Below are 66,782 nucleotides of genomic sequence, written 5' to 3'. Positions count from 1 at the left end.
ACAAGCAGGACCAAGCTGTTACATAAACTTCAAACTGACACATTAAGCGGCCTTGGTAGTCGCCATTCATTCCACCTTTCTCACCCTATGACCTTGTTCCAAATGCGGGAGAGGAAGACCAGGCCTTTGTGGTCGCCCGCCCTTCGGTGCATATGAGCATTCGGATGTTCTGGACGTTTGGTGCTTATGAGCAGCTTCTCCCCACCTGCTCATTTCCACCAAACGCTCAAAACCACCAATTTTTTTTCGGTGCATATGGGCGTTTGGAGGTTTTGAGCGTTTGGAGGTTATGAGCATTTGGTGCTTATGAGCTACTACCGGAAGAAGAAGTGTCATAAGAGGAAAGAAACACGAAGGGCAGAGGAGGAAAGGAGCTTTCGGTATTTAGAAAGGAATTGTGCCAGAGGCTACGGCTCGGCACAATCACTTATGGCACTGGAAACCGCCTTGGAATCCCCTCTATTCCTTTGGGCGAAAAAAAAAAAAAGCGAAGGTCCCTGAGGGATTTTTTTAAATTCTGCGTTAGCGCCGCGAAGGCTATAAGCGGCGTACATATGGACAGGGGACTGCAGGAAGAAGTGGAGGACGGGCGGGGTCAGTATTCGTCCTGGGCCGATTTCAGGTATCCAGGTAAATACAGGAAAGTGTAAGGAAGAAATCCTCCCTCCCAAGGGGTCTCAAAACACGCAGGACAGCAGCTAAGCCACCTGAAAGTGGAAATACATTAAAAGGGGCGAGTAATCTATGGGAGAGCTTGACATGGTAGGCTGCGAAACTCACATTGGAGAGAACGGCGAAAAGGTATAGTATAACGGCCTCGAAGACGCGCCATCCAATTGTCCAGGGATTTGTCAACCTCCCTCCGCTGTATTTTTGTAACCCTCCCTTTTCCTCAAATTTCGGAGATTGTCCCATATAGCTCGCCTGCCATTGTAACGGGTGTACGTCGAAATAAAGTGATCGAAATCCCCGTTGCAAAAGAAACTACCTGTAAATAAACGTTATCTGTCTATAAAATGCACAGTCGCGCGCCAGAAACTGCCAAAAGAGAGCTTGCAGTAACCTCGACATACGAGTGCAAACACTTTGCGACAAACAAAATGCGAACTTGCTCTAACCCAACAATAGGGCGATCAACATGCTGATCCGTCGTATTCGTACTGCTAAGCCTAATGAACGCTAAAATGTAGCGTTCGTCCGTCTTGGACGGACATCTAAAACCCGTGAGTTTCAGCTGTTAAATAGTAATATCGTGTTGTTAAACACGGAATATCGTCCTATAAGAAGCAATATAGCGTTCTCGTTGATTTTCCTCGTTTCGAGAAAGTGTGTTTCGAGATCGGGGGTTTCGCAACCAGGAGTATCCAAGTCCATCTCCTACATAATCATGTATCCAAAGACATATGCCCACCAGATACCCCAGTACCCCCGCCTTCATCCCGAGGGCGATTTCTCGAGAGGCGCTATGCTACCGGTGCGATCTGATCTACATCATGTTCTATAGAACATGATGTAGATCAGATCGCACCGGTAGCATACACCTGGATAGAGTAGCAAGTCCATCATACACGTGCCATTACTATTGATAGAACTGAACCATACGAGGTGTAATAAAGCAATGAGACTGTCAGCCATACCTGGGTGAATTACTTGTAAAATGTAATTAAATTACGTCACTCATTAATCCAGTTAGAATAGAACGCAATTGCATTACTCATTAGTGCAACTGAAATGCAACGAAATTAGATTGCAATTACTACGAAAAAGTAATGACATTACGTGCGTTTGACTCTTCTACATGTCAGTGTGGCACGTATGACGTATCGTTCCACAACGTAGAGACCACGGCCATCGCGTCGAAGACAGATGGTCGTTGTAGAGACGAAGATGACACAATTTATCAGGACAACAGGAAGATTGTCCGGAGGATGGGGCCCGTTGACCTGGACACTGAATTCTTTTGTAAAAAGTAATGAGTGATGTCATTAAAATTAGTGCAAGAAAAATTAGTTTTTTTTTATTGAGAGGCGTACAGATGTGGACAGACGGACAGCAAGAAGGAATGGGGGATTAGTATGCGTCCTGGCCGACTTCAGGGGGAACTGTGCCGACATTCGTCTGGAAAGTCTTCGGAAAACCCAGGGAAAACCTCAGAGGATTCGAACCCACCCACCTCCCAGTCTACAGCACGAGCGGACGCCTTAGCCCACTCGGCCATGCCGCTGGTGAAAAATTTGTTCATCTCTTTAGTTTCATTACAGTGACGACATTACTACCCAGGTATATCAGCGTAGCGTTCGTCGATCTGACAGCATTGGGGAGTTCCGGCTAGGAGGGAGGGTGTGTCGACATGCGATGCGCCGCTTGTACGAGTTTCAACTCCGTAGAGTCATTTGGCTGTCCGTAAGAATTTTTTCCATAAATATTTCTTTCTTTTGCGCGTTCTGAAAATGAGTGACATGAATTTCAAGCGACGTTGCGTGCTATCAGGTTTTGCTTCATACTTGAGCAGAGTGCAGTACAAACTTTTGCAGGCCTACATGGAAACAATGTCTTGTCAAGGGCCTAGGTTTTCAGGTGGTTTGAGGCGTTTTCAGAAGGTCGAGAACAGAGTGAAGATAAACCTCTCAGCGAAAGACCTGAAACGGCACGAATTGACGAATATGTTGCCAGAATCTGGGTTCTTGTTCGCTCTGATCGTCGCTTGACATTCAGGATGATCAGGGACCCTAGTAACACACATTGTTGCCACAACGCTGCTGCAACGTTGCGAATGTTGTAAATAGTGGAGCAATGTTTTACAATATTCAACAATATTGTGGCAACGTTGCTAGTTGTTGGTCACCATTTTTCGTCACATGTCACCATATGTCGTCACAACGTCACAGTAAAACGTTTACCGAATATTGCTGCAAGGAACATTGCAGCAATGTTGGAACAATGTTAAAAACATGTTGTCCTTATGTGGCAGCATCATTGCAGCAACGTTGCAAAGCTAATTTAAACATTGTGGCAATGTCGGCGAAATGTTCGCATGTAACGTTACTAGGACGTGGCTTCAAAAGGACATTAGCCACGTTTTGACAACGTTTGGGGGGCAACATTGCAACAATGTTCCGGCAACATTTTGTGTTGCTAGGGGAACAGTTGAATTTGACTCACACTACTTATTGTGAAGAGGGCTCGTTATTTCATTCCTCACATCACCACCAGCAATCGGGTACTCTGGCGATGGAAGGTTGATCTTGTTGACTCACGCCACCGTTCATGAGGTTTTCACCAATGAATGGGGCATGAGGAGAACCTGCGCGAAAATGGTTCCGAAAAACCTTTCACAGGAACAAAAAAAAAAAAAAACATCTGGAAGGACATGTGCCTCGACTTTTTTGAAGTGGATTTTGGAGCGACTTGAATCCTTATGACATTTTCTCTTCTCAGGATTGAAAAAGAATCATCTCAAAGGACGTAATTTTGGGACAGTAGAAAACACTAAGACGGCCGTGACCCCCGCTGAAAGCAATTTCAGCATCCGAGTTCCAGCACTACTATGAAGAGCGGAAAAACCGTCCTTGTCGGAGTATGGCCTCCCAGGCAATTACTTTGAATGAGACAATGTAGAATTATGATTTTAATTGAATTTTAAAAAAAAGAACAGTCTCATTTACAGTATTTACGCACCTCGTAGCTATCGATCATGAGGACGAACTAAGAGCAGACGACGAGTAAGCCGAAAGACGGGCCCCCATGAAGCGGTCGGTACTCCTCCTCGAGTGTCGGTAACATACCGTGTATTCACACGAGCGACATCCTCACGGAATATTCTAGTGAAACAAAAAACGAAAACACCGTTCACAGAGTCGAAGTTCCGTTCAGTGTTATGTTGAGCATTCACACGGTGCGGAATATCAGGAGTGGCGTACTGCGCATTCATAGCAGACGACACTTAGCAGACGACACCGTCAGCGTGTTTTTCTGTCGTCTGCTACGGAATATCTTGTGGCTGTGTAGCAGGACGTTCTCCACGGCTGGCAGTGCACGTGAAGACACGACGTCCATCTCTCGCGCTCACGTGACAGCAGAAAGCTATGACGTATTCCGCATTCTCCGCTTCTAGGGGAATGTCGCTCCTGTGAATACACGGATAATCGAAGTACTATTTCTTCTGTTGCATGGTTACGACTGGCCTTGGATCGTGAGGTATCCCGAGGTGGCTTAGACCCCAGCTGCGCTCTCGCCGGCCCTGGGACAACGCCGCTAGCGAAGAGACTCAAGTCGACTACGACGCCGACGCTGTCGGGTCAGGCACTGTTGGCATCAGGTAAACATTGCTCGCGTGATAGACGTAATAAGAAGCACTCACACTTTTGACGCACGGGTTTGGATGACTGTGGATATGATAATGTAGAGGTCACAGTTTCTGCGCCGATGCCCTGAGTCGGTGTCGTAACTACACCCATATATCGGCAGTTTTCGGAATTATGCACTATACAAGGAAAAATATAGCGTCTGGACGTATATACGAACACAAAACAGAAAGAAAAAAAAAGGAAAGAAATCGTGTCGGCTTCGTAAGCATGTAACAATAGCGGGTCCTGTACGAAGGGAATGCATCTGGGATGATGGCATATCGAAAGGAAATAAAAGCGTGTGGGCCCAGGTTAGAACGCTTCCTGTTCAATAAAAAAGGAAAGCGCGTATGTTCATTCAGATGATAGCACCCATATTGGCTTCCAGACTAATACGCTTTTAATTTCAGTTTCGTTGTTCGGCATCCAGTTTGGCTCTCTAATATATTGTAAAACATTCGAAAGTATGAATCGTCTATAAAAACCGAAACGGCGTTTCTCCCGTTCACGTGCAGTGTACGATTCTGAGTTCTCTCGCAACGTAAGTACACATCGTACGCAAAGGCGACGGCGCACGATACACTAAAACTCACTATTACTACTAACTTATTGATTCAATCAGTCTGTTATCCAATCGCGTTTTAAAATGCTTTGCGTCGTGGTATGATTCTATTTGATTTGACGCGACTCCAACAGAAACGGAAAAACATCCGGCTTACGATTCTTGAGTGAGAATTTTACCGACAACGTAGACTTCAACGTGAGTTTTAGCGAATTTACTAACCGGCTGGCCTCTTCATCACGAAAAACGGACAACTACTCTTGAGAGAACTGATGTTCTGAGATTGGAACAACATAGAAGGGACAAATACATACAAAGCCTCAAATTGCCTCACGTTTTTCTCGGGTTTATAATTTATTATTTTATTATTTGTCTTTATTACGCTATTAATAATGTACTGCCTCCTCTCTTTAGGCTGTGGTGTCACGAGGGTGTGTGGTGATGCACAGCGCAAGTACAGCCGCTCTCTCCCTTTCTCTGTTGCGCAATTATGCAACAACAACAAAACAAAACAAAACAAAAATAGAGAAGAGAGAGAAAGGGAGAGGCCTTCGCGATAGCGCGATTTTTATGCGGTTTTTACGCGATTTTTATGCACGATGTGGTATGATGTTATTTTTCGTGTATCGCACGGTATAAAATGAGAGGAGGCAGTCACACAAAGTACTCAAGCACCGGATGACGCATACATACTCCAGTGACGCCACTGTCTTTAGGTAAACTGTAAAAAAATACTAAAGAGGCAGGGCTAAGGCTTTTTTTCTCGAAAGAATGGATACAGGAGCCGTCTCCCCTTGAAGGGAGAACGTTTACGACCCCAATTATATGGCTGACCATAAAGTGGTGTGGAACACAAAAGGAGCGACCTTCCCTAGATAGTGCGTCTTTTTCCCGTTTTGGACGTCAAAGAAGGGAAAAAAAGCGGCTTCGTTGTTTGAAGCGCCTCTCTGGGTAAACGACTTCTTATTGGCCTTTTATGGCCCGGCCACCTTCTCTGTTTCTCACGCCGTCAGTTTGCTGTGCTCGGACATCGGTATCGGATCGACGGTAAGTCTGCCTGTATGTATTCCATGTGTTCTATGTGCGAATATTCCGATTTTTTGAATACGGAAGCGTATGAATGTAAATAACGGGAAATGAGAGGATATGGAGGTAGCAAGCGTGCTGGTGGTACACATATATAACCAGGGTTCGAGGTAACTCCTCACTGTAACTAAGTTCCTTTTTATGGTAACTTAACTCGTTACTTTTGCACCGTGGTAGCTTTCAGAGGAACTCGTTTCTTTTTCGGGTAACTTTGGCAAAGTAACTTAAGCTAAGTTCCAAGTTACTTTTAATTCGCTTTTCGCTCATGTGCGCATATTTTCTTGCTTTCTCTCCGGTTCTTTCGTAGCATTTTAAGCCATAAAACGTGATATTCGATCCATGACAGTATTCTATTCAGGAAGTAAGAACCGCTGCCATTGAAACGAAGCTGAACCATTGTGCGCCCACGGGGAGTAAGATGCAAAACATTCGAATTGTTGAACATAAACAAAAATGATCTAAGCGTGTTGCACTCCTCCGCAGGCAACTCAAGGTCAAACTCAACTGCTCACGCGCGCTGCATCTGTGTAGTGCTATTTTGTGTCCGAAGTAACTTTGAAGTAACTCGTTCTTTTTTCAAGTAACTCTGTAACTGCGAGTTACATTTCAGGTTGAAGAACTTATTAACTTAGTTACGTTTTTCACACGGTAACTTAACTCGTAACGAGTTCTTTTTAACGGGTAACTTCTCGATCTATGTATATAACTTAAAAAATCCGAGTGTGGGGGACAAAAAACGACAACACAGACAAAGTCTCAAAAGGCTCAGGGTCTCTGTTGGGACCTTGTCTGTGTTGTCGTTTTTTGTCCCCCAGTCTCGGGTTTTTAAGTTATGAAATGAAAAATGGCAGAGGCGGACCACAATTAGGGATGACACAAACGGGTAAGCCTCAAAAGCCCAGAAATTAACCAATTCTCTTTTCCCGTCGAGTTGCTTGAATTCAATTCGTACAATTGTACGCTCGATTAGCATTGCGAATAAGCTACGGTATGCCAGATTCCAATTTCAATTCGAATCGATGTATCTTTCAAACCGAATGATTCAAATACTTTCCAAGTTGAGCTTGTACGCCCATAAATGCGGTGATTGATACGCCCTGTACGTGATGCCGTCTCGCCTAACGTATCACAAAACGAAAGCGAATTTGAAAATGTACGCGTCTGAAAATGATGGGGGCCAACGGTAATAATCTTGTGCGAACTTGACATACGGGTACTTTCATCATTTTTAGTCGCGAGAAATTAAATTTTTCAATGGCCACGTTTCATCGGCGGAAACAGAAAGCGCTGTTTCTTTTTTTTTTTTTCCCTTGTTCCACGAAATATTGGTAATTATGGTGTATTACACGTAAGGTTTATCTGCCTGTATGTGTGACAAGACAACATGTTGCACGTGCCGCAGAAAGGGGGGGGGGATTGCGGATAATTTCGACCACCTGGACCTTTTATCTTTCTTTCCTTTTTTTTTTTTTTTTACGTGTGCCAGAAACCGCAAGAAACCGTGCTGGAAGCAATGTTTACCTCCGCAAGATTGCTACCGTCCTCGGCCGTTCCATGACGACGTGCACTCCCTACTAGAATGAAAAAAGTTGAAAATAAATAAATAAGTAAATAAAAAATTGATGCGTAAACCGTCTCGAAACCTACGGAACGGAAGATACGTCCAAAAAAATATTTATTCCCGCGTTTGAGCTGTCTTAAGTATGATTCGCTAAGGAGAAAAAGATATAAACTTGTCTCGTTGGTAATATACGTATGTGAAACTTTCTGAAAAGTATGCCAGTGCGATCACCGTAGGAAACCGCAATAGCTGAAATGGCGACTGTATATTTATTTTTTGTCGTTGTGCCGCTAAGGAATGACAGCGTATTTGGCGTATCAAGTAAATTATTTTTCGTTTCTTAAAGTCCTTCGTATATCTTTTCTTGTCCCACCACGACGCGCTGATCGTTCCGTCTTTGGGCTTAAAAAAAATACGGATTTAAACGGACTGATGAAGTTATATCCAGGGGCGGATCGAGGGAAGATCCTCGGGGGGGGGGGGGGGGCCCACTAAAAAAAAAGAGAGAAGACGGGGAGGGGGGGGGGGGTCGCCATGTAGCAGGAAAATTCGCGGTGCGGCAGGAAAATCTGCCGGAATGGGGGGTAGAGGTATGTCTCGGGGGGGGGGGGGGGGCAGGGCCCCCCCCTGGTTATATCCCAGACTGAGCGTTAGAGCAGCATTAGGATTTTGACTCTTATGACGTCGCTTTGTAAGAGTTATAGTAGAAGTGCTATTCTTCGTATACCACGAGCAAAGCGCGGAAAGGGGTCGTGATGGGCAATAAACAGGAACGTGTCATCTGCACATGTTATGAAATTACTGAATTGACACAAGTTTTGATTATGGACGTACGTCAGCACCGTGATCCAATCCGGCCCACCAATGCTCTGCCCTAAAAGCACTTGAAATTTTTACTGTGAGGCAACTCGTCATTTCATTTCACCACACATTACCGTCAGTAATGAGAGTATCGCCCCTGGCGATGAAACTCCCGAATCAATAAATCTGGTTTCTCTTTTGAGTATTGGCCAGTAATTGACAGAATATGCATCTAGCTTAGGGAACATCATACTAAGCTGCATATACTGAAGCGGATTTTGTTTATTGCAACAATTTGGGAGCGCGATGACTTCATGATTTCATTTTACATATCCATATTACTACAACATCAGCTTAGGACATTCACTGATATCATTTCCATATCAAATAGTATTAATATTAAGACGTTGACGAAATCAGCCATTTGGCAATGCCGTTTCGGGAACGATTCTGTCAAACGCGATCTCTCGGGGTGCAACAGGGGAAAGACGTACGGGGCTCAAACTCTGCGACCTTAGTTTCACATATACATATCACAAAGTGAGCTTAGGATATCTTTGACATCTGTTTTATATCAAATGATATAAAGTACCGAAGTTAATGATTTCGGTCCAAAGGTCAGTTCGCTCTGACGAGTCCAGTCATGGAAAACGATTTTGTCAAACGCGACCTCTCAGGGTGCAACAGGAGAAAGTGGTACGGGGCGGTCAACTCCGAAATCTGGACATTTCCAGGTTAGGACATTTTTTGTATTATTTTTATATCAGATTATATTAAGTCCCAAATTAGATAGCGTTACTCTTTTGTTTTTTTGCCTTCGCGATGGTCGTTTTGGAAGCGGGTTTTTCAAACGCTGTCTCTCAAGGTACGTCCCTCGTACCCCTCGCACAATGATTAAAGGGCTTCGTACGTTTTAAAGGGCTCTTAATTGCTGTCGCCTTTTCAAAATGTTGCGGAAGTATTTGTTACAATCCCAGTAGAAGGGCGATAACATAAATCGTAGCGAATATGTCTTTGGCAGTATGATACAAGGGGTTTCAGCCGTTTTAAAGGGCTCTGCTGCCGCCTTTTTCCAGATTTTGCGGTAGCCTCTGTTACAATCCCAGTAAAAGGGCATATCACGAGCCACTGATGACATATGTCTTTGGCAGTATGATACAAGGGGTTTCAGCCGTTTTAAAGGGCTCTGCTGCCGCCTTTTTCCAGATTTTGCGGTAGCCTCTGTTACAATCCCAGTAAAAGGGCATATCACGAGCCACTGATGACATATGTCTTTGGCAGTATGATACAAGGGGTTTCAGCCGTTTTAAAGGGCTCTGCTGCCGCCTTTTTCCAGATTTTGCGGTAGCCTCTGTTACAATCCCAGTAAAAGGGCATATCACGAGCCACTGATGACATATGTCTTTGGCAGTATGATACAAGGGGTTTCAGCCGTTTTAAAGGGCTCTGCTGCCGCCTTTTTCCAGATTTTGCGGTAGCCTCTGTTACAATCCCAGTAAAAGGGCATATCACGAGCCACTGATGACATATGTCTTTGGCAGTTGATACAAGGGGTTTCAGCCGTTTTAAAGGGCTCTGCTGCCGCCTTTTTCCAGATTTTGCGGTAGCCTCTGTTACAATCCCAGTAAAAGGGCATATCACGAGCCACTGATGACATATGTCTTTGGCAGTATGATACAAGGGGTTTCAGCCGTTTTAAAGGGCTCTGCTGCCGCCTTTTTCCAGATTTTGCGGTAGCCTCTGTTACAATCCCAGTAAAAGGGCATATCACGAGCCACTGATGACATATGTCTTTGGCAGTTGATACAAGGGGTTTCAGCCGTTTTAAAGGGCTCTGCTGCCGCCTTTTTCCAGATTTTGCGGTAGCCTCTGTTACAATCCCAGTAAAAGGGCATATCACGAGCCACTGATGACATATGTCTTTGGCAGTATGATACAAGGGGTTTCAGCCGTTTTAAAGGGCTCTGCTGCCGCCTTTTTCCAGATTTTGCGGTAGCCTCTGTTACAATCCCAGTAAAAGGGCATATCACGAGCCACTGATGACATATGTCTTTGGCAGTTGATACAAGGGGTTTCAGCCGTTTTAAAGGGCTCTGCTGCCGCCTTTTTCCAGATTTTGCGGTAGCCTCTGTTACAATCCCAGTAAAAGGGCATATCACGAGCCACTGATGACATATGTCTTTGGCAGTATGATACAAGGGGTTTCAGCCGTTTTAAAGGGCTCTGCTGCCGCCTTTTTCCAGATTTTGCGGTAGCCTCTGTTACAATCCCAGTAAAAGGGCATATCACGAGCCACTGATGACATATGTCTTTGGCAGTATGATACAAGGGGTTTCAGCCGTTTTAAAGGGCTCTGCTGCCGCCTTTTTCCAGATTTTGCGGTAGCCTCTGTTACAATCCCAGTAAAAGGGCATATCACGAGCCACTGATGACATATGTCTTTGGCAGTATGATACAAGGGGTTTCAGCCGTTTTAAAGGGCTCTGCTGCCGCCTTTTTCCAGATTTTGCGGTAGCCTCTGTTACAATCCCAGTAAAAGGGCATATCACGAGCCACTGATGACATATGTCTTTGGCAGTATGATACAAGGGGTTTCAGCCGTTTTAAAGGGCTCTGCTGCCGCCTTTTTCCAGATTTTGCGGTAGCCTCTGTTACAATCCCAGTAAAAGGGCATATCACGAGCCACTGATGACATATGTCTTTGGCAGTATGATACAAGGGGTTTCAGCCGTTTTAAAGGGCTCTGCTGCCGCCTTTTTCCAGATTTTGCGGTAGCCTCTGTTACAATCCCAGTAAAAGGGCATATCACGAGCCACTGATGACATATGTCTTTGGCAGTATGATACAAGGGGTTTCAGCCGTTTTAAAGGGCTCTGCTGCCGCCTTTTTCCAGATTTTGCGGTAGCCTCTGTTACAATCCCAGTAAAAGGGCATATCACGAGCCACTGATGACATATGTCTTTGGCAGTATGATACAAGGGGTTTCAGCCGTTTTAAAGGGCTCTGCTGCCGCCTTTTTCCAGATTTTGCGGTAGCCTCTGTTACAATCCCAGTAAAAGGGCATATCACGAGCCACTGATGACATATGTCTTTGGCAGTTGATACAAGGGATTTCTTTCGATTTAGTGACTCTAGTTTTGAAAGGCCACGCCGTCTCCTTTTCCGATTTTTGTGGTCGCCTGTGTCATGATCCCAGTTGAATGGCGTAGCATAAGCCATCACAAATAGGCCTTCGCCGAGGGGTTTCGCCTTCTCTAAATTTTGCGTTCACCACTGCTAAAGCCTAGTATAAGTAGTTTATAACAGCTTCGCTATGCAGAATACACCACTGACCCTTTGTGGTGTATTCCTGGGATGCCCCTGCACTCAGGGCCGGTGCTAGGGGTGGGCGGGGCCAGAGGCAATGGCACATCGCGGGTCCTGTTTCACAGCAGCAGTAATGAAAAGATAAGAAATGATAAGATTTTCGCAGTGGGAAATTTTAGCAGTTCGGGAAATGGCAGTAGGAGAGAAGGGTGCGAAGTCCTCGATATAGCTTGCAGAGTTGGCGAATTTTTCTTAAAAGTGGGACTTTTTCTCATCACATGACGGAATGGCACATAACACATTCTTCTTTCATTTCTGTTTTAGTCGAAAATCGCGCGTGCAATTAAATGCTCGCGTAAATGTTCGCGCTGCCGGAGAATTGCCGTGAAAGTTCACTTTTCTGCATCGTATCTTGGCACTCTTTCTCCTTGCTATATCACTGCTATCTCATGCTGAATTCAAATGGTAGATATCAGCTTTTAGCCCACTGCGCGACTCATATCAGCACCGATAAGAGCAACGGCAATTTCTTCTTTGTCATTGTTGTTGCGTTTGGTACTGCACTATCATCAATGAGCATAAAAGCCGATATACGGGACAGGGCGTGATAAGATGTGTCTGCGTGATTTCGAGTGGAACGAACCATTCCGAAAGACTGTACTGTGCAACTACATTATCATCTGTTTTATGCTGTTGGGCCAGATTAATACCACGAGAACTATATACTTGAAGGCACAGCGACGGAAGTATCCGTTCCAATTAATCAAAAGTCAAATAAATTTGCCACACCTGATAGGAGAAGCAAGCGTCTCAAAGAATAAGCATTTTCTTGCTTTACAAGAAAATCCGGTTTGCACAGACCTCTTCCTGTTTTCTTTCTTAGCACAGTCCACAATTGGAATAATCTTCCAGCGAACACTGCAAACAAACAAACTGCCCCTGATTTTGCATTTAACTTAGAACCTACAACACCTGTTGTATTTGTCCGTTCCTGTGTTGTTGTAAATTGCCCTGTGACCCTGTGTCTATATACCCACAAGTATGGGGCAAAACAGTATTCTTAATACACTAAAATAACGAAATAGAGTTTAATCAAATCATCGTCCAGATAGCACTCACAGGCGCCAAATTGTCCATATCGAAAATGTCATCATTTAATTAAGTAGTCTGTACGTATAAATTCGCTATGAGTCTGCAGCCCATATGCCTGTTCCCCTTGCTATAGGACCGCTGCTGTTGTTTCGTGTTTTTCCTTTGGTTGCTTGAAAATGGATTTACACAAGCCAGTTCAAAACGATACTTCAGACAAATTGTCGCCTCATTCACTGGCACCAAACTGTCAATTTCCTCTATTTTAGCTCGTAATAACTCTTAATATCAACTTGACATTCACAATATCATCACGTAATTTCGTTGTCCTTCTTATACAGAGTGCGTCATTGAAAACTGACCATAATTCTTATAAAAAAGCTGTGAAAGCAGCCTAGATGTTGTTTTTGCAGTTGAGTTCTACAGCCAGGCGGACATCCTCTGGAAGAGAGTATGTAACTACCAGATGACTCATTACCTGAAATTCATGAATTAATGTTAATTGGGGAATTGCGGACCAAAGCGAGATAGCAGATTGAGACACTATCTCGTTGAACACCTTTCCACGTTTAAAAAATCCTGAAACACGCATGTGCGCTGAAATATCCATCCCCGAATTTCGGTATGCAAATGAGCCAAAACCGAAACCGCGGCGACGGGGAACGCGGGGAGCACAGCGTTCATTTCCCGTCAGGCGGCCACGTGATTTGGAGCGGTGGAGAGAAACACAGGAGGCCATACAGGAGTGGCCGGTTTCGAACAGATTTCCGTGGGACCCCTCTGGGGGCGCTCGTGTCTAAACCGCCATTACTTCCTGTCCACCACGTGATCCTCCCTAAGGTTTCGGTTTAGCAACGCTTTGTTGCTCGCGCTGCTTTCCATGCTTTTATGCCCTTCCAAAGTCATTTACTCTTAAAATGTGAGCACCATTGTTGAAACAACGTTGTGCTAACGTGTTCTTGCCAGGGCTGCGGTGTCGTTCAACGGAAAGCAGCTCTGTCACGGGAATAACGTTTCATTCGCAAGTACGTACTTGATCGGTTATTTCGTGCCCCTGTATGCGAGAGAGTCATCTTGAATCGTTCGTTTGCGAGCTGGCGCTGTGCTACAGCTGCAGGCTCATTTCATTTCCTCCATTGTTGTACAAGTTTATGTTAATGGCATTCTTTATCACTTCACCAACCAAAACGTGGCCTCGTCGTCACACAAACGTCGCTGAATGATGTTTCTAGTCGTCCATGCTTGTCCTGCAGACCGTGACTTGTCTTGTAATAGAAGAATTAAACTCAAGAATAAACCTCCGAACAAAATAAAACTGCAGGCGCGCGCGTTCATTGCAACGAGGATATCACCGACAACCACGGCTCCCGTCGTCTGCTTTGGCAGCTGGCATGCGCATGCTCTTGGGGTCACGTGAGGGGTCACGTGGAGACAGGAGGATCCCAGAATGCAATGGGCAGGTAAACCGAGGTAAACCAGCTCCGGTGGCGCAGCGGTAACGCGTGCGCTTGGAGACTGGGAGGTCCGCGGTTCGAATCCGCGGGCCGGCTGTGCCGTCTGGGGTTTTTCCTGGGTTTCCCTCAGATGTGTAATAGGCGTATGCCGGCACAGTTCCCCTGTCGGCCCATGGACGCAGCTATCCTCCCCCCGAGCGGATTCCGCTCGGTCTTCCACTTCACCCTTTCCTCTCCTCCTCTCCACCACCTTTCCCTTCCCGAGAAACATGCCGCCTAATCAGGCAGGCAGACCTCTCGGGTTCCTCCCAACAACACTCCTCCTCCTCCTCCTCGGTAAACCGCTCTCCGGCGCAGATAAGCTTCCGTCAGCGTGGGTGATGCGCACCTCAGGCGCGCTTTTTCGGTTTTGGTTCATTTGCATACCGAAACTCTCTAAGATTAATTAATGAATTTCAGGTAATGAGTCATCTGGTAGTTACCTGGCCGTAGTGCTTAACTGCAAAAACTACATCTATGCTGCTCTCAGAGCTTTTTTTATAAACATTTTGGTCAGTTTTTAACGACACACCCTGTATATCGTCTGCAGTCTCTGTTGCACTCAGAACTTTCATTTGGTCAATTTGTCGTCCAGAAGGCAATTGCAGGCTCCAATAGACCTGTCCCTGTTTGTAAACAAATGACGTCACAGTGTTCGACAGCGCCACCAATTTGGTAGAGTTGAACTACGCTCCAAGCTAGGTGCAAACAAGGTCATGCCCGAAGGTCAAGATCTTAAGTGGATTACATTGGTCCCTGAAAGTGACGCGACCTTCGATCTTACTTCTCTTTCAATACAAGGCAGTGAACCCACCAGCCCTCCCCAGATTTGTTTCGGTTTCGGTCTGTCTAACAGCGTCATGATGATGTTTCTCAGGTAGAGGTCTATTTTGTCCAGCAATCTCCGGAAAAGTCTCATGCTCGTTCCCACAGTTATAGACGACCCTCTGATTACAAACGTGTAACGTCACGAGAAGACTTGTTCAAGGTTATACCTTGCTGTGGTGGGCAAGAAGCGGAAAAAAACGCGTTGGCTGATAAAGCTGATAGTGCCCACCAGCATGCTTTGCACAGCAGCCTCATGTAATCAGTGATGTAGGAGCGCAGATCGTCGCGCCGCCAGACGGGAATCGTTCGCATCAGATATGTCCTCCTCTCTCTGCCCAAATATTTGCCTCCTCCCGTGACTCACACACCATCCAGGGACAGGCAGCATTTAAATACATTGTAATTCAAATACTATTTAAAATATAAATACATGTATTTAATTTTGAGTCTGTATTTAATACAGACGCAAAAAATGTATTTATAATTATATTTCAATACAAATTTTTGGGTATTTGTTCTTGTAAATACTTTATAAATACTCCTAAATACAGCATATACTGACTCATACCTTAAAGTCACCTTACATTTGACCTTTCGAGAAATAGTGCAAGTTTGGGGCGCAGTTATGCCGTGTTTGTGCCAGCATGTGCATGCCACAAACCATTTTAGATGACAAGTTTTTCACTGTTGTTGCGGACAACGGTTGCGACTACTTTGTTGTACGAATCATCTTCGTCAAATTTACTTAATTCAAGCATATTTTCATCGGCACCTGTGGAGACGCTGTTCTCCTTTACGAGTCTGATTGTACAGCTGAACGAAGATGCCTAAAAGATGCAGATGCGAATACAAATGAGTGCTATTGTTTGTTCCTGATTTGCTGTTATGATCATCGTTATTTCTGTAATTCCAGATGACAGCCTCCTCACAGTAATTATTGTAGTAGTAGTTATTTTTTTTATTTAAATAATCATGTTTAAAAGTAGTTATGAAGAGTATTTAAATAGCCTTTTCAACAAAGTATTTTGTATTTATATTTAAATACTCAAAAAATGTATTTATGCCCATCCCTGCTGTAAACATAGCTTCCTTGCATAGGTCTCTGCTGTCAGGTGAAGGCGGGTTTCAGAGGGGGGTATCCGGGAATGCTGCTCATGAAAGAAAGGCGGTCAGAATTACATTTAACAAATAATGTAGCGCCTATTCATCTTCTGAAGTAATGAAACTTAATCAAATACAACCTCTCCAGTTGCGCAGAACTTTCGACAGGCTTAAATACATGTATATACCGACTAGTGTACGGCTAAACTTAGTACGGAGTGGACGCTGAGGCCACAGTCGGCGAGAAAGATGCATCACCAATACCTTCTCTCCCTTATGCCCTTCTTTGCAAGAATAAGTAATTTCAAATGCTAATTTTTCGTCAGAACCATCCGCGAACGAAATGGGGTTGCCTGAGTCAGTGGTATCCTTGGATAATACTTTCGATTTTGAAGGGGCTCTAACTGAGCTGATTGACCATTACTTGTCTTTACCTGCGTATGGCTTTGAGTAATGCCTGGTCTGCGCCCCGCTCCTGCTTGGGCCTAGGCCCGCAGTATGCCTTGAATAAGCAAATCCATTAAAAAATAAATAAATAAAGCTTGCGCAAGAGCCAAAGCCAAAGCCAAAGCTCTATGGCACTAGATAGCATAACATTGTGCGTCTGTAGGTTGTTGCACCCATTCTACACTTATTGGAACCTGAATGGCAGCACACCTTCTTGTTTCATACAAGTCAAGTCAAAAGGACCTTAATTCAGACAGTAAAAGAGAAAGAGGGAGAAAATAACATAGAACAAAAATCTGAAAACATAACTTCGTGCTCTTAGGCTCAACGGGAGATGCAGCTACGGAGAAAGAACGCCAGGTAAGGGAGATCTCTCTGCTTTCCCTCTCACCCTTCTCTTGCCAACAATGCTTTGTTCTTCTCTAGGTGGCTCGAGGGTGAAGAGCTGCGCGACGCCCTCAGTCAGGGTAAGTCCTTCCTTCCGCATGTGTAACCATGCACCCCCAAGTCACAAGTTATCTGAGGTTCCACAGCGAGCATTAAAAAAAAAATATTAAGCCTTTCCGCGTCTGCGTTGTTCCACGGAACTGTAGACGAATTTCGGCCAAAGGATCTTTTCCTGCTTTCAAAGCCGCTTTCTTTTTTCCATTCGCCAGTTGTCGAGAGCATCCTGGAGCACGAAGACGCTGAGCATTTCTCACACCCGGTTGACGAACGGCTCTACCCAAATTACTCGATCGTAGTCAAGGTAGGGGAGGACACTCAAAGCTGAGCAATACTTAAAAGGATTCAATATCTCCAGGAACCGATGGATCTGTCGCGCATCAAAGCTAAATTAGAAAGCTGCACGTATACGTCCTGCGAAGGCTTTGTCAAGGACATCAAGAGGATGGTGGAGAACTGTGCCTTCTACAACGGCTTTCAGAGCGGTTAGTCTGCCCCTGCCAAAGGCGACATTAACCGAGACGAGAATGTCTTCCAAAGCAATGTGCCGAAGATAGTGTTGTTGTGTCACTGTTCTAGAACTGGCAAGAAAGGGTTACAGTCTGTGGCTAGCTACGTTAGACATCCTCCAGAGGGTGTTTGGAACAGACTTTGGAAGCGTCTCCACTCCAGAGGAGCCCCTGAACAACCGCAAGGATTACCTGCAGACAGACGCAAAGAGGAGGAGGAAACACAAACAAGTCCCAAGTGCCCTGGATGCCCTCTCCACAGCAACAATCAAAGCTCTCGAGGTACGTTGCTCCGAGGCACTCCGTTAGACTAGACCAAGTATACTGCAGAATGAATTTAGCAAAGGTTACGCATTCTCGAGTCATAAAAATAGAAGATGATGGTTCTGGTGCTTCAAACTTTGCAGACTGATTGCCATTCGCCTGAAGTTTTATCCATATTTTTTTCGAATGCTTCACTTTTTAGAAAAAAATTAGAAGCAAAGCAAAATATCACCCCATACATTCCTTATGGCCTACACCACCCACAAACCGCCATTTTTTTCCTCTCTCTGCTTTACGTTCACACGACCACGTATAGGTGGCGCTGCCTCGAAACCCTGCGTCTGGTGCAGCTGGTTGTTGGTTGTCCCATAGGTTTTGGTTTCGCTTCGTCTCCATGCAGCACCACCTACACGTGGAGGTGCGAACGTGAAGCAGACAGAGGAAAAAAAATGGCGGTTTGTGGGTTCTATTGGTCGTTGGAAATGTATGGGGTGAGGTCTGGCTTTGCTCCTATCTTTTTTTTTTTCTACAGAGTGATAGCATTTGAAGATAATCTGGATAAAACTTCAGGTGAAAGACTACCAGTGTGCAAAATGTTAAGCGCCACAGACGTTATGTTGTATTTTTACAACTCGATCGAAATGTGTAACCTTTACGAAATTCACGCTGTCAGTGCCGTATTTAGGGGACGGCAGACGGGGCACTTGCCCCGGGGCCCCCATCGGTAAAGGTCTTGTCCAAGGGAAATCTGTTTTGCATGCCTGAAACGCATCCCTGAAACAAAAACTTGGTAAAAATCTGTCCTCCGTCCACGCACATCGACACCGAACAAGACATTGGATAGACATAGAATACACGAGGGAGCCCACACAGCACAGTGCCCCGGGGCCCCCGCCACTGTAAATGCGGCGCTGCACGCTGTACTACTATACTGCCGCAAAAATTTAGTAGTGCCATTTTTGCAGATATGCTCGAAATAATATGTGCGCTTGAGCGAGCATAAATTAATGTAAAAGGGAAGAATGTTTGCTAGTTTCAATGCACTTTTTTCAAACAACTGAGGTGAAGGAGCTACTGGCACGAGGAATAAAGCCTGGTTCGTCCCTAATTGTGGTCCGCCTCAGCAAATCCTTGTCGTTTACGTTCCGAGCCCTCGTTTGCGCTTGTAACTTCGACGAGAACCATTACAAACAATTTCTCCGAGAGCATCGTCAGGGAAAGTAGAAATTTGGAAGTAGAGACTCCATTTGAAACATTTTGTAGCGACTAGTCGTTTTAAACAATTTTCAACAACAATTATCGTGCAGAAAGCATTGTTGCAGGGAACTGCACAATGCAGCAAATTATTTTAAAGGTGATAGAACAATAGTGCAGGGGACGAGACAAACACAAAGCACTCAACTGACAAACAAACCTTGATGCATCAGACGCACGCTTATATACAGTACTGCTAACAACACCCCCTGGTACCACAAAACAGCCTGGTTTTTATCGCTTTTTAACCTATAGGGAATTATTATCGCACAACACAGCAGAGCACTATGAGTGGTGAACTGGTCACATCTGAAGCAGGATATTGTGCCGAAAAATGCAAAATAGTGAAAACAAGGAAAAAAAAGAAGAGAAAAGCGGAGAAGCCAAGATTAGCTTAGGAAGCTATGTTGTGTTACCTGCAGCCCAAATGTGAGCGCCTTCCTAGCTTTGAAAAATTTCAGATTATTTTTGCATGGTTGTGTGAACAGTATCGAGCGAAATAGCTACAGAATAGTTTGGAAAATACCCCACTCGACATCCAGGATTCGAGTGACCTGACGTATGACATCTGTCGCCTGACTGGGAGCCTGGAAGCCATCGGAGACGTGAGCGGGTACTTCCCGGACCTCAAGATTGGTGGGACGCACAGCCATTCCCCCGAGCTGGTGGCAAAGTACTGCAGCCAGCCCGAAGGCATCACCCAGCAAGTACGTCACACTATGCCATTATTAATTTTAGAAAAGTCAAAATATGCAGGGAGAAGCAGTAACAGACGTACACAATGGTTTAAAAGACAAAACAATTAATGAAGTCTCAGAATAAGAGAGAATCTCAGAATCTACTCAGGGATTTGACAGTGTAGTGGTTTTTGGGTTCAGTGCAGAAATGGAACACTTTGCACAGTGAAATGAACGCAAAAGTGCAGGAGTGCAAACTGCACACTCCAAGACGATTGCAAACGTGCTGCCCTCTAACACCGGGTGCAATGAGGTGCAGGCAAAAAAGATTGTAACTAAAGTGGTTGACATGAAACTGTGCATGAGTTTTTAAGTTAACCAGTTCCTGCCCCACAAGGGGCCAAAAAATAGAGTTGTCACCCCACAGCATTCAATTCCCGAATGGTCATGTTTACAAAGCTCGTGCCGTTTGACCAGTCACAGTATAAAATCTATATTATCTTTTTTTTTTTAAACTGAACTTAGGTTCAACTTAGGCTGAAAACAGGTTTACCAAGCATGTACTATTCTGAAATACTATAAAAATATCAATGTGACCTTCATGTGGAGAACTTCTAACGTGTTGCATTAACATGGCCACTCAATGTATTTGCCAACTTGTGGCAAATCCAAAACCAGCACTACCCAGTAGAAATTGGGTTTATAAAAACTAAAAAAATGAAAAGAAAAATTCTTTCAAATAAATTTTGCATACGAAAAAGCCAGAAGTTAAGACCTCTTACCTCATTGCAATAGTTACAACGGGTACTTTTAACTTCCCATGCAAAAATGCGGTTGATGGGGTAAGTCTGTGTAAGTAATTCCCCATTCACCACCTTGAAATAAAGTTGGGCGATTCAATCAATATGATATACGAATATATTGTACCTCAGCATGCATGCACACAGGGGCAATAAATATTTTGGTACTGTGTGTTGTGGTTCGCCAGAAAAAAAATCTGAAAGAAATTGACTCAGTGGCGGAGCTTTCTGACGGAGCGCCTTTGAGATTTTATTCCTTGCCAGCGGACGGTCCCAAACTATAGATTTTTTTGTGCAATATGTCAGGTACAACGGCTTTCAGCCTGCGTAAACAGCACGGGTCAATTCTATTTTGATTTTCAATCAAAAATCTCAAATTTTGCCACAAGGTGCAGATTTTGGTCGCATTTGTCTTTACGTTGTACTCCTCCTCTGCATGCCATCGAGATATACGAAGTACCGGCGAAGTAGTTTGAAGCGTGCTCTTTAAATTGATATCAAATTTACACGTCTGTACCTTGCCCCCTTTTGGCGAGACGGTGTAGAGTACAGCTATGCTCTCAAAAATTTGTTTTTTTGAACTCTCGTTTCTCAAAAACCCCACCTCTGATTTTCTTCATATTTTGTAATTATATAGCCCAGGCTATGACCTACATGTGTGCGCAAAATGGAAGGTTCCCTCTCAACACAACCTGGAATAGCGCGCAACGAACACGATATACATCTCGTCCGGGAGAACCACGCCAGAGAGTTAACAGGATTATTGGCGTCCGCTACTTCTGACGTTTGCGGCCTTGAATGACAGAGCTCAGGATGCAGACCTACCGAAAATCGCGTGCTAGCTATATACCTTTGAGTCCTGACTCATTCTTCCCACAGTCGAATTTCAATGCCATTCACGTGAAGTTCAGCGACTTTCTGAGTGGGTGACTTCAGTTTCCAACATGAACACCAAGCACAGTAGGGATCGTATGTACTGTGCCGACTATTCGGTGCAGTGGTAGCCATCTTAAGCCAAACAACCAAGAGACCCTTTTGTTATTAGAAGCAAGTTCTCTAGAAACATACGAGACCTCAAAGAAGGAAGAATTAATGGCAGCGTGAGCGGCCATTGGAATCCAATCTTGCTGCATGTGGACTAAAAGAGTGGAAAGAGATGGACGTGTGCTCTTTAAATTGATGTCAAATTTGCATGTCTGTACCTTGTCTGTACCTGTCTGCATGTCTGTTTGTGTTATGTTTGTGTGAATTACTTCGCATGCTGCATCTTACTGGCCTACTTAACAGTTTTATAGGAAGAAAACTGGGAGTTAAAAATGACTTCCGCGCTACTTTAATGGCTGCTCCCACATTTATAATAAATGCCCTCCAACATACGTCTTCCGATAGCATGTCATCTTCGCTTTGCAGCATACCAACGAAGCCAGCACACGGGACGACGTTGACAATGGAAGCCGTACTGAAGACGTTCCACTGACAAACACGGAAAGAGATGACTGGCCATCACAACAGACGTGGGGACACAAGCAGGACACTAACATCGTTCGGTGTTCCTCTGCGCCGCCACAATATCGTCGAAACTCGCCCGTCAGCCAATCAAGTTTGAGTCCAACGGACAAAGATAGCCAATTGCACACCAACGTACCCCCCAGAGACAACTGCAGCGAATGTCGAGAGATAGAGGCCGAAATTACGAACGTCTTGCAAAACGTCTCTCAGGTCTCCGAGAGCTCCTCCCCGTACTCGAGCAAGGTGGAAACCCGACCGAGAAACTGTCACGAAGAGGGGCCCACTGGTGTTCCGCCCGAGTTGGATCTTTGCTGCCTGGACCGATCCGGCGCTTCGGACTACTTCAACGAAGAGGTCTCCGGTCCACTACCCCAGCTCTCGCCTTCTGGGATATCCTCTTTGCTGCCCACCACTGGCAACGCATCCCTGCAGCGTATGAGTCAACTTGTCGCGGAGATTCCGGTTCCTCCAACGAAGCCTTTCAGCGGTGGGTTTCAGCGACGGCGGCAGGTGAATAACTACTTGCTTGCTTGTAACATACTATGTTCAGGAAGATTAAGTAACAGCTTTTAATGCGGGAGCATTAGAATTGTCAAAATGAAAAAAGCTGTAATTTTGTGTGTGTGTGTGTGTTTCCATGTGCGAGAAGGTGAAGCCTCACTCAGGCAGAGGTATAAGTGGACATGTAAAGGGGATATAAGATGGTCAATGTAAATGATTTGAAATTGAAGTAGTCGAAGGTAATTAAGAGTAAGTGGAAAGAGTAATTGAAGGTAATTAAAGGCAATTAAAACAAAGTTGAGTTTAAAGGAAATGAATGTAAAATTACATATATATAAGAAAGATTAAATGAAATTAAAGAATACAGGACTTATAATGGAGGTAGTAAAATGTAATTAACATCAACTAAAGGGGAATTGAGAGTAATTACAGCAAGTAAACATAATTAAAAGTAATTAAGAAAATTCAAGATTACCTCGTGTATCCTGAGGTCACCTAAAGTAATTAGAGAGTAATTGAAAGTAATTGAGGCTAATTAATGGTCAACTAAATGGACTCACATATAGTAATTGAAAGTGTGAAACTGGGAACCAAGCATTGACTGAAGGTGGACAACCGGAAGACAGGTTAGACCAGAAATGCATTGCGGAAGTCAAATACAGACGGGACAAGCAGAAGTTGGCTTGGACAGCTGACCGTGGCTTAGTGGTTAAGATGATCGCTTTCCACTTTCCGCCGAGACTTGGGGAGGTGACACGGGTTCGAATCCTGTCACCGGCTGTGCTGTCTGAGGTTTTCCCGAAGATTTTCCAGGCAAATGTCCACACAGTTCCCCTTGAAGTCGGCCCAGGATGCACACTAACCCCCCTCTCCCCTACTGCTTTCTGTTGACCTCTCTCCATCTGTACGCAGCTCATAGCCACAGTTACTTTGCGGCACTAACACAGAACTTTAAAAGAAAAAAAACAGCAGTCAAGTATGGACCGGAAAAGGCGGTTAATGCTAACACATCTCTCCCGCATTTGCCGCTAAGTCACCAGCGAATTTTCTGTGCCCCCAAAACCTCATCCCATATTTTCCTCAAATTTTCTGATCCAGGTGCAAGATGATCCTCATCAAGAGCAGCAGTCCTTCTTCCGTCCACTGTGTTGTCCCCAGTATGCAGTAGTGGTGCCGAGCAACGTACTAACAGTGGATGGCGCGTCGCTTTGTAATTTCCTTCCCGACAGGGTCTTCCTGCAGCCCTTTCCCTCTTTTGGTCAACAGGTAAGCGCAGTTTGTTTATACACAACGTGCAACTGTGCTAGACACTGGCAGCATTCCCCTAAGGGTCGATTCACACGATGCAACTTTAGTTGCGTGCAACCAGGTTGCGCCACCAAGTTGCACCGTGTGAACGCGAAGCTCTGGTTGCGCAACCCAAGTTGCAGGAGTTGCACAGCCGATCGCTTCATGAGCGATTTCTCCTGCAACTCTAGCTGCAACCTGTCAATCACACGGCTCCGCCTTGCAAGCGCGACCAATCAGGAAGACTTCTATGTGTCAGTTATTGCAGCGGCAGTACGCGAGACGATGAAATTATCACTGACCAGTGGAAATTATGCATAATTATCAAACTCTCAACGGATTGAAGTCGTAACGAGCGGAAGTCGCAGTGCGATTGGACGAAAATGATGACAATGACGTTTTTTCGCGCCATCTGGCGAGCTCGGTGACAACTACGGCATGCCGAGTTGCTCGCCGTATGAAAGGGACCTTTTTGGTGCAACTTCGGTTGCGCGCAACTGTAGCGAGAACAGAGTTGCAGCAAAAAGTTGCATCGTATGAATCGACCCTAACATGTGTTGTCCCTTTGTTTCTGTCCTGCCAGCAACTAGACCAAACAAGCTTAATTGTATTTTGCTTTTATGTTCTACGTAACTGTGGTTGAGACACTTCCTTGGGCAGCCTTGTGCCATTCATCTTTGGTCGCAGTTATGCAGTGCAGTCCCGTTAGTTTGAAATCGGAGACGACTGAAGGTTTGTTCAATTGAAGTGGAGCTTAGACTGGCAGCACATAACAAGATGCATCAAGGATGCACCGTGGCTTGCTATGGCTTGCCGTCATGTAGCAGTCTGTAGCCTGCCCCTACATTTCAATACAGATCGGTAACACTAAAAGATTATTTATGGAATTCAAACAAATGGAATACAAAAATTGTGTCTCTCTTTACTGTTTGAGAGAACCAATTTTTATCCTGCGGTAGAAGACCTCGTACTGCGCCCCATTTCCGACCCTCACTTTTATATATATGTACCGTAAAACCCTTTTATTTTGCGAGCGCTTAATTTTAGCAAATTTTGCGAAGTGAGAAAATTTCAAATCAGAGAAGGAGAGGCTCCGGGAGCTCGCGAAAATTAGTGGTCGCAAATATATCGCCGTTACTCGATTCGCGAAAGTTTAGGGCCGTGATATTAAAAGGCGTTACAGTATACAGGGTGGTCCACCAACCGTGACAGAAGTTCATAGTAAAAAACGTAAGCCCCGGAGAGACACGTGGTGAAGGGATTATTTTTTGCCAACAACTTTTGCTACATACTGATAATCTTTTTATTTCATTTCAATCGATGGAAAGATAATTTCTTGAATTGAACTCCGAAATTTCCAAAGGCAACCTAACGTTTGCTTCGCGGAAATGGGTTCCCCGTGGTCATTTTACTCAGTACGGCACATAATCCCACTCGTAATGCAATAGCCGAAATAAATTCGCCGAAAATCTGTGGAAATGAGCCCTCGGCTCCGGCTCTTTTTTGACGGCTCGTAGTTTGAGCACAAAGCGGTGGAGAAAGGAGGTGACGTGACATTGACACGGCACAGGAGGGGGGAAAGGGGTTACAAGCCGTACGGGTGACCTCATTTTTGACAAGATAGCTCAGATTCCCGCACTCACAGTGAGCGTTTGTTCCACGGGTAAGGCTCGTAACCCTTTCCCCCCTCGTGTGAATAAGATCACTTTGTACTGAGGCTGCTACGCTTTTCTGCCTAAGCTCGTCGTGCTGGCGAACTATTACTCGTGGCAACGCTGCCGCGACGTACACGCTTGTCCGCGCTGGTCGGCACTTGCGATTCGCTGTGTATCATTGTTGCACTTCCTCTCAATTTTCCCCGACTTTAGCTGTTTTTTGACACAATCTGACAGAATCAGACAGTGCCATACAGAATGCGTGTGGCCACAGGGAGCTCGTAGGCCCTCTTAAGGGAATTTTCTGTAACTATTTTTACCAACCACGGCAAAAATTTAGCCGTGCACTTTTATCGCATCTCTCGATGGTTAATACGTAATGGTGAAATAATTTAGTTAATCGAGCGGTTAATCAGAAAATAATGGTCATAATTAAGCCAAACACTTAAAGGGCCACTAAAATGCCCGCACAAGTTCGCTTCAAATTACGTCGCACGTTACGTTAATTTCGCACTTGGTCGTCGTGATTCGAAGCTTTGATTCCATTACGAAGCTACAACCAGAATTATACCGGACTCTTTCTTGCCTCGGCACTAAGCAGTGAACTTTGCTTCATAGCTTGCATCGGTGCTTTTAGTCCGCCACACTATGGAACAGTTTCAGCGAAAAACATAGTACAACTTACAGAGCTGACCGCTGGCGCTCTCTCGACGGCACTATTATAATCGTTGTCACTAGAACGTTGGTGATTAACGTTTGACACCACAATTCAGTATATCGTAGGGATGTGCCAACTTAATCCGCAAATCCGTGAATTCTAGGCAAGGATTCGAGATTCGTGCACCTGAATCCCTGTGCCCAAAACGGCGAATTGAATCTTTCGAATCCACCAACCACATTTCGAATGTCGACCACATTGGCCATACACATGCTGTCATGTCGCGTACGTTTGTGTAATGCAGATACACTGGAAAACATGTTATGTGCTCAGAGTTACCTGTGGAGGGACTTGCTACAGTTCCTTTTTTATTTGGTTACGTCGATGTCAAACACTGATAACAGTTTTACAGAATCAACATAATTCTAATCTGCCTATCTAGAGAGGTGCCCTTCCCTTTAGCATTTGGTTGCATTGTCCCAGAATAAGGTCACGTCCTGGGAAGCCTTCCATTTGCTTTTTGACTCGTGGTTGGCCCAAACTTTGGCGGGTAGTTGTCCGGACAGTTGTCTATGGTTCCCCGAGAGGCGAAGGAGGTGTTCTATATTCACTGGACATAAAACGTGTGAGCCTGCATGCCTGGGGCTGGGGCTGATCATCTCAGGACTACTGTTTATGATGTTCTGGAGTAGAGGTGGCTTCCTTTTGGGGTTACAAGTGAAATGCATGCAAGCACTTATGTCTTTTGGACTCAAAAAACCTGTTCTTACTTGGTGTGATGGCGTAAGAATAAGACTGAATAATAATAGGATGGCATAAATTTGCTACATGCGCAATAGAAGGCGGGGACGGGGGCATCCAAAGTAGTGTGGCATGAACGCATTGACTGCAGGAGGGTTCCCTCCATTGTCCCCTATTCTCAATTTCCAACAAATCATCTCTCTCGAAATCTGTTGCAGGTTTCTCGACAGACCTTTGGAAATGCAAGGTGGTTGCAAACCGTGCAAGTTCAAAGAGGTATTTCTCAGCACTAAAAATTTAGCATTGCTCCAAAAGTGCACTTTATTTGGAGTGCAACGTGGCACCGCTTAGACTCACACAAGCTTTGCCCGTCAGTTCCCCCTCAGTGATGGAAACACGAGCCAGCGACGTGGGAGAGCCAAGATAACAGCGTGTACATATCTTTTCTGTTAATAAATGTTTTTCCTGGGTAGCTGTTTGCGGAACATCATTTCTTCTTCAAGAAAGAAAAGAGGGTTTGCTGTTTCATCTCGTTCACCTTTTTCTCTTCTTTCACTTTCGGAAGTGGCTCTTCGTCGTCAGATTCGCTAACCAATTGCTTCACAGTCTTTGTCACTGAAATGTTGAACGAGTGAAAGGTGAAATGAAGTCACAGAAGTGTGTATTTAGCTCAATCTGCTCTGAATTAAACAGCATTTAAAGTGCCATTAACCAGTGATGGCCAGTCGTTAACTACATGTAGTTAAACTACTAGTTAAACTACCTGATTGTAGTTAAGAAGTAGTTATTAACTACTTGCAGAAATGTAGTGGCAACTACTAGTTAAACTACTATTTCGAATTAACTATTCGTGGTTAACTACAGCAGTTAGGTTACTGCAGGCGCCAACTACTTCCGATTTTGCCGCAAGATTTACAGCACAATTGTGCTTCCGAATTTACCTTGAGCTACTGGTTTGATGAGAACGGAGGTGCAGAGCAATTGTGCCGTGCATGTGTACTAAACCTTCACTTTTATCGCTGCTTGTGATTCATATTTAGGTGTCCAAGAGTACTATAGAATGGGATTGGTGTTGATGGACAACGTTAAGTAGTTATAAATGTAGTTAAAATACATTCCAGTAGTTAAAGAAGTAGTTTTAACTACCTCCCCTGAAAAGTAGTTGAACTAATAGTTAAACTACTCCATCACGAAGCAGTTAGTAGTTATAGCTAAACTACTGTAGAAGTAGTTAGTGGCCATCACTGCCATTAACTAACGGCACGGTAAATGCCACGTTATTAACCATCGTTTACAATGAAAGACACGTCACACGGCAGTGGAAATGACCTTTCACTGGCATTCTTGGCTGACGGAGCCCACTAGCAGCCATTAGAGCATCAACGTAGCCTCGACAGCAGAATGCTCTCATGTGTCCCCCACCTAGAGACTGTTTACGCTGATAAGCGCAACTGATCTCCAGTTGTATTTTGATTCTGCTTTATGTTTGTTTTACATTTCTGTAGACACTATTTTCTAATATGTTGCAAGAATTTTCTGCTTGCATGTACAAATAATTGAGTTTCATAAGGTTAAAGCGATTAGGATGTTAAAGTAACGTTAGTTAACGGGGCAGGTTCCTATAGTCGTTTACTGCTGTGACACCAGCCTTGCAGCTCAACGTAATTTTTCAGTGCAGACACGCTGTTCCTCCTTTACCTAAACGTACTGCAGCGGATTAAAGCACGCTCCAAGTATATTTTCTCCTGACGTTGCTTTTGTGTCATTGGGATATTGTGTGACTTTTCTTCACTTTGTACACAAAAGGATTATTCGGTAGTCAGTATGAACGTCACTGGCTAGGAGTGTCACTTACTGCTTGCCCAACATGTGTCAAGTGCAGTTAAGTAATACGCGGAGACAAAAAATAAATGACAAGCCCACGAGATAAGGTAGAAAGAATGACGATTAACCGGGTAGAAGCACGGATAATTTTTAATAACGAGACTTTCGTGCAGTAGTCTGGACTTCTTCTTCGGGTAACAAAATACATGGTACAGCGAGAAGAGAGAGAGAGAGAAAAAATGGGCTAGGGTTACACAAAAACCTCAGATGGCTTAAAAATTGGCAAAAAAATTTGGGGAAGCAGTTTAAACTTGGCAAAGCCAAATGGTAAGTAACACAAATCTTATAATTGACGCTTAATTTGCCTCCCTACACAATTTGTCGTCCGACATTGCTATCAGTCTTATGTCCGCGAAATACCACCGTTGTGTGACGCCGAAGGAGCGCAAAATTAATTTGTTGCATTGAGAAGTATATAGTTAGGGCCTGACTTTTTCGGGTTTTATTTTTGGCCAAATTCGGGGGGTAAATATCGGGTGATATTTTTCATTTGAAAATTCTGGTGTATTCGGGTTAAATCCCGTTACGGCATATTCTGTCGTCAGGAATTCGGGTGTATTCGGCTGATTTTTTTTTTGTTTAATAAAAATTTGTCTTAACATGGGACTAATGTTTAGCAATGTTATCAAACTTTATTTTAATGCACGCTTATGAGTGTGCCACGCGACCCAGATGTTTTCGGGTAGATTCGGGTTAAACCCGAATTTTACAGATTTCGTTCGGGGGGTAAATATCGGGCGGATACGGGTTTAACCCTAAAAAGTCAGGCCCTATATATAGTATGACAGTGTGTGCAACCTGGCACGGCAACATTGCACCTCCCAGGTCGCTCTGCGTGTCCTCAGAAAGAGGCTGTACAGTCAAACTCCTTTACTACGAACACCTTTATAACGAATGTTTTTCGTGGTCCGGAATAGGCGCCCATAGGATTCAATGTATACGTCGGACATTTACAACAAACTCCTTTATAACGAATGTACCGAAATAACGAGGGGGGTAAAAAGGTCAAAACAGAGATGAGGTTCCACGTCTATTGTAGGTAGAATGTCTGAGGTACGTTTTGATCAGAGCAAGGAAATTCTACCAATAAACAAGATTACTAGCATTGTTAAGGCATTCTTCCTTCGGAACATCCATCTTGACGAAGCTACCTTTACGACCAAGGTTTCCCGCGGTCTCCTGAGGTTCGTTATAAAGGAGTTTGACTGTATTCCAAAACGATGCAGAGACCAGGAACGCGCACATCGGCAGACGGAACGCCACAACTCTTGGTGACCTCATGCATCAAAGCATTCGCCTGAAGACACAGCTCTATTGCGGGCTAGAACAGGACTTTAGCCCATTGCTCAGTTCCGACGTGGTTGATTGTCGTTTAGGGACTAACTGTAGTTCATGTGAACCGGAGGTAACACGCTCTTTGAAGGCAAAAAAGGTACTCCTTTTACGCGTGCATTGCTTGACGATACGTATGGTATCTTCGCACGTGTGTTGGATATTACACGATATCGTGTAGTTTATTCGTACCCAAGAGCAGCTTAAGGAGCCCATGCATAGTTACCATCACACTGTGCATTACCGTTCTTGAAGTGTGTATGATACAAGTTCTGTAAATATAACAGCTGAAAAGAGTCAGTGAGAAGAGACAAAATGCTTCGAGCTGTGTTCTTCGAGGAGCGCTTAGGATCGGTTAAGGTCACGCAAACTGAAAGTAGTCACGGTATTCCTAAAATACATCACGTTGAAATTGCACAGTGTACTCAAGTCGATTTGATATGCTCTATTTTAGGCCACAGTATCACCCTTATCGCGTGAAACGCTCTGATGCGTGCGTGGAAACGACTGGCACAGGGAAGGGTTGCCACTCACAAACAGTGTCTAAAAAACTTTAGCTTTAGGAATTAGAAAAAAACTTTAGGAATAGCGAGAAAAAGAAAACAGCATTTACTCAAACACAAACAAGAATTTGTCTCGCATCTCGGGAGCCAAGCAATCGGGACGCAGTCGAGATCGGCGCAGAAGAAAGCATGTGCAAGAGGTTTCTGAGTTTCCCTCTCTCCACCTTGAAAACTACCGCTCACACAGGTTTGGCATGGGGCGCTTTTTACATTATCAGAGGTCCCCTTAAACGTGTCTTTTTTTTTTTTTTTCCATCTCAGTTTCAAAACGCGACTTCTGAACACAACACAGACAACAACAACAACACTTCAAGAGCCGCCGCCGCCGCTGACGTCAACAGACTTCGACAGACAACATGAACACTTCGGTGAAACAGATTGTTTCACTGAAGTATGTGCTGGTGTACTCCATTCTCTGACGTTGCAATAGGTATTGCAGCATATGCATGGTGTATAGAGGGTGTTTTTTTAACCTATACAACTTTCATACGAAGTTTTTCCCTTTCCTTTCGCAGTAGAGTTCTACGCCAGGCAGACACCTTCTCGAAGAAGGCATGCAACTACAGGATGACTGATTACACAAAAATTAATTAACTAATCTTTAATTTGGAAATTTTAGACAGAAGCAAGATAGCAGAATGAGAGAATGTCCAAGCTGAAAGTCATTACACATTAAAAAAAAAAAACTCCAAAGCATGGCCATGCGTTAAAGCATCCTAATTTTTATATGCGAATGGGCCATAACCCCAGTGGTGGGGAGCCAGGGAGTACCACTGAGATGACAGGAGTAGGCACACTTTTTTAGTTTTATCTCATTTACATACTGAAATTCAGCAACGAACATTTCACGGCTCGCTCTCTTTTATTAATTTTTAAAGTATAGAACAGACTTCAATGAGGGCTGTCTCCCATTCTATCTCACTTCTGAGCGAAATTCCCTAATTACAGAATTAATAAATTTTAGGTCATTAATTATCTTGTACTTACATTCTTTCTTCCTGTGGATGTCCACCTGACCACAAAATTCAAATGCAAAAAGACAACTATACTGCTCTCGTTTTTTTTTTTTTCTAACCTGTCCAGGCTAAAAAAATACACCCTGTATATTACACGTAGGTGGAAGACTGAAATTTCCGTGGGAAAAATGCCTCGTTGTAAGGTACAAAGTTTAAAATAACGACGCATTGAACGAACAATTCAAATTGATCACATTGTACATGCATAGTAGTATCTCACAATTACATAAGGCGTCCAATGAAAATTCGTAAATCTTGAAAGAGCACCTCACTGGGATGTCTACAAAAAGAGCGAGTTCTCGATCCTAAATGCTCATTTTTGTAGTTTTCTCGAGGTAAGTCTCGCTATGAGTGCTACCCCATGACTCTACACAACATGAAACATGGTTGAACATAATTAGAGCAAAGTTTAACATACGGAGAGTTGGCACACCGAAGTACCTGCACGCTCGATGTACGGCATACAGTAGAGATGCTATCTTCTGGCACAAAGCATGAATTTGATACTGCCAGTGCACATGATGAACAGTAAACGTTTTTGTTATTACAGGACAACTAGTTTGAAAACTTTGTTTGCTCATGGTTTGTACTTGTTCAAGTTTGACAACATTATCAGCAGCTCAAATCAAGCACGTATCGTCTCCGCGCACACCAGTACCTTGGGAGAGGTCGTTCTCGTGGGCTCATTGCCAAGGGTGGTTGGGAACCCGAAACAAAATAAATACCGTTTTTGAAGTCCAGAATGACACTTTCAAACGCTGTCTGTCCTAAAATGACATGACGATTCACCGCTATTGCTACTGAGGACGACACTTTTCTCCACCAAACTGCGATGAGTACAATTGATGAATCCTTACCTAAAAAGCCTTCATCATCTTTGTACGTCTCCTTCACCGCCTTCATCACCTTCCTTTTGCGCTTCTTTTCTGTTTTGCAACCTGCTCGCAGGAAGAAGAAGAAGCAGCTCTAAGAAGCAACTTTACTTTAAGAAGCTAAGTACATGGTTCTCAAGCACCAGAATAGCAATCATCTCTCAGGAATGAACATACCCGAGTCCGTCATGCTGGCTGAGGGTGTCGGGGCACTTTCGTCTTCCGAGGACTCGCTGTTGGCGGAACATGGAAGGGTGGAAAATCCAGCAAACCGGTAAGGAAATGTGAAGCGAATTGCCTCAGGACGAGAGCAGCCGATATTTCGATCACGGGCTGTTCTGCTGCTTCGCGGCGCGGAGGAAGAACAGCCTCCGTTCAGCGGCTCTTGCCTCGAGGCAGTTAAAAAACGAAGAGCAAGAAAGAAAACGGGCCGATTTTGTTTAAAAGTCGTAAGTTAGGGGTTGTTTATAAAGAAGCTTTACTCGCAACTAGGGCCTGACTTTTTAGGGCCAACGCTCTATAGTATTTAAATTAATGTTAAATTTTTCAATTTTGGGAATTCTTCGCTTTCCGCAAAATAAATGTTCTGCCAATTTGCGTACCGTGTGCGTGCCTATCCCATTGCATTCATTGTGATATCTCCCAGACGTACGAGCCGCAGCTTATCTTACGGTGCGTCCTATGCGCAGAAGGTTATCCCCGGCGCTGGAAAAACGGTGACGTGCGACTTATCTGCGGTGTGGCCAGAAGATACGGTCGATTTTACTTGGCATCTTTTGTTTTGGGGGTCATACCCGGCGAAATCCATTTTTATCCCCAACTGGCATCATCGATACTCTGCCTAAAACCCTGATACCACACCTGGCAAAGTGCCAGTCCAGCTACCAATGCAACCATAAGAGCATGTTCACAATGCACAATCTTAAGTTGAACAGAAATGTGAGAAGCACCAATTTTGTTCTTCATTTCTCGCTGAATTTACAGCTCCTGAAAAAAAAATCCCAATGTTTAGCCTCTCCCTCTAACCTAAAAAAAAAAAGCATTAAGCTCCTATGCACAAGTTACACCCGATTAGGCCCGATATTTACTCCCAGATTCAAATCAGTAAAAACCAGAGTTCGAGGTAACTCGTTACAAGTAACTCGTTACTGTAACTAAGTTCCTTTTTCCGGTAACTTGTAACGTAACTCGGTACTTTTGCGCTGTGGTAACTTTCGGAGGAACTCGTTCCTTTTTCAGGTAACTTTGCCAAAGTAACTTAAGTTAAGTTCCAAGTTACTTTTAACTCGCTTTTCACTCACGTCCACATATTTTTTTGCTTTCTCCGGTTCCTTCATGGCATTTCTTGCCATAAAACGTGATATTCAATCAAAGACAGTATTTTATTCAGGAAGTGAAAACCGCTGCTATTGAAATGAAGCACCATTGTGCGCCCACAGGGAGTAAGATGCAAAGCGTTCGAAAAGACCTCTACCAGAGAAACGTCATCATGACATTGCTAGACAGACTGAAACCGAAACAAATTGGAAGGAGAGGGCTGGGTTCAACGAACGGGCACTTGTTCGCTGCCTCCCATTGCAAGAAAGTAGTACCGAGGGTCGCGTCGTATATCGTAATCCCCTCAAGACCGTGACTTTCGGGCGCGACCTTATTCACCTCTAGCTTCGAGCGTAGTTCAATTCAACCAAATTTTGGTGCTGTTGAACACTATGACGTCATTTGTTTACAAACAGGGAGATGTCTATTGTTGGACATAAACGAAAACTATCTAAGCGTGTTGCACTCCTCCGCAGGCAACTCAAGGTCTAACTCAACTGCTCACGCGCGCTGTACATGCGTAATGCTATTTTGTGTCCGAAGTAACTTGGAAGTAACTCGTTCTTTTTTTTAAGTAACTCAGTAACTGCGAGTTACATTTCAGGCTGAAGAACTTCGTTATTAACTTAGTTACATTTTGCACACGGTAACTTAACTTGTAACGAGTTCTTTTTGATGTGTAACTTCTCAATCTATGGTAAAAACAGGGTTGAACGTGACATTTCCCCAAAAACTGCTGGAACAGCTGATCGGGGGTTCTCGTCTCTCTTCCTTCTTCCACAAGGTCAGTGGTTTATTGAATGACCCAACATGTAAACAAAATGCCTTCCCCTCTCCTACATCCTAGTCAACAAGAATATCTATATGTTCCACAATATGCACATGAACGTTGCATTTTTCAAATGTTGATAATTCTTTGCGTTGCACAGATAAATACTTTGCCAATTCGTGTACCATATGTGTGCCCACCCCGTTGCATTCATTGTGATATCTCTCAGGCATACAAGCTGCGGCTTATCTGACCTAGGCGCACAAAGTTGTCCTCAGTGCTGGAAAAACAGTGCCCTGTGGCTTACCTGCGGCGCAGCAAGTACCCCTGAAAATACATTTTTTCTTGGCGCCTTTCGTCTTTAGGGCTAGACTCGGCGACACCTGCTCTTATCCCAAATTTGCATCACCAACACTTCGGGTAAAACCCTGAAAGCACACTTGGCAAAGTGCCAGTTCAGCTGCCAACGCAAGCACCGGAGCATGCTCACATTGGACAATCTCAGGTTAATCTAAGACGTGAGAAGCGCTTTTTCTTTACTTTCTGACAGATTTACAGCTCCTGAAACAAAACCCCAATGTTTAGCCCCCAATTTTCAAAAAAGCATTAGACTCTCAACCACTAGGCCCTAATTTTACTGGGTGTAGCCCTGAAACACAAGTCTCTACTTATGACTTGAGAAATCTACAAATAAGAAACAGTCACCTGTCTTGCAGTTCCAAGAGGTGGCATTATCTTTCACTTTGACTATCACTACTGACTGCAGTGAATGTCTTCTCATAGCAGTGATGGGCAAAATGCCTCAAAATTGTACTTAAAATAAGGTGCCTAGCACTAGAGATTGACCTGTTTAACTAGGGGCCAGGAAAACTGTTTTTATTTGTTGCGGCGCGCTGGTGTGCCTCTCATTTCCCGAACTATGTAATGCCCAACCTAGCATTTGGACCATTCTCAGCACTATCAATATTGAAAAGAAAGCGATTGAATATTGAATTGAAACATCAAATAGTTTTTTAACAGCCAATAAAGGTCGTGTGTTGGTCTCTGTGTGCTTGGACAGTGTCCCTGGATGTCCCAGAGTGATTTTTTTAGCAGCCGTTAGTGGGTCCGGTCATTCTCTGATGGACACTGACCAGGTGGGACCAGAAAGACAGCAGCCCACGTCAACGTCTACCTAGCAGGTGTTGTGTTTTAAGTACAATACAAAGTGCCACACTACAAATGTACTTAAAATGAAGTACAAAATCCTCGGCAAAGCCCATGATAAGTACTGTATCAAACACACTACGTCATATCGAATTTTCCGCCACAAAACGGGTGAAGACAGAGGTTGCGAAACGACACAAAACGACAGAACAGCGTTGTTACAGTTTGTGAGTCCGCTGACATGTTGGCTCGCGTTGTTTCCTAACCTCCTGTCTCTGCCTACTCTGCTGCGGACATTTCATTTCGTCGTTGCGAGACCATTAACCCCGTAACCCTTTCGAAGAATTAACCCTGCAAATATTGATTTATGTCCGCTAACGATGCACATCAAAGCGCTAGGTTTCTGAAATCCCACATTACGAATCAACTGCACCGCGAAGGTCGCGTTGAACTCCTCTGTCGCTCTCACCCCTTCACCTCCTCACCCATTTATAGAGTGATGTTTCACAGTGGAAAAAGGAGACGCACAGTCTTCCGTTTACGCCACGACACACGCGGATCTAAAGGGAGTCAGCCGCTAGAGAACGGCATTCATTATGGTCACCTTCGGGAACTTCGGGCAAGCATGCACAGCCTAAAAAATCACAGTCAGAAAAGAAAGAAAAAAAGAAAGAAGAAAAAAAGACACATTTCCTCTGAAAAAAAAAAAAAAAATAAATAAAAACCACAGCTAAAAAAAATCAACTATTAAGAAAAATGATCAAATGACGAACGTGAAAGTTTGCGTGTCGAATCCAATGCCTTACAACTATGAAGTGGGGAAGTACATTGACTGGGCTGCATGTGGTTTCTCGACCTTAATAGGAACTGAATAGAAGTTGTATTTACACATGTACAAGGTGTCAGTGTAAGCCATTACTATTTCTCAACCTATCCACCTGCGCAGAGTTCTCGTGCTGGTCTCCGAGCGAAGGTGGCTTGTTTCTCAGACGAGAGACATACAAGACAACAGGATCTAAGCGCTCCTTTGAAAAATTATTCACCGATACTTTCGAAGTCTAATGTCTGCACATCCAGCTGAGAACGTGAGTGTAATAAAAAAAAAGAAGAAAGTAAGGAGATGCAGAAGATGAGTACAGCACCCCACAACCTTAACTTGAACGCAGCTTCGTGCAGTGGAGTGGGAGGGAAACACCTCAGTTAAACTATTGGGAGAGCCCTATTCGGTTAAACTATTAATTCGCAAATGACTGAATGCGCAATTCGTGAAAACTAATACACCACCAATAAAAATATGTTGACAGTATTTCTCATCGCTGTCTCGCAGCAAAGTTAAGTGCAAACAATGGGTGCGACACTTAGCACCCTGTGAAGACCATGAACATGCATATCTCTAATGAAGGATGATGCCTAACCTGATGGCCCTGCGCTTTCTCTTCTTCTGTGCAACAGGAGATACAACATCATCCTTTGGTGTCTTTTCTAGTTAGAAAAATAATACCCTGTAGAGAAACATTTAATACGCTGTGCGAGAATAACGTTAAATATAAAATATAATTTAACAACATTTAATATTTATATATAAATATAATTTAACAAGTGCAAGAATAAAGTTACCAGATGAATCTGCTTCTTCCGATTTCTCTGCACTGTCTTCTTTCTTTGATTTCTTCTCTAGAAGATACGAAGGAAAAAGAAAAAGGGCGATGTCAAGCTCCCGGTGGTGAGTAAATCAGAGAGTGATATTAAACGGTAGGAGCAACTTATTTATTTACAGATGGTAAACGAGACTTTCATGCACGAGACTCCACGGTACAGGCACATATACTGCAAACGTATTTCTGTTTGCGATGTATTAATTTTCGCGACGACCGCTAAAAAAATCGCGAAAAATTGTACTCGCGAACACAGCTTGACATTGATCCCGCTGAAGGAAACAGACCTGGAATCGTGAAATTAAATACTCGTCAATAACTTCCCAAATGCGATTCGCAAAAAATTAATACACTGCGAATAAAAATACGTTTACAGTACACACTTGACAGGGGAGTTTTAGCATGAGAGGGTAACATGGTAATGGAAAGGGTACAAATACAGGTAAAAATCAAAAGGACATAAATACAAAAGCAGGGGTACCAGAAGTACGATGTAACGCGAGCCCAATGGATTACACAGGAAGCGAGAACGTATGTCGGCGATGTTCCAGGAATCAAATTAATTAATTTCCTTCGGATACCCCTGCTTTTGTATTTATGTTCCTTCGATTTTTTACCAGCACCTGTAACCTTTCCATCACCTTGTTACCCCCTCGTGCTAAGACTCCCCCACCAAGTGTATATGTATTTATATGTGCCTGCACCATGTTGATATTTCTGCAACCCAAACAAGCGCAGCTGTGCGCACAAAAGTCTCGATTACCATGAGTAAATAAATAAGTTGCTCTTACCATTTGATACGGTGCAATCTCACTAAACTGAATTACTGCTTTAATGGAACAACAGCCGCAAGGTTGTTTGGATTCGTATTTTATGCAATGCAAAAATTTTCCCGTCAAATATGGAACGACAATTTTTACACCACTGGGTAAAATGGAACTGACTGAAGATTTCAAAGCATCGTCGCTACACGCATGGCAGCTTGAGCTCTCCGCGTCCTCTACGGCCATGATTAGGATTAGTACAGGAAACAGTAGCAAATGCCGTATCCAACGGCATCGTGGAAGCACGCCCCTCGTGCTCTTGATTGAAGCAAGATCGAAGTTGTCAACAATTTTGAGAGTGGTTGTTACACAAAAAGGGCGCTTGCGACGAAGTAAGGGATGCCAAAAAGTACGCTAACAAGAACTCCTGGCTAAAAGGAGAAGCTGCATGATGCCTTTAGTGCTTCACGATTTCGACTGCAAACAAAAAGACTCGGACTTTGTAATGTGACTCCGAAGAGCTTAAAAATGCTCGTTACTGCGGACAAAGTGTGCCCAAAGTATCAATATCCGAATGAGTGGGCCAGTTGTTCGTGTGACGGTGGAACATCTCAATGAGGACTTAAAAGAAGTTCAAAATTCCCCGTCTTTGATGCAGTGATGTGCATAAAGACTGCTTATCGCTTCTGCTCCCCCGGAAATGACACCATTTAACGCATCGCACGCAACTCAGTAAATGGAACTCCCGATAAACGGAACAAATTTTCCAGGTCCCTCGAGGTTCCATTTAAAGTGATTCCGCTGTATTTGTTTTCTAGTAAGAAATTCAAGATACTGTAGAAATGTACGCAGAGACGAGACGTTTCACTAGTGCGAGGATGTGTTACCGGCAGGTGACGATCCCGTGTCTGCAGGCTTTGCCTTCTTCGTACTCTCCTCACTGGGATCTTTCTTTGGTTTCCTTTCTGGATAAAAAACGAGATACGCTGCAGTGATACGCCTGACACACAGTGTCTCAGGAGTGAGACGTTACGTTACCGGCAAACAATGATGCCACGTCTGTTTGTTTCGGTTGCTTTCGCTGCTGTTCGGTGGTTTCTTTCTTCAGTGACTTTCCTGGTAAGAAATTAAATACCCTGTACATATATATCTGACACACTGTTTTATAAAGGGGTAGTATCATCTCAGACCGAACAAGCCACGAAAACTTACGTTGAATAAACGCGAAAGAAGAAGAAGAAAAAAAGAGAAAATATCCGTAAGCAACTGCTCAGCACAGAAAAATAAGTGCTTAGGCATTAACATGGTTTGGGAGCTAGGGAAGAGATTGAAGATAGACCAAAAGCCATGGGACATCATGAGGAAAACTTACACACACTGGCTTGACGTAACAATGAAACAAAATGTAATATGACGTTTCGATGCCTGTTCGGACATCATCATCAGAATGAAACAAGAAACAGTATGCCATCCGAGTTCTACTTATAGCTTAGTCATGACCTTGTAGCAACCAGGTTGTGGCCCTTTGTGACTGTTACATGCGTTATCATCACGGTGAATGTGCCAAGATTCCAAAAATTTTCTTAGCCCCCATCTACGTTCGTGTGCCATGGCCTTTGCATTGTGAAAGTCAAAAGAATGGCCTGTTCTGTGTGTTTTAGCACATGCTCGACAAGTTCTGTTCATTCTGATGATGATGCCCGAAAAGGCATCGAAACGTCATATTACATTTTGTTTCATTGTTACGTCAAACCAGTGTGTGTAAGTTTTCCTCAGCTAGGGAAGGAGGAACAAACTGTATCGCAACGAACAAGGCCACCATGCGAGAGTTTCGGTACCTCCTACAACGGTATAATAATGTACAGGACCAGTGATTTCTCTTTTTGACTCCATACATTCCTGCGTTTTTATCACTTTAGGTGTGTTTTTATCTGCCTCATTTATCTGGCAAAAAATTACAAGAGTTGCATTGTAGCCACAAAAGTGCCGTAATCACTGCAAATCGCAACGCATTGAAAAAAAGTCGGTCTCGTATACCTCTTTACTGCTCCCTTATCTGTACTAGCTACATTAACTACTTGCTGTACCAGCTGCGTATTACTGTACTGTACTGATAAGTACTGTACCATACTACCGTTTACTGTACTGTACAATGACTAGTTTAGGCTGCCGAGGGAACACCGGAAAAAGAAGGCGACATGCAGCTGAAATGCTTTCCTATTCTTTGGAACATTGTGTGGCATCACGTTTGTTTGTCAGCGCCTGCGAAAGCTGTTCCTGCTGCGTGTCGCCTTGGCCTGAACTTGTAATTCTACGCCAACTATCCCAACTTTGCACTTTACTATAATCACTAAAGGCAGAATGTGGAACGACAAGGAGTGCTCAGTTTTTTTCATCCACACATGGCACATGGATTCAAGTGATGCGAACCATGGTGAACACCTCCCTTATGCATGTTTAGAGTATGTATTTAGCTTTCTGCAGGGTGAGCATACTGCAGCACATTTAATGCTGACACACGCGCAACATCTTCCCGACGGAAAAATGTGAAGGGCTCGGCTCCGAAAACAATAGGGGCAAACCTGTTACGCCCTGTGCCTGGGAAGAGCAGGTCCTTGAGGCAAACGGCTCAATTAACGCACTACTTCGACGAATCCCTGCCTGACGGATGCAGTTGCCAGCACAACAGTGTGCGCACACACACAAGCGTGGAGAGGCAATGGAAGTATCAGATGACCAAGGTGGTGTACAGGGAAAGTGTGCAACGTAATTGATCTTGTCTATTGTGGAAGAAGCAAAAACGAAAAAAAAAACGGAAAAAAAAAAATCCCCGTTATAAAATACCCTTATCCACATGACGGTCGCTTCCCTCTAACCTTGAAAGCCCAACAGTCCCACAGAATGGAAGGGCTGTTTTCACCTTCTTTCAAACAATCTATTCACGAAACCTGGCTCCATGTCTGCAGTCTCCTTTCCTTCACGAGATGTCTAACTACCGATAATTAGTGCCTGAAATTTTTAGGGCTTTACCTGATTCTCCCCCAAACAGACCTCCACCTGTTTGAAAACAAACGACGTCATAATGTTCGACAGCGCCACGAGTTTGGTAGAGTTGAACTACGTTCAAAGCTAGTGGCGAACAAGGTCGCGTCCGAAAGCCACGGTTTTGAGGGGATTACGATGGTCTCTGCAAGGGACGCGACCTTCGGTCCTACGTTTCTTTCAGTACAATTGCTCATTCGTGGAACCCAGCATTCCCCTTCCGATCTGTTTTGGTTTCGGTCTGTCTACCAACGTCATGATGACGTTTGTCGGGTACAGGTTCATTGAAGGTTGCCTAGTTGGGATAAAACCCCGTTTACACCCGACAGCTTGCCCTCACTGGGATGTCTGCAGGAACGCACTAACTGCAGTTACATCACGGTTTGTACCAAACCAGTACAATTAATAGACCTCATTTCATTACAGCCTATGCGCACGCATATGACCTCGATGTGCATGAGAGGATTATCTTCGTCTTCACTAGATGGTGTTGTACGGGGACGACAGAAGTGGGGCCAGTTGGGAGACAGCACGAATGATGCAACCTTGTCGGCCCCACTCCGGACCAGTTTTGGTCCTTTGTGCCATCCATGCGGATTTGTTTTGACGCGCACCGAGCACGATTCGTTGGAGAGCCGCCAAGAGACAACACTGCTGTCGACCCGTATGTGAAAGGGGTCTATCCGAGTAACCGAGCCTGATTAATATCCAAATTTAGCACACTGGAAGCTTTCTCCCGAAATCGCGTGCATTTAGAGCGCACGTTTATTTAGCAGATTTTTACCCCCCCCCCCCAAATTTAGAAAATAGAAAATATTTCCCAACAACTTGAGGCTCTACTGATAATTAACTTGATGTCAAATAAAGCATTCATTGCTTTGATCCCAATTCTGTTTGCCCTGCGGTTCGTCTGTTCTCCGAGAAACGAGGTGGCTAGAGGAGCGATGTCGAAGGACAAGCTGCCCAGCGTCTCCGACAGTGCCCGAGGAACCGCCGACAAATCTCAGTGTGTGGGAGGGCTTGGCAGATGTGCGTCTGGCTCGTGTCACAACAGTTGAAGTTTAGTGTTTTCCCACCAAGAAAGCGTTTTGCGCGGGTTACGCTCTGCAGCACACGTCTTGGCAACTTAGGCACCGCGGCCGTTGGATGAACCCCGTAAAACATTTTCTTGCGTGCTGGCCCGCCATAGTTTGACGGAAGCTTTTCTGTCCATGGTACCAAGCTACGCGTTATTCAAAAGCGCTCCGAATAAGCAATAAGATGACGCAAAGCTACGCTTCATCTGTTCCATAGTCCACCCGTGGATAGCCGGAACGTTGCACTGAGTGTTGTGCTTTTTGCGGCCATAATTCAAATCTGGCAACTTTTGCTGTATGAATAAAAACAGAAAAAAAAAAAAAAAAAAAAGCAATGAAAATGCAGGGCCTACTATGCTCATATATGGATTTGTGTCAAAAAGCAAATTCGTTGTCCCGAGCAAAGTATGTAATAGCATTGCAGGAGGTACTCCAACTCATACGTGGGGAGCGACTTTTTCGGGTTAAATGACTTTCTCAAATTCGGGGAGTAAAAATCGGTCACTATTTTAAAATCTGTAATTCGGGGAGAAATCGGGCGATAATAGTGCCCAATCTGCCTTTCTTTTTCTTTTTGCAGGATCGTGACCTTCCAGCGGTAATCCCCAAAGGCATAGACAGTGTTGACACGCATGGGTGTATTGCTGGGGGAACGTAAGTGACCCACGGTTACACGTGTTACACACAGAGACCTTTGTTCGTCTTCAGTGGAAACGTCGCTTGAGGATTTCATAGTGACTGGAACTCTGGGAGAAATAATCGGGTTTAACCCGAATTGGTCGGAGGTCAGTTCGAGGGGGGGGGGGGGGGGAATAACCGGGCAGAATTGGGTTTAACCCAAACAAGTCACTCCCTACTCATATGTGGTGGCCTTGTCTGCTAGGAGCCAATTTCACCCTCCTCCCGTATCTCCCAAACCATGTAGCGTGAAAAACTTCCAAAAGCATTAAATTTTTCTTTACTCAAGAATTGTTTCAACATATATTTTTGTTCGCTTTCTTTTCCTTTTTTTTAATCACGGAGAAAATTTCACGGCTTTTCCGGTTTGCAGCAGAACTACTTGAGCAAGAGAACGCTACCTTACCGGCAAACAATGATGCCACGTCTGCTTGCTTCCCTTTCTTCGTAGGGTCTTCACTGGAATCTTTCTTAGATTTCTTTTCTGGGTAGAAATTAGGTATTCTATAGAGACACCATATCACCAGCAAACACTGATGCCTCATCTGCTTTGTTCTGCTATCCTTTTGCTGCTGTACTTTGGTTTCTTTGTTACATTTCTTTTCTCGAAAGGAATTAACTACCCTGCCGAGATATACGTCCAATGCACCGTTTCGTAAGTGTTAGAATATATTACCAGCAAACAATGACGCCACATCTGCTTGCTTCGCTTTCTTCGGCTGCCCTGCACCAGCTTCTTTCTTTGTTTTCTTTTCTGAACATAAATCGAGTACACTGTACAGACACGTTCCACACGCTGGGTTCCATATTGGTGAGAACATAGTATTACCGGCAGACGACGGTGCCACGTCTACTTCTTTCCGTTTCTTTGGCTGCTCCACGCCGGCTTTCTGTGGGAAAGGAACATCATCAATAGAGCTGTATAGGATGACCAGAGAAGGTTGGCTATACTAAGTGCTTCCCCCTATGAAGCAGTATCTGAAACTACCCCTACCAGCCTGTCCTCGTAAGCTTGCTCGCTTATCTCTTTTTCGTAGAGTATCCTATTGCAACGATCTCACCCGTGTACGCACCCCTCACCATTACGTACCCATCTGTATCCCTTATGTGTAGGGCCTGACTTTTTAGGGTTAAACCCGTATCCGCCCGATATTTACCCCCCGAACGAAATCTGTAAAATTCGGGTTTAACCCGAATCTACCCGAAAACGTCCGGGTCGCGTGGCACACTCATAAGCGTGCATTAAAAATAAAGTTTGATAACATTGCTAAACATTAGTTCCATGTTAAGACAAATTTTTATTAAACAAAAAAAAAAAAAAATCACCCGAATTCCTGACGACAGAATATGCCGTAACGGGATTTAACCCGAATACACCCGAATTTTCAAACGAAAAATATCACCCGATATTTACCCCCCGAATTTGGCCAAAAATAAAACCCGAAAAAGTCAGGCCCTACTTATGTGTCATCGCCCACGTGTACCCCCCCCCCCCCCCCCCCCCCACCGCCTGGATCACTTTCAAAAAGTTAAAATTCATCACACCAATACTACTAGTTTGTTCTCAGTCTCCTTTTTTCATTGCACCGCACTTGACTGGAACAGGTCACCGTGTGACACTGCTACCATACAAGGTCTCCCCCTTTTCTGGGATTCCATTACAGAGTTATTTTCTACGTAAGAACCACTACACCCATTTTCACCCCCACGCTCACCTGTTTTCCCATTATATTATGTGCTACGTCTTATGTGTTAATCGTTGCTGTTATTATTTATTTTGGTGCTCGTTTTGCATTTTTTATAATTTTCCTCCACTGTGCACTTACATGCTCACTGTCTGTGACACTGCCCTGCGTATTACATTCTGCATTCTTTTGGGTGCCCAGTAGGACCTTTGCAACCTTTTGTACGTTTGCTCCATTTGTGCGTCATGCCCTCATTTTGCGCACTTGGGGGCCTGACCGATGACCACGATACTGTAAATCCCACATAAAATAATTTGACACGTCATCCGACTCGAGCAGTGACGAGAACGGACGTTGGACATTGAGAGTGTGCCGCAATTTGTTCTCTAAAAAAAAAAACAAAAAAAAAACACACAAAACATCACTCGCACGAAGCAATCTGGCCTAGAGAAAACAAATGCCGTGCTGGCGTCCCATAGAGCCACGGGGTGCCTGGGCAGCACCTCTCCTCCTCTCGGGACGGCGTTCTCCACTTAGGGAGACGACGAGGAGAGATTTCTTCATTTTTTTTAGATCGATCAATTAAATCTTAATTAGGGAGTGATTATTTTTGTATTGGAATCTCCTACAGAAATGGCCCTCCAGTAATGCCAGTACTTGCCACAAAATGCAACAATTAAGAAGGCGCTGCTTCGGTAACCCTCACAGACGTACCTCAGCGCTTTCGACCAATCTCTCTGCCTTCTCTGGTGCCTGAAAGAAAAAGAGAAAGAAAACAAGTTTAAGGGGGAATCACTTCTGTGCAAGACAACAGAGAATGTTTGTTCGCACAGCGCTCCGAAACGGAGTAAAATATCGTTGAAACAGACACACCAGCGTGGTCTCCTGGCTTTGCCCTTGTCAATCACACGTGTAGGATTCAAATTATTTTTACTCATTATCATTATATATTATACAGGGTGTCCCAGAAAACGTGTCATTGAATTATAATAAAAAAAACTACGCCACCTAGAATCACGCGGTCAACAGCATTTGTTCTTATTAGGTTTTTGCCACCTCCTAATGTGAATGTCATGTACTCCAAGTTTAATTATGTAAATATTTGCAAACTGAACTAGGAAATTTGCCAAGTAAAGGTCACTTTTTTACCCCACCAATGTGAAAAGCGTGTCTAATTTAGTCAGGTTAATGATAATTGACAGTGATATTCAGGAGCTATCCCATCGGAAAAAATAGTCGAATATCATGCTTTTCGGAGCACCGGACCATAGCGCTCGATGACTTTTTGAGCGCAATCGCTCTCAGTTCGACGAAAGGAGGTTCCGAAGCAGCCCACAGAGTGATAATAGAAAAAGTAACAGTTCCTAAAATTGGGAGAGGGAAAGCATTATCCCAGCGAAAGTCGGACGTGATAAGCCGTGCCTGTTTTATCTCTTTCTGCGATGTCGGGGAGGGCTGGGTTTCCAACCTCCTTTTCTCGGACCGACAACGATTGTGCTGAAAAATTCATTGTGCGCTATTCTGTCCGACCTCCGTAGAGCATGATGTTCGGCTATTTTTTCCGATGGGATAGCTCCTGAATATCCCTGTGAATTATCATTAATTTGACTAAATTAGACACGCTCTTCACATTGGTGGGGTAAAAAAGTGACCTTTACTACACAAAATTCTGACTTAACCTCGCAAAAGTTTACATAATTAAACTTACGTTAGACGACATTCACACGAGGAGGGGGCAAAAACCCAGTAAGAACAGATGCCATTGACCGCATGACTCTAGGTGGTGTAGTTTTTTTTATTATACTTCAATGACACGTTTTCAGGGACACCCTGTATATATTATCATTCATTATATTATTCGTTGGAAGAAATGTAGAATTCCAGGACTATCCATAGTCGGTTTGTACTGAGCCCGAATTCGCAAATATTTTAGTGCTCAGCACCCCATCGAGATGGCAGCGAATGTTTGAGACGTACCAAACTTTAATTTATTAAAAATCAACGTTGAGGCGTTCATTCCTAATACCTGGTGGAGCCCTGTCCTCCTAAAAGTACACCAACGACTACAGAAAAGCTAAGAGAACACGCCAGTACCAATCTTATGAAGATAGTTTAGAGCGTTCTCGTGTCTTGCGCGAACGAAATTCACCCATGGATTTCCGAACAAGTGATACCCCCTTAAACAATGATTTATCTCATACGCATACCCACCAAACTGACAAACTCAAAATTCTTGAGACTGTCCGTACCGCGACGGGTGGGGGTGGGACAGTATGCTTAGGGCCTGACTTTTTCGGGTTTTATTTTTGGCCAAATTCGGGGGGTAAATATCGGGTGATATTTTTCATTTGAAAATTCGGGTGTATTCGGGTTAAATCCCGTTACGGCATATTCTGTCGTCAGAAATTCGGGTGTATTCGGGTGATTTTTTTTTGTTTAATAAAAATTTGTCTTATCATGGAACTAATGTTCAGCAATGTTATCAAACTTTATTTTAATGCACGTTTACGAGTGTGCCACACGACCCGGATGTTTTCGGGTTAAACCCGAATTTTACAGATTTCGTTCGGGGGGTAAATATCGGGCGGATACGGGTTTAACCCTAAAAAGTCAGGCCCTAAGTATGCTCTATGCAGTAATTCTGCGAACTTGAAATCTCGGGCTCTCAGATGTCACATCCCGCATGACTACGGCCGTTTCGGTGGTTTTCGTCCGTCTACATCTACAGGCCTTCAACGCAAAGCTTCGTCCCGCTTTGCGAAGGTCTTTGAGAAGAAGAGCGATCACACGTTGTCACATGGGCTTAACCGAGATTATGCCTAACCGCGATTACAAGAATTAACTGCGAACACAGTTCGCTGCTGCCACACGCGCGGTTCCCGACCCGGTCGCCAACGAAAAGGAAAACAACGAGGAAGCGGGTTCCACGTGGTCTTTTTGCTTTTCGTCACTCAGCAATGATGAACTCCGCTCATCGTTGAAGTATGAAAACAGTAGTTACCGATACTTTTTGTTTAGATTATCTATCTTCAACCGCACCTGCTTTGCAGAGTGTGGGCCTTCGCTGGCCGTTAACGTTGCGTTCAGTTGACCTGCCATCGCGGCACAAACGGGCACGTTGTGCCTATTCGAACGCGAGGCTGTCCGATTATCCTCCCAAACGCGTAACAGGGCTTGCGTTGTTGCGTCAGACGAAATGATGCTCTTTTGAGAAGACATTTCTTCACAAAGTGCGCAACACACAAAGGGAACGGGCGCCGCCATTCTCGGTTAGTTGCCCTTAACAGAGGTTTCCGAGCTTGGTTACCACAAACCGCGGTTCGTGCGCTAACACGGTGGTTACGTCAGCCGTGAGACAGTCGCGAACCGCGGTTAAGACTGCACGTGTGACAAGGGTATCACGCTCTGCAGAAGGGTGTGCTCGACAAAAAAAAAACAGAATAACGTGAAAAGGTACTTGGCATGCATGACAAACATGTGCAGGTAGGTATTCCTTCTCTTTGGAGAATTCCGTCGGAGAAGACGATGCTACTGAATGAATTCGTTTTTGGGGTCAGACCCGATCTTTTACGATAGTTACTCCCGAAGAAATTTTCAAGAATTCGGGTAACACTCGACATCTACCCAAGATCCTCGCAGTCCTTCAACTTGTCGTTCTCAGTTAGCCGCTGGAAAAATGAATCACGATATCAGCAAAGAGAGCTATTTGTTGCAACCTATTTGTCTTCCATTTATGATACTGTTCCGCCGGAGATGAAGAAGAGCTTTTGTGGAGCCCGGACAAGCGTTTGAGCACCGTGGCCTGATAGTGGCTAGATAGATGCCTTGGATAGATGACGTGGATAGATGCCTTCGAAGCAGTATTATGTAACCCCAAACGCCCGGAAATATAGGCAGTAAAAACGACGAAAATAGGCAGGCATTTAGGGCCTCAAAAACACCAAAATAGGCAATAAAATGCAAAAACAGGCACGTCAATGCGGCACGCTTTTTGGCTTTGTTAGCGTTTCAGGATGCGCCATCCAGGAAGACGTGCTCATTTAAAGGCCACGGTACAGTAAGAGCTTGGATTTATGGTTCATGAATGCTGAGGAGGCCTAGAACCGAGCTATATTGAATAATACTTTTTCTCTGGGCTCGATGATCTGGAAAGACCAAAAGAGGGCAAATCTTTCGGTTAAATGTGCATTACACCTTCTAGCAAACCAAGGCACTGAAGGAAACCAAACGCAAAAAAAGAAATTATAATAAAAATAAAAAGGGCACAAACACGCAGAAACAGTCGCACTTTCACCCCTAAAAAAGGCTGTTACGCCACCTAAAATTGCTAAAAAAAAAGAAAGAAAATGCCACAGTTCAATAGAGCCGATAAAAAGGGAGGCAACCCAGAAAATGTTTCATTTTGGTCGTTTATAGGCATTTACAGGCGAATGCCTCGAATTCTGGGCCCTAGCCATCGCTGTCCAATCATCTCAGCCAACTGTAAACGACGCTCACCTCACGGGACCATCCTGTATGGTTTCAGTTGAGACAACGACGACATTGTATGTCTGCTGTCGAAATCCGTTTAAATATGGCAAAAGGCAAATTGTAAGCGATGGAGGGAAAAAGAGAATATGTGACACACACAGCGTCAAGGAATCGTTCAGTACGCAGCAGCTCGCAAAATGTCACCGACAGGGACATTTCTTTACCAAGAAAAAGCTCAGAGAGGAAAACGTGCTCCAGTAACCATGCTGACAGTCAACAGAAAGGGCTCAACAGAGGTTGTTGTTCGTAGGATTCTCTGTCAACTGTTAGATACAATCTTGTCTCCAGGTCATATTAAAACATATTTCATGGCCAAGTATGCAAGGTCGCTCGCACATTTTGTAGTTTGCTCGCAAAAGCACGTCCGCGAATCGGCAACATGCACCGTGTACGAGGTCACGGCCAGTCCACCTCGGAGGCGGGTCATAGCAGCCGCCTTTCACGCACGTCCGTGGTTAATATAGAATTTATTTATTTTTTCATTTTCATTTCCGCAGAAATGTGGGCCAGGTACAAAAGGCATAAAGCCTGACGAGGTACCTGGACCAGGAAACAATAACAATAACAGAAATAACATGAATAACATGCAGTCGGTGATTATATAATTACTAGGATTGTATTCAACATAAAATTTCTGGTTATTTTAACTACAAGTCAAGACAAAACATAACAAGTACACATGACAACGTGCGACGGGTTAATCTTATGTCATAATAGACTGATATTGATGTCAGATTCTAAATATGATCGGAGTACACGCTTGAACTGGGTCTGTGTACAATGGAGGTCCAAAAAACTTGAAAACTTATTCATAAAAAGTGCTATTACGTACGGCAAAGCCTGTTTACCGTGGTTTGTTCGAATCATCGGTACAATGCACTTCCTGCTTTCTCTTATATTATACGGCGAGATTCTCGTAGAAAAGTCTGTTTTTCCATCTTTTAACAACCTGTGAATATGAATTCCTAGTTTCAGAATGAACATGTGAGGTACAGTTAAAACACGCGCATTCGCAAAAAGTTCTGTGGAACTAGTCAAAAAGTCGGCATTGGTAATGAGTCGCACTGCCCTCCTTTGCAGTACATGCAATTTAATAGTTTCGCAATTTAATAGTTTTCGCAAGAATAGTTTCGCTATCTGAACCATTTTCAACTTCATATTCCAGAGGGTGAATGTTTTAGTACGGAGGAACTAATTGAAATCGACCGCAGGCTCGTTAGATATGCTTTCATGTTCCCTTTAAATTCCATCAGTCTCAGGCAATACTATTAGGCAATACAACGACCTACCAGATTATGATGACCATGTCATAGGCACCCCTTCCCAGCGCCACATTTAAAAGCTAGCGGTGGCACTGCTCATCGGCCCGTTTACGGCTTCCTCAAATTCTACAATACTTTGTACTTCAGCTTACCTTAGTATTTTTGCACAAGCAATAGGTGTCTTACAAGAGATGCTTTTTTTTCTAAAGTTGATTATCATCATGATCAGTCTAAGCTTTTTCATAAGAGCCGCTGCTGTCGTCTGCTGCGGCGGACATACGCTCGCTCCATCACGTTCGTATACCAATTTCTCATTGTCCAATCACGATGTCGATCCTGCGGGCCAACGAATAGCGCCCCTAGCGGATCGCGCGGATGGGCTCCTCGTAGGGGTTGCCGATTATGACGAGGTCGTTATAACCTATCATGTCATGGGCGACACTAACCGGCTCTGCACGAGGGGTTCCTGTTCGTTGAATGGGCAAACAGGGTGTCTCGATGTACCTGCAATAGGAACGTGCTGCTCTAGCATGATGGAAAAAGTACACGTCGGTTATAATCACTCACTCGGGGTTGGTTTCCGTTTGCAAGTGCTCTTCGGCATCCTGTAGAAGAAACTCAATAGAAACGGGTCATCCTTACTAAAAAGACGTCTTACCGGTAAATTGGCAGGGCAGACGCTGTACAAATGCACGCCTGTCACGGAAGAAAGTTTCTCCCTGGCCTGTCGGACGGAGGCTGTTAAGATGACACGATACGACTGAGAGGGGGAGAAAGAAAATGGACGTTAACTGGCATGAGGCCACGGCACGGCACATACCCCGTCCCTGGTGCCGGTGATGATGGAATGTCCAGCGACGTTGCCATCTTCCGCTTTTTGTTTCATGAGGAATTGCCGCAAGCATCTGTAATAATGAAGCTTGAATTGGTGCACTCCTGCGGCGCAATACGAGCCGTGCACCGAGTTGTCTTACTGTTTCGCAGTGTTTGGATGGCCACCCAATTTCCAGCTGAGCCATTTGTAAGTTACCTAGAGCAACAAGTTTGTGAAATACGGGGCAAAGAAGGTGGAACATTTTGAGCTAGAATTCGGGGGAGCTTTACGCAAGTACGAGAAGTACCTACAGGGTGTGTGCAGAAAAACGTAACCCGCATTTTTACATGTAACTCGTCTACTTACCCGAGGAACTTCCGGTGGTGTACGATGGCGCATTTATGCGCGTGAAAGCTGCAAAAAAAACCTGGAAGCTATACTCAGCGTGAAAAAAAAAAAAAAAACTGAGTGCTAAAACATCGGCTTCCATGCGTTAGAATAGGCGGGCAGGACAGTGCATGGTAGTGCACAGTGCCCTCAGGAGAGTTATGTGTAGACACCGCTAGGGGCACTACCGATGAGCATCCATGTGGGACATCGTTTTGATTTCTCCACCGATAGCCCTCCTAGCGGTACTTGAACACAACTCTCCTACGTCCGCCGTGTTGCCCTATTCTGATGCACGGAGGCCAACGTTTTCGTTGCTCTGTTTGTTTTTTAAGCTGAGTATGGCTTCCACGATCTTTCTGCGGGTTTCGCACGCATAAATGCGCTATCGTGCGCCACTGGAAGTTCGTCAGTTAGGTACACAACGAGCTAATTGCCTAAATGCGGGTTTCGTTTTTCTGCACATACCCTGTAGAACAAATCGCGCTTGTTTTATAGGGTGTTGTAGGAAGCCACAGCTGGGACATAACCCGGCAGCATGATACTGGGTTTGGAATTAGAGAGACGAATGAACAGCGCAGGACAAGCTCGCGTTGTGCCATTTGTGCTTTTGTTTAGGCTCCTCAAAAGGTATCCCCGGGAAAGAAGCAAACAAGCGCGCGATTTCATGGGCTACTCTGGAACAAGAAGCTTCATACCACACGACGATCATAGAACACAGCTTTCTCCAAAATTTCCTCCATTGCTTGCACCTTTATAACTTCACCGAGACCGCCCAAAGTTATGCCAGTGTTGCCAGTGCCACACCCGTCAGAGGAAAAGTCGTAAAAATCTGTAGATGGCAGTAGAACATGAAATTTGCCTCATTAACATCATTTTTAGGCCAGAATTTCGTGTGTTTCCTCGACTGACATTTGCTATTTCGCCTTTTGCGTCGAGACCACTGATACGGCTCATATGGCTGGATCGCATACAGGTGCGCAGCGCTACTGCGTGGACTGCGTGGTCCGGCGGCCATATTGGTTGGCCCAACGCATCTTGTCGTCTGCTTGCTTGTCTGCTCTTAGAAACGGGGATGCCCGCATTTTTTAAATTTCTTTTAGATTAGGGGGCATGCCATGCCAGCTTGTTGCTGTTTAGGGTGCACTTCACGCACGCACAGAGAAAGGGGGATAACCTTTCATAAGTAAGCTCTTCATTTTGAGGAAAAGTCGTGTTTATTTCGTACTCTAGCTGTGTCTAGAGGTATATACGTCTGATATTAACATTGCCTTGAGTTTGAGGGGAAACACAGGACGAACGCAGGACGAGGTGAACAGATAGACTCACGAACCGGCAATGAAACTTTAATACACAAAGGGCAAGGGAGACAGAGTAAAAAGAAAGTGTACTCTCCGGCGTCCCAGAGAAGGTGAATATGAGGCGCGTAATACGAACCTCTTAAACAACGAGATTTGGCCGAGGCAGACCAACAATTAGGGACGACACAGACAAGTAAGCCTCAAACGCCCAGAAATTAACGAATCAATGTCTCAAGGGAAACGGCGTGCTGGTGTGGTGTAGCGGTTAGCACATCTGACCGGAAATTAGAAGACTCAGGTTCGATTCCTGGCGTCAGCACCTCTTTTCCCTGAGTTGTTTGCATACGAACCTCTTAACGGTCGGTGGTAGCATCGGTAACTGCACAAGGGAACGCGTGTGATTGCAAAGAATGGAAAGGTATTCCAAAGCAGTACAGATTGGAAAAAGGATGATAAAAAGTAAAAATATTGGTAACAGTAACAATAAAATATATACAAATATAAATATACAAGCAAAACTCAGAAGTGAATAAGGTACGGAATAAAATGTGTTTGAGTCTCTCCCTTGGAATTAGTCAAGATTAAAGAAGTTATCCGGGGCTAACGGGGCTAAGGAGAGTGACCAAGCCTTCTGGGTTGACAATGCTAGGTTGGCTCACACATCCTTTTGTAGTTGCTATTAGGGAGGATTCTAGTAGAGTGCGGGACAGTTTGTCATTGCAGGAGATTAAACAGTTGGTTCCGGGCAGGTCTGCCAAACAACTGGAACAGCCCTCCAGATGTTTAAAAAGTTCAGAAGTACTTGGTTTGTTTTTGACATTATTGCGCATCTTGAAATGGTAAGTTCGCCCCGGCATTCGTCATCCCGGCGTAAAGGCGTAGTGGAAGGCCGATAGCTGTCTTGATATGGTTTTCCTGGTACGAACTGTCGTGGTATGGGTAGCCCAGGTCTTGGTATGAATTGTCTTGGTATGAGTTGGCCTTAGATGAGTTGTCCTGGTGTGAGTTGAGTGTGATATGAGTTGTCCAGGTATGAATTAAGTGTGGCATGAGTTGTCCTGGTATGAGCTGTCTTATTATGCCGCGTTGCTTGGATTTGGGGTTGACACATTGGGTTTTAACTATAAGAAGTTGATAGTAGATTGAGATAATAAGTGATGGTGGTGGAGGCCGACAAGGAAACACATAAAGATAACATATGATAAGACAACGTATAAAACACGGAAAATACATAAGAGAAGACGTTAACGCTAACGCATTTCCTTCGCATTAATTACATTTATCATACCTGAAGGTTCTTGTTTGTTTGTTTGTTTGAAGAAGGAGGATATCCCTGAGAATCTGCGATGTAGAAGAGTTGTGGAAGAGTAGCATCGTCATAGTCATCTCATTCCAATGTTGTCCTTGCGGATGCGGTGCCGTGTTGTTGTGGAGGCTAAAGAAGAACTTGTGGATATAACGGTTTCTGCTCCAAGGACGAAGAAGAAAAAGGCCCTGCGTGGCGAAGGGCCATTTCCTTTGTGGCTGAAGAAGAAGAAGAAGAAGAAGGCGTTGTTCGGCCCTGTCTCACTCGCGTTCCATTCCGAATTCCACCGCCACCACTATACGCCCACCACCATACCGCAATTACAGTACCAAGGACTAACGTCAGAGCGACATGGTGGACGTGTTCGTTCCTGTACAGGGCACAGGAGCTACCTTACTCGAACAGGTGTCCACGGAGGTAAGGACAACAACTCTATATTTTAAGATTATGAATGTGTAAGGAGTTTTGCATTCCCAGCCTACGTGTTCGCTCATCAACAGCATAGTTGGCGAAGTTTCAGCAAAAACAGAACAACAAAACCAAGACAAAACAAAAAAAAGGAACGCCGTGCGATCCGGCAGTGCTCTGGAAGTGGCAAGGCGCGTCTCGCTGGTCATGTCGTACCTGCGTTTGTTTCATCCAATTTGGCCCTCGAATCTGGATCCATAGCACCTCATGCATTTCCTACGGCCTATACCGCTCGCAAATTGCCACGTTTTCCTCTCTCGGTTTCACGTTCACACCACCACATATATGTGGCGCTATCTGGACGCAAAGCAGAACTAGCACCTACGGAACAACCAACAACCAGGGGGACCAGGTACGGGGAGCGAACTCCCACGAGTGCAGCTCCCACCAACTCCCACGATTGCAGCTTCCAGTCCAGGGGACTGGAAGCTGCAATTACACGCCATTTTACTCCTTTTTTTTTCTCTCTTAGAATGTATGCCTCTTTCACAAACTCCACTATGGCTCTTCCAGGTTGTCCTCGTTTCATACGCCAAATATACGCCTAATCTAAGCGAGATATCATTCCTGTAAAGCAGAGACCACCAGTTATCAAAGTTCCTGCTTCATGCATTCATTTCTTCCTAAAACTGTATTCGACTGGAACTGTATACCTTCCACAGCCCCCACTCGTATCCATCGCTAACTTTGCCTAATTCTTTGCAATGTTATTGCATACAGAGCGTCCAAGACAACGTGCAATTGAATTATAATTAAAAAAATTACACCACATAAAATCACGCGGTCATTTGTTCTTACTAGCTTTTTGGTGTGCATGTCATGTAAAAAAGTTTAATCACGGAAATTTTTCCGAGCTAAACTCGGTATTTTCCAAGTAAAGGGCACCCCACCAACATGAAGAGCGTGTGTCAAATTTACTCAAATTCGTGATAATTGACAGTAGTATTCAGGATCTATCCTGTCGACAAAAATAACCGAACATCATGCTTCTTGAAGCACTTGAGTATAACGCGCGAGGACTTTTTGAGCGCAATCGCTGTCAGTCCGACGAAAGGAGGTTGGAAACGATGAAAGATGAAAGTAAAAGGTTAGCCAGCTGTAGGACTCGAACCCACATCTCCTGGATTGCCGGTCCAGGTCTCTACCAATTCAGCTAAGCTAACGCCTTCTCATCCAGGGTGCCATCATCATCATTCCAGGGTGCGTCATCTGAAGGGACAAACCAGCCACTCTCTCTCACTCATACTCCTTTCACTCTGACATTTTTGCTCACTCATACGCACATTCATACGACGGGATTGGCGCAGGCGGCAACTGTTGAACATGAAAGAACTGATGTTCTGAGGCTGGAACAACATATAGAAGGGACAAATACATACACAGAATGACGCGGTTTACGGGGCTTTGGGACGGTATTTATCCGTACTCACTTTTCATGCTTTTTTTATAAAAACGGAAAGTGGTAGACATATAAATTTGATATCTATCGATTCCTGAAATAATTCCAGAGAAAGTAAATGGAAAGTTTTTTTTCGAAATGGCTATAGAAGTTTAATAAAACGTGTTCAAAGAGGGAGGAGAAAAATTGTGTATTTTTGTCGCATTCGTGACGTCGCCGTAAAATACATACGACATATATGAGAAATCCTGCAGCGTAACTAGTTCCATCTCGTCTTCCTCTTAATGATGAAAGCACCCGCGTCAAAATCTGCGCGGCGGTTACCGAGAGAAAGCATAAAAACTGTGCCATAGGAAATTCATTGGGACGGAGAGCTGGTATGCCCTCTTAACGATGAAAGATGAAAGAGCCCTGGACCGGCAATCCAGAAGATGTGGGTTCGAGTCCTAAAGCTGGCTAACGTTTTCAGTGACTTTCATCTTTCATCGTTAATTTCTCAGGCAAATTGAGGCTTTGTATGTATTTGTCCCTTCTATATGTTGTTCCAGCCTCAGAACATCAGTTCTTTCATGTTCTTTCATGAGGTTGGAAATTAACCCAGCCCGCAGAGTGATAGTAGTAGAAAAAGTGACAGTTCTTGAAATTGGGAAAGGAAAGGTATGGTCACAGCCGAGGCCGGACGCGGTAAGCTATGTCTGTGTTATCTCATTCTACAATGCCGGTGTGGGCTGGGTTAATTTGAGGAAATTCGGCACGCACTTCACATTGGTGGGGTAAAAAAGTGACCTTTGGCAAATTTGCGAGTTTAGCGCGGAAAAATTACATGTTACGTATGACATGCGCATCAGGCTGTGGCAAAAACCTGGTAAGAATAAAAGCCGTTGACCTCAGGACTCTATGTGGCGCAGTTTTTTTTTCTAATTAAAATTCGATGACGCGTTTTCTGGTACATCCTGTATATATTGAATACTAGTGTAAGCCAGCATAGATTTTGTCTTTATATATGTGCACGCATTTCCTCCCTCATGAATCGCCTCAGGAGGGCATTTCAGGTTATTGTCAAAAGAGGGAGGGTGTAAGAGGGAGTAAAACAGGTTCTTATTCACAAGAGCGACATCCTCACGGAATATTCTAGTGGGAGAAAAAGCTAAAACACTGCTCACAGAGCGGAAGGTCCGTCCCGTGTTATGTTGAGCATTCACACGGTGCGGAATAGCGAGAGTGGCGTACTGCGCACTTAGCAGACTACACTTAGCAGACGACACCGTCAGCAGCTTTCCTGTCGTTTGCTAAGGAATGTCTTGTGGCTGTGTCGCAGGGTAGTCCCCACGGTTAGCAGTGTACGTGAACACTGGATGTTGAGCGCCCGCTCCCAGAAAGCTGTGACGTCTTCGTGTCTTCCGCTTCTGCAGGGAATAGCGCTCGTGTGAATACACGCTAATTCTCTCCTTCTTTACTGCAGGAAGAAAAAAGCAATCAAGTTCTCCTGGCAATCATTCTTTTCTTCGCCATCGTCACAGCCGCGGGTTTTGTTTTCTGGGCTTTCCTATGGAACAAGGAACTCCCAACGACCAAGAAGCAAGACGACGCGTCTCCAGCTCGAAAAGTAACGGTTCCGGAAGTTTCGCTAAATAATCCGTCACCGTCTTACACCGACTATGAAGACTACTCGGACAACACCGATGCGACGGTAGCGACGTCCCCGGTGCAAAAGCAAGTTTGCGAAAGCCACGACTGTCGATACGTTCGCCAGTTCATTGAAGCGGTTGTAGACACTGACAGAGACCCGTGCGATACCTCCTTCAAGTTCGTCTGCCGTAAAAATGAACAGCTGCCTCCAAATATGTACATCGATAAATTTGATTAAGACATTGTCGAACGTGCTCTGTTTGCATCGATACAGGAAAATTTGGGAAAATCACACATGCCTGCTCGCGGCAGAACAGAAAAGGCTGCCGCGCTGTACAAACACTGCGCGGAAGTCAACACGAACACTTCCGTAGCAGACGCCAGAGATATGCTGAGGGCACACCAGATGGATATAACGAAGAATGTTATTCGGCCCTTTAGACGCGATGGTGAAATTTATATTTAAGATCGATATTCCTCGGCTGTTTTCGTTGAAACCCGTTGAGCTTGGTGAGAGAGAGTTTAATGGCACAAAGGCCAAGCAGTGCCAGAACTATGGTGAGTGTTCGGAAGATGATGATGGGAGAGAGAGGACGATAACGTATGAGCGATGAGATGGTCCATTATGAGAGAGAGAATGACTATGGCAAGTGTGTGCAGCAGTTAAGAGTGATGAGAGACATGGTTAGTTGGGCGACAAAGGCTAAAAGCCGAGCAATGCTGACATCTCACTAAGTAACCCACACATGGCCAAAAACTGGATAACATTATCAAACGTGGACAATTTGTGGACTTCCGCCCCCTGGATCCCACTTGGTTTAGAACCCAACCAGTTTCCTACCGAAACCACCGCACCGAGAGACAGACACAACCAAGAAATGCAGCAATACAACTTTTATTGCTTCCATGCTTATCAGCAGTTCCGTTCATAGGCGCCGACTGCGGCGGGGGGCCTTTGCCCCCCCGGAACATTAACTAGGGGGGGGGCGCCTCCCCCGGGAAGTCCCGCTAAGAGACTGGCACCAACCTTTGGGGCTCGGAGCGCCCGGGTCAAAAGAGCGAAGAGGCACCAACCCCAAAAATGCATCTTGCAATTTGTAAAATATGTAACCGCCCACCATACCCATTATCACAGTAGAAGGTGAGGCGGAAACGCAGAGGATGACACAACACATTGCCTGAATTTCGCCCAAAGCAATCAGATCAATGAAACGAAAGCTGTCGAAAAGGTACCTGCAGCTGCCAGTGAGGTGCAACGGTAGAATCTTCGAAACGCATATCCGTTGGGAGCGGGTTCAACTCCCGCTGGGTGGGGGAATATAGGTTTATTGCAAAAAAAAAAAAAGATACAAAGAAAGAGGGGAAAGGTTAGCCTGGCTCCAGAAGCAGACTTTCTATTCCCGCTGGTCCATTTATTTGACCATATTCATAATATTGCGCGCATTTCGGGTCAAACACCGAGGATTCAATGCATTTTGTTCCTTTTGCACTCAGTTTTCAAAGGCGTAATGCCTTCAGTTGTGCACATGTTCACTGTTTACATTCTCTCTGTTTTTCCTTTTTCTTTTTTTCTGTTCTTCCTTCCTCTAATTTCTATACCAGTTCTGCATACGTCATAAGATCCCGCCAGAGTGTGTGATTGTTCAGCTTTAGTTTTGTGTTCTCCATTTTTCTTTTCCTTTTCTTTCCTTCTTTTTGTTTTCTTTTGCTTTGTTTTCTTTGTCTTTTTTGCTTTCCCCCTTTCAATTTTTTTGGAATAACACGCCGACATCCATCTGGCTTACCTTTCTTTTTTTTTCTTAATAAACATATCCCCCACCCCCGCCAGAGTACATATTTCGCGGTGCGCCCTTGACCCCCCCTGCGAAAATGAAAACTCTCCGCCTCTGGTTCCGTTCCGTTCCGTACACACCTCTGTCCCTTTGTCCATGCTTGCTTCTTTTAAGCAGTTCCGGGGAGAGGGGGTCACGGCCCTCGCCCTTCCCTGCTGTACTGATACGTCGCCACCTTGTGGCGTCCACATCTTGCCCTCCCAAAGAAACTCAGATGTCCGGGAAGTCGGGAGGTCCAAAATTCGTTCATCTTGCGGGCGGACCCGAACTGGTGTCCCGGCGAGAAGATGGGGTTGGTAGCGCCGCACCAGGGCCAATGCGGCTTCCAAGTCTTGCAGTCCAAGCATGGGAGTCGCTGCGGATGCTTGCTGTTGCGCACGGGTGTGGTGGAGAGGCCCCGCCCGATGAGCTTCTGGGCTGACTTGTAGCACCCCACAAAGAGGACAGAGGCGACTCCTCTCTTCCGGGCTATAGATGGCCGGCGGCTCAGTTGGGTGTCTGTCCTGGAGGGTGAGTCCTTGGAAGGGCTCGGGGACCTGGGCACCTGGGTCCCCTCGAAGAGGTCTGGCCTGGTCGCGCCAGCGTCTGCGGGATACGAAGGAGACACTGGTGTCCCCTCGCAGGACCATCCAAGTCGCAACGTGACAGGTAGGGCGGTTGCAAGGAGTCGCACCATAGGTGGGCGGACGGGTGTCGTGGCCCGGGGCTCGGCTTCGTTGGTCTCGTGGAGTGCGGGACCTCACTCGGGGCCTGCATCAGAAAAACGAAAAAACGTCACCTCGGTCGCTCACGTGGGCGAAGGTTAGAGCGGGTAATCCCGGGAACCCCGCCCTGGGCAGTAGTCTCTTGGGGGGATGGTTGACCGGCCCTAGGGGAACTTGAGGGAGAGCGGGCTTGCGATGCCAGATCGTGGTCCTCCTCCCACCTGCCGTTGTCCGAGATGCGCTGGCTGAAGGTCTTGAGGTCTTGTACGTGGCCCGTTTCCTCGTTATCGCTGCAACGCTCGAGCCTGTAAGTGACCGGAGTTAGCTGTGCGCTTACCCGATAAGGACCGTCCCATCGATCAGCGAGAGAGGCAGCAAAGCCTTTCGCTGCATCGCTAAGGGGATGTGTTCGCCTTAGTACCAGATCTCCAACGCGGTAAATGACCTGGCACCGACCTTTGTTGTACTGGAGAGACTGCTCCAGTCTTGCGACCTCAAGACTCTCTCGTGCCAAACGAATGGCAGTCGAAATTCTATCGCGAAGATCATTAGCATACTTCGCGTACGAACGACTAGGCTGTGCGTGCCGTGTTCGCAACGTGTTTTCGAGGGGGAACACAATTTCCCGTCCGAAATTCAAATAAGCCGGGGTAAATCCTGTCGACCTATTTTCCGTAGTACGAGTGGCAAAGCCAAGCTCCGTAAGACGGGCGTCCCAATCTTTATGCCTTTCGGTAAAAGAGACCAACATCATCTTGATGTTGCGATTAACCCGCTCAGTTCCCAAGCAGCAAAATGTACTGAAAGTCGAGCGCAATAGGGGTGGACGGGTAGGTGGAAGGCCTTAAACAGACTGATGAAACTAGAGAACATTGATAAGACACATACCGTCCACCCCTATTGCACTCGACTTTCAGTACATTGTGCTGCTTGGGTTATGTTCGCCTGAGGGTGATAAGGGGACGTCTTTACGTGACGTATGCTCAACGCAGAGCAACTATCGACGAACACCTTACTAGTAAAGTACGAGGCGTTATCCGTGATGAGCTGGTCCGGGAATCCAAACCGGGAAGAAACGTCCAGCAGTCTGTCCCAGATCCGAGCGGACACCAACTTCCGCAGCGGGTAAAGCTCAACCCACTTCGTGAAGTGATCTGTAACAACTAACAGATACTGGTTACCACGGGGACTTCTGGGATAAGGACCCATTACGTCACATGCGACTATCTGCCAATGTTTCTGGCTAACAATCGGTTGCAGCAAGCCGGGAGGCTGCCCTCCACGCGGCTTAGACTTCTGACATATCGGACAGCTGCGTGTATACCGCAAAACATCCTGTCTCATGCCTGGCCAAGTCGCGATACGACACAACTTAGAATAAGTCTTGCTGCCGCTACCGTGACCTGACAATGCAGAATCATGGAAGTATTTGAGGAATGACTTACGTAGTTTCCTTGGAACTACGATCCGAAAGGGGCGATCACCAACCTCCTCGTCGTCCGCCTGGGATATGTACCGGACCAGGAGACCATCCTCACTCAGCTGATAGGAGTCGTATCTCTCCTCAACGCCTTCTGTGCCTTCCAGGCTTGACGTTTCCAGCCACCTTGACACACGCTGACAAAGGCCGTCGGTCCTCTGCGCTTCCAGGATGTCGTTCCAGCTTACAATCTGTCCCCACGAGAGCTCCTCCTCCGTGGCGGTCTGGTTAACCGCGGCCACAAGCTCCTGCGGAATAACGACGTCCTCAAGGGGCAACGGTGCTCGCGATAGCGCGTCAGCCGCCTTATTTGAGGTTCCCTTCCGGTATTCCACCGAGAAGTCATATCGCTGCAACGTTAAACTACAACGTGCGAGCCGTCCGGCTGGGTTTTTCAACCGCTTTAACAAAGGACAGTGCCTGCTGGTCAGTTTGAATAGTGAATTTCGCACCATCCAAATACATGTCGAACTTATGTAGTGCGAACATGATTGCTAGGCACTCCTTCTGAGTCACGCTATAATTGCGCTCGGGAGGCGTCAGCGTACGGCTTGCAAATGCCACGGGCTGGAGTTCCCCGTGATGCTCTTGTAACAAGACTGCACCAAGGCCGTAATCGCTCGCATCTGTTTGGAGTACAAATGGGCGATTGAGGTCCGGGAGATACAAGCGGGTAGTTTCCGCAATCGCTTTAGCGAGAGAGGTAAACGCCTGTTCCTGCGCCCCACGACCATCGTGCTCCCTTCCCCAAAAGCCAAGTTAGCAGTTGCGTTAGGTCTGCGCATCGCGGTATAAACTGTCTATAAAAGCCAATCATACCGAGGAAGCGCTGCAAGCTTTTCACATCCGTCGGGCGGGGGTACTCAAGGATAGCCTTCAGCTTGTCCTCGTTTGGCCTGACCGTGCCGGACTCCACCTTGAACCCGAGGAGATCGATGCTGTTGGTAGCCAACTGCATCTTCCGGGGATTGACAGTCAATCCTGCAGCTTGCATGCGTCCTAACACCACTTTCAAATGAGAAAGGTGTTCCTGGAATGTACGTGAAAAAATTACTACGTCATCCATGTACGCCATAGCGAAATTGTATTTCGCATCGCCAAGCACCTCGTCCATCACTCGCTGAAAACTAGCGGGGGAATTAGACAGTCCAAAGGGCAGTCGGACAAATTCAAATAATCCCCTGTGACAGGTAAATGCTGTTTTCTCAACATCATCTGGTGCTATCGGAATCTGCAGGAATCCTCTACTGCAGTCCAAAGTTGTAAACAAGTGGGCGGATCCCAACGAATACATGCTCGAGTCTATCGAGGGAAAAGGGTACGAATCTCTTACCGTCACCTCGTTCAGTCGGCGGTAATCCACGCACAACCTTGCGGTTCCATCCTTTTTCGGCGCAAGAACCACCGGAAAAGCCCAAGGGCTGCGGGAAGGTCTCACAGCGCCGGTCTCTATCATTTCATCCAGTGCAGCATCGAGGCGCTTGCGCTTGTGCACACTCAACGGCCGAGGATTACATCGCCAGGGCCTTGCGTCGCCGGTTTCTATCCGGTGCTCCAATGCATGGGTTAGACCTGGTCTCTCTGTGAACATACAGGAGAATGGCCGCAATGCTTTAGCGAGCATGCGTCGCTGGTCTGGGCTTCCTGGAAATCGTTTCAGGGCGTCCTCCAAAACAGCGGGTACGACCGTCGCTGTTAGGTGTTCTGCTCCGGAAAATAGCTCAACGGACGTAGATTGTCCAGCTCCGGGATCCTGGGTCTCCTCACCAGTCCGGTTCTGCTCCGTTTCCGGCGTCGTCCACTCCATGAAGGGGTAGAAGGTAGTACCGCTTGCATGCCAGTAGCCTCCGCGACGTAAGTCCTGGACGAGTCCCATCCGGATAATGAAGTCACGTCCCAGGATCATCAGTCCCACCAATCCGGGCAGGTAGATGAAGCGTTGTCTGACACGTTGTCCGTCGACGGTCAAAGTGAGACGTACTGCTCCTCCGGCTGGTACCACTGCATCTGATGCGAGCCTTAGGCAGGTCCTGGTTGTCCGTACGGAAATGTTCCGCTCCCGGCACCAATCGTGGATGGTGTCACCTATCAGGGATACAGCCGCTCCAGTGTCCACCAAAGCCGCAACGTCCTTACTCAGAACGAGCGCCACGATAAACGGTCCGATGTTGCATATGTCATCCTGCGCTCGACATGCGAGCGGGACCGAGGCCACTACGTTATCAGACGAGATAGCATGGTTAGAATTCGCTTGCTTCTTATCGACATTTTCAGCAGCCGAGGACAGAACTGAGTCATTCCCAATTACCGCCGCCGGCGTCCCGGGTTTCCCTGCGGGGGTTGTCTGGGGGTGGTAGTGGTCTGCTGCGGGCAGTTACGACGAAAATGATCGCATTCGCCGCAACCGTAACAACGGGGTTGTGTTCCTGCGTTATTACTTGCCCTAGAGTCGCGCCTGTCCTGCCGCGGTGCATGACGTGCATCACCGACTTCGCGCCGACCTCGCTCGGTTCCTTTGCTTATATGTAAAGGGATCCAAAGAACGGTAAATTGGCCCGGCGGACGAACCGCCGTATGTTCCGACAGACCCGCGGGGGTTTAATTCCGCGTCTAACGACTGTCTCGGCCAGTTCCATGCGCAGCTAGGCTCCAGTGTTTGTTCCGGCCTAGGCGGTGTGCGGTACTGCGATTCCGCCAACAAATCTGCTTGGATGACGCGGGCTTCTTTAGCGAGGTCATCGAGCGAAGAAAAGCTTCGCCCCCGCAAATAAGGCTTAAAACGAGGGTGACATCGGCGAATAGCGCGGGCCACCTTCTCGCTTTCCGTCGCGAGCGGTTCAGCTCTGCGGTACAGCTCTTGGACTTCCCGGGTATATTCCAACAGGCTCTCCTCCGCGTGCTGCGTTCGAGTCTTGAGTTCCTCACGCATACGCATTGCATAATCCGGGGGCAAAAATTTCTCCCGAAACAGCCGCTGAAATTCGGTCATAGACGGAAATGCGGGTTGAGACCGGCGCCACACAGCAGCTGAGCTTACCAATGCAGCGGGTAGTATCCGGAGCAGGACGGCTTCGTCGGTTGCTCCAACGGCTGTCTGGTAAGCCTCCAGGTCCGCAAGAAAATCTTCGACGGACTTGGCGTCGCTGTAGCCCGAAAATGTCGGTATCGTCAGGTTCAGGCGTAGCGGGGGTTCCGATTCCGGCTGGGCGGCGGACGTGCTACTGGGGAGCTGCTGAGACAATAAAGCACAGAGAGCTGTCATCTGCCGAAGCAGGTCCTCCGCTACTGGCGGGTCGTCCTCGTAGACGGGCTCGAGAGGGGGCTTCTTGGGCGGAATGGCCAGCAAATGCACACTCCCGTACTACAAATAAACAGCAAAAGCGACAGCGAGCGAAGGGCACGGGCGACAAATGCTATGAACAACACTACAAATACACTAGCTGTCAGTGCCTCCCGGGCGTGCGGCGAGACTGGTCGGGCCCCACGTGTGGGCGCCAATTTGTGGCCCCGGCGGACGCCAAGACAATTTGTGGGCTTCCGCCCCCTAGATCCCACTTGGGGTAGAACCCAACCAGTTTCCAACCGAAACCACCGCACCGAGAGACAAAGACACAACAACCAAGAAATGCAGCAATACAACTTTTATTGCTTACATGCTTATCAGCAGTTCCCTTCCGTTCCGCGGCGTACACACCTCTGTCCCTTTTTTTCCATGCTTACTTCTTTTAAGCAGTTCCGGGGAGAGGGGTCACGGCTCTCGCCCTTCCCTGCTGTACTGATACGTCGCCACCTTGTGGCGTCCACAAACGGCACAAGAGGAGTGTCACACAGTAGAAGGGCTGGGTGGAGTGGGACATGGTATCGGTATAGTGCGGTGAAATACTGTTGGCGTTGGTGTTGAAGTGAGGGCACGATGGCAGTACGTGCAAGACCAGTTAAGCTGTCACCGCAGTGCACGCAAGCTGGCGTATCCTGACCGCTCAGTAGGTGCCCAATCCTCAATCTCGCGTAAAGGACTTCGGAGGATCTGTTGATGTGTTCAGTCCGATGCGGGGGGAGAACGTGTGAGGTGTGGCTGTCTGACGTGTAGCTTGTTATTTTCTTCCATGTCCCACTGTTGCTGCCGCTGTGTGTAGACAGCTCTCTTTAACACTGGCAGGGTGTCTTGGTAGGGTAGTCCTAGAGCTGACTCCTCTTGTGCGAACGCCCGCCGAGCCTCGGTCAGCTCGTTCATTCCCCGGTATCCCAGTGTGGCTGGGGACCCAGGAGAGAGAGATTAAAAGGCCTCGGGAACAAAGTTGAGTCGCAAGCGCCCGTACTCCCTTGACGAGGTAATTCTTGCTGTCAGAGCATGAAAGCAGCGCACGCACAGAGCTTAGCGAATCGGAGTAAATAAGTGAATTTTGAAGGTCGTTGAAGGAGGTTTGAAGGAGCTTGGTGCTCGAACGTTTGCGTTTCACGTGGCAAAACACGAACCGACGGCGTTACGGTTCTTAGGTGCTGGAGAACTATTGGCTGACGTGTATTCGGTACGCATTGATGACAACGTAGTGAAAATTATTACGAGGTCAGGTAAAAGGTTTGAGCCCCAGAGAGCTGCGAGCCAAACGTCAAACGCCAGCGTCAAGGTGATCGTGTCGCGGAATGTGGGTCTTGGAGACGACGAGCTGTCCAAAGACTGGAATGAAGCTCTTCGGCTCTACGCACCACCTGCTCTCCAAATGAAAGCGATACAAGTAACGGAGACTGATCGGCGGTTTTTCCACCGTCTTTTCGGAGAGCAAAGAGACGTATCGAAGGACGAAATGCGAGTATTATTTGCCTGGAGGGCCGCCCTTTACTTCTACGGTGTAATATTCCTTCGCCCCTCCTTCCTGGTGTCTGCGGACCATCATGCAGGAACTTCCAGCCGCAGTGGCCGCGGGAGCGCCATTGCTCAACGGTTACGAAGA

The 66,782-nt window shown here is 45.6% G+C and overlaps 3 protein-coding genes and 1 non-coding gene across 4 annotated transcripts; 3 read left to right on the top strand and 1 right to left on the bottom strand.

Moving 5' to 3' along the window:
• The first annotated feature begins 13,609 nt into the window (after positions 1-13,609).
• Positions 13,610-27,385, top strand: LOC135368096 (uncharacterized). The gene is made up of 10 exons (XM_064601170.1): positions 13,610-13,776; positions 16,943-16,980; positions 17,047-17,087; positions 17,277-17,368; positions 17,423-17,549; positions 17,644-17,855; positions 19,634-19,798; positions 21,979-22,587; positions 23,677-23,844; positions 27,138-27,385. The coding sequence occupies exons 2-10, from the start codon at positions 16,955-16,957 to the stop codon at positions 27,210-27,212; spliced, it is 1,515 nt and encodes a 504-aa protein (XP_064457240.1). The 5' UTR covers positions 13,610-13,776; positions 16,943-16,954; the 3' UTR covers positions 27,213-27,385.
• On the bottom strand, positions 27,216-52,515 carry LOC135368097 (DNA polymerase delta subunit 3-like). The gene is made up of 17 exons (XM_064601171.1): positions 52,410-52,515; positions 51,485-51,540; positions 51,331-51,415; positions 51,169-51,270; positions 51,078-51,115; positions 50,957-51,014; positions 45,433-45,471; positions 43,863-43,923; positions 43,710-43,787; positions 43,440-43,517; positions 39,276-39,353; positions 39,125-39,202; positions 37,436-37,492; positions 37,234-37,300; positions 32,764-32,819; positions 32,572-32,652; positions 27,216-27,534 (listed from the first exon to the last, which is right to left on the bottom strand). Exons 1-17 carry the CDS (start codon positions 52,452-52,454, stop codon positions 27,407-27,409), a joined length of 1,185 nt encoding a protein of 394 aa, XP_064457241.1. The 5' UTR covers positions 52,455-52,515; the 3' UTR covers positions 27,216-27,406.
• Positions 52,516-53,259: 744 nt separating this feature from the next.
• Trnas-gga (transfer RNA serine (anticodon GGA)) lies at positions 53,260-53,331 on the top strand. The gene has a single exon. It is a non-coding gene; the product is annotated as a tRNA-Ser (tRNA).
• Positions 53,332-54,562: 1,231 nt separating this feature from the next.
• On the top strand, positions 54,563-58,060 carry LOC135369276 (uncharacterized). The gene is made up of 2 exons (XM_064602883.1): positions 54,563-54,735; positions 57,648-58,060. Exons 1-2 carry the CDS (start codon positions 54,670-54,672, stop codon positions 58,050-58,052), a joined length of 471 nt encoding a protein of 156 aa, XP_064458953.1. The 5' UTR covers positions 54,563-54,669; the 3' UTR covers positions 58,053-58,060.
• Positions 58,061-66,782: the final 8,722 nt, after the last annotated feature.

This window comes from Ornithodoros turicata, chromosome 9, assembly GCF_037126465.1.
Source record: "Ornithodoros turicata isolate Travis chromosome 9, ASM3712646v1, whole genome shotgun sequence".
Lineage (NCBI taxonomy): Eukaryota > Metazoa > Arthropoda > Arachnida > Ixodida > Argasidae > Ornithodoros > Ornithodoros turicata.
Note: the sequence above shows the minus strand (reverse complement) of the source record. Positions and strands in the feature narration are given on the sequence as shown.

Excerpts from the sequence above, each read along its gene's own strand:
- LOC135368096 (XM_064601170.1), top strand. The coding sequence starts at position 16,955 with ATGCAGCTACGGAGAAAGAACGCCAG. Across the intron at positions 17,088-17,276 it reads GCGCGACGCCCTCAGTCAGG|TTGTCGAGAGCATCCTGGAG; the intron begins GTAAGTCCTTCC and ends TCCATTCGCCAG. Across the intron at positions 17,369-17,422 it reads ATTACTCGATCGTAGTCAAG|GAACCGATGGATCTGTCGCG; the intron begins GTAGGGGAGGAC and ends CAATATCTCCAG.
- LOC135368097 (XM_064601171.1), bottom strand. The coding sequence starts at position 52,454 with ATGGAGGAAATTTTGGAGAAAGCTGTGTTCTATGATCGTCGTGTG. Across the intron at positions 51,416-51,484 it reads CATCCAAACACTGCGAAACA|ATGCTTGCGGCAATTCCTCA; the intron begins GTAAGACAACTC and ends TCATTATTACAG. Across the intron at positions 43,788-43,862 it reads CGTGGCACCGTCGTCTGCCG|AAAAGAAAACAAAGAAAGAA; the intron begins GTAATACTATGT and ends ATTTATGTTCAG.
- LOC135369276 (XM_064602883.1), top strand. The coding sequence starts at position 54,670 with ATGGTGGACGTGTTCGTTCCTGTACAGGGCACAGGAGCTACCTTACTC. Across the intron at positions 54,736-57,647 it reads TCGAACAGGTGTCCACGGAG|GAAGAAAAAAGCAATCAAGT; the intron begins GTAAGGACAACA and ends TCTTTACTGCAG.